The sequence below is a fragment of the Zea mays genome, chromosome 1 (assembly GCF_902167145.1).
Source record: "Zea mays cultivar B73 chromosome 1, Zm-B73-REFERENCE-NAM-5.0, whole genome shotgun sequence".
Lineage (NCBI taxonomy): Eukaryota > Viridiplantae > Streptophyta > Magnoliopsida > Poales > Poaceae > Zea > Zea mays.
The window spans coordinates 306,238,305-306,310,393 of record NC_050096.1 but is presented as its reverse complement, the minus strand read 5'-3'; the positions used below and the strand labels follow the sequence as shown (position 1 = coordinate 306,310,393).

Below are 72,089 nucleotides of genomic sequence, written 5' to 3'. Positions count from 1 at the left end.
CAACTGGATGCCATTGGGCGTGTAATGGCGTTCAAGTCGCAGTATAGCATGAGTAGAGACGCATTCGATGGCTTGTTGACGGTTATTGGGAGTCTGCTTCCGGATGATCACGTTCTGCCAAAGAGCATGTACGAGGCACAGAAACTACTTCGTGCACTCAAGATGACGTATGAGCAGATTCATGCTTGTCCGAAGGGCTGCGTGCTATTTAGGAAAGAATACGCAGAGGCAAAGTACTGTCCCAAGTGTAATTCATCTAGGTTTATGGAGGTAGACTCTGGTGATGGACAAAAGAGGCAGCTCGACATCCCCTTGACAATCCTACGACACCTTTCGTTCGTACCGAGGATCCAGCGTCTGTACATGACAGAGGAATCCGCGAAACAGATGACTTGGCACAAAAATGGAAAACGATACAATCCTGACAAGATGGTGCACGCATCAGATGGTGAAGCATGGAAACACTTTAATGACATTCACCGTGAGAAAGCCGAAGAGGCTCGTAATGTACGTGTTGCGTTGGCCACAGATGGGTTCAATCCCTATGGAATGAGCGCTGCCCCATACACATGTTGGCCCGTGTTTGTTATCCCAATCAATCTCCCCCCTGGTGTGTGCTTTCAAAGGCAGAATATATTCGTGTCGTTGATAATTCCCGGACACCCGGGGAACAAAATGGGCGTGTACATGGAGCCTTTGATCGATGAATTGGTACGTGCCTGGGAGGAAGGGGTATGGACGTTTGACCGAGCTACGAAGACAAACTTCAGAATGCATGTTTGGTACCAGTACTCCATGCATGACTTACCGGCCTATGGGCTATTCTGTGCCTGGTGTGTTCACGGTAAGTTCCCATGCCCAGTTTGCAAGGAAGCTCTCAGGTTCATTTGGTTGAAAAAGGGTGGCAAATATTCGTCCTTCGATAAACATCGACAATTTCTTCCTGCTGACCATCCATTCCGCCTAGACATCAAGAACTTTACGAAAGGTGTCGTAGTGACAGACCGTCCACCTGCAACGATGACTGGTGCCGAAATTCGTCAACAGATAGATGGGCTCGTGGCCAATACAGAAGGTGGTTTTGTGGGATATGGTGAGCAGCATATGTGGACACATAAGTCTGGCTTGACTCGGCTCCCCTATTATGACGACCTGCTCCTTCCACACAACATTGACGTGATGCACACTGAAAAAAATGTTGCCGAGGCACTGTGGGCAACAATTATGGACATTCCTGATAAGTCAAAGGATAATGTGAAGGCAAGAGTGGATCTGACAGCGTTATGTGATAGACCAAAACTAGAGATGAAGCCGCCAAGTGGCGGAAAGACATGGAGAAGGCCTAAGGCCGATTTCGTCCTAAGCAGGGCCCAGAGGAAGGAAGTACTTCAGTGGATCAAGATGTTGATGTTCCCTGATGGGTATGCAGCTAACCTGAGTAGGGGGGTGAACTTATCTACTATGCGAGTCTTAGGGATGAAGAGTCATGACTTCCACATATGGATTGAACAGATTCTTCCTGCGATGGTTCGAGGCTATGTCCCTGAGCATGTCTGGCTAACGCTTTCAGAGTTGGGCTATTTCTTCCGTCAGCTTTGTGCAAAAGAGTTATCTCGGACCGTGGTTGCAGACTTGGAAAGATTGGCCCCCGTGTTACTGTGTAAGCTTGAGAAGATATTTCCACCCGGCTTCTTCAATCCAATGCAGCATTTGATTCTTCATCTCCCCTATGAGGCACGAATGGGGGGCCCCGTGCAGGGACGTTGGTGCTATCCAATCGAGAGATGTCTAAAGACTATTCGAAAGAAATGTAGAAATAAATGCAAAATCGAGGCTTCCATTGCAGAGGCATACATTCTAGAGGAGGTCTCAAACTTCACAACAACTTATTATGGTGACAAACTGCCGAGCGTGCATAATCCACCCCCTCGTTACAATGATGGCGACAATGAATCGAACCTTAGCATATTTCGAGGCCAACTCGGAAGCGCAAGTGGCTCGACCACGAAGACCCTGACACATGAAGAGTGGCGACATATCATGCTATACGTATTGAAGAGGTGACGCCATACATGGAACAATTTCTTCATGAATTCTGGCGTCGATCAAGGGACCCCACTCCACAGGAATATGACGCTCTTCTTAGAAAGGGTGCGAGAAATGGGTTGTCCGATTTCATTTCCTGGTTCAAACGTAAGGTACGTGCTTAGTTTGTAAAAGAGATACGTCTTTGAACTCAATTTAGCGTCTTTTAACTTGCGAATACTTGCAGGGCCAAAGAGATCCGTCTATGAGTGCCGAGTTGAGACAAGTAGCCAACGGCTTTGCTTATAGGGTCAAGAAATATTCTGGGTATGACGTCAATGGATACCGTTTTCGCACAACACACTACGACCAAAGTCGGCCCAATCGGAAAACAACGTGTTCTGGAGTCTTTACGTCGGGCCTTGACAATATCGATTATTTTGGACGAATTGAAGAAATATATGAGCTCAATTTTTATGGTTCCAAACCTCTTACTCCAGTGATATTCAAATGTCATTGGTTTGACCCTCAAGTGACGAGACGGACACATTCTAATCTTGGGATAGTCGAAATTCGACAAGATTCCACCTTAGCAAGAGACGATGTCTATATCGTGGCCCAACAGGCCACACAAGTGTATTATCTCCCATATGCATGTCAAACGAAAGAACATCTTAAGGGTTGGGATGTTGTGTATAAGGTATCGCCGCATGGGAGGTTACCTGTTCCTAACGATGAAGATTACAACTTAGACCCGGACACATATGATGGAGAGTTCTTCCAAGAAGATGGGCTAGAAGGGCGATTTGAGATAGACTTAACTGAAGCTATCGGAATGGACGTAGATATTGAAATGGTTGTTGATGAGGAGGATGATGAGGTGCAAAATGATAATGACTTAGTAATCCTTGAAGGCAATGATGAGGTTGCGTCTTCCGATGGTGTTGAGATTGAAATGCTTGATAGTGATGATGAGAGTTATGATCCGGCTAACCCCGACACATATGAAGATTATTTTTAATCGATGTAATGCTATATGACTTTTTATTTCGCACCTGTTTTTAAATACATCTTTTTATATGTGCTTATTTGTTTACTCTTAATTGCAGGTTGTTGAACAAATATGGTGGGCGGTTTCCTGAGGAGGAGGAGGGGGAGGAGGAGTAGGACGGCAGACGATGCAGAGCAGGCAGCGCAGCAGCACGAGGCAGAGCAGGCAGCGCAGCAGCAGGCGACGCCTCAGGACGACGACGACCAGCAGCAGGACGCCTCAGGTTCAGGCGGCTCTAGTTCGAGGAGCATCTACCTGCGAGGCCCCGCGAGTCTCCCGCCGCGTCCCATACTTCGGGACAGACGGCCGTTGATTCGGGCGGAAGGGGAGAGGTATGTAACTTTATGTTCTTCATTCTTGTTCATATTATGTGTTCAAAATCATAATATAAACTAATACTTTTTATTTATCACTTGGACAGGTCTTGGACGGTTTTGGATTATGCTGGGGGTCATCGTCGCCCCCCCAACAACATCCTCGGCCTGCTGTGCAGGGAACACTTCCCTGGACTTGTGGAGTACGCCGGAGTGACGGGCCCAGCCTTCACCTTCGACCACTACGCCGTCGCCCCCGATGCAGTAGACCGGGACGGCAGGGAATTCAATAACAAGGCGGAGCGGGTGAAGCAAGAGCTGTGGGTAAGTCTTAGTATAATATAAAATATGTCGCATTCATTGCAAATTCTTGAAATAATGTATGGATACATCGTTTTTGTATGCAGGATTTCTTCAGATGCGATGCTGGATACGAGGCTAGGGCGGATGTGGTGGCCACCACGTGCTGTAAGAAGCTCGTCGTGGACATGCACTATGAGGCCCGCATCCAGGCCATCATCACCTACCACGGCTCCGTCCTTGGGGAGAAGGTGACCAAACCTCAAGTCCGAACCATGTCGTTGACCAGGGAGCAGTACCTGCAGGTAAAGTCATGCATGTTTGGTACCAGTACTCCATGCATGAATTTTATTTTATCTTCTGATATGCACTTTATGTGTTTACTTTGCAGGTGATTCCACATTGGTGCGCCGCACATCCTCTGTGCTGGGAGCAGATGGTGGATAGGTGGTGTTCGGCTGAGTGGGATGAGGTGCACACAGCTAGCCGGGAACGGCGTTTGCAGATGCAAGGCCCCTCGCACCACCAAGGCAGCCGGAGCCTGGGCCAATATGCCGAAGCATGGGTACGCCACCTTTTTTATTTAGATATATAGCACTAAGTTAGATATTATTTCTAACTATCTCGTTGGTTTTCGTTGCAGTCGGCGTCACATGGTGGCAAGCCTTGTTCCACCTTCTCGGCCTATGCTATGGCCCATAAGGGTAAGGCGACGTCCGACGTCACCTACAACCCGGATGACGGGCCCGAGGCCTACACCAACCCCGCCGTCTACAGCCGCCTCCATGACTACACCGCCATGGCGCAGGAGGTCCATGGCCCAGACTATGATCTGAGCACCGAGCCTATCGACCCCGAGGTGCTCATGAGGGTCGGAGGAGGCAAGAGACATGGGCGGTACTGGATTGCCGACGGGGCAATCGACTCGTCCTCCACTCCCACTCTGTCTCAGGTGAGAGCAAGGAGCACGGGCTCGAGCCCAGCCATTCGACCTCGGCACGACAGCTCACAGCATCGCATACAGCAACTCGAGGTTAGTGCTTCTGTAACTCGTCCTTCCTTTAGTTATATACCTAGTCTTTGAGTTACTATAACGTTGGCTTGTAATATTACAGACCCAACTAGAAGAGATGGAGGCGAGGATAATGGCGGAGCGGGCGGCGGCTGATCAGAGGATGGCGGAGATGTTCCAGTACATGCAGAGCCTTGGCGCCGCACAGGGCATCGCTCCGCCACCTCCATTGTTCCCCCCAGTTGACCCTACTCTCTTCCACACTCCTGTGAGTATCAATATTGTAGTTAGATGTTTGTAATGCATCTGGTATAACACATGCTATCTCTTCTCTGTGCAGGGCCAATCTGGGGCGGCATCCAACAACCCTCCGGAAGGGTTCAGCCCAACGCAACCCCGGCCAAACCGCCCACCTCCATGAGTCATTGTTTTAGACTTCAGAACTTATGTATAATACTTATGTTTCTGTTTGATACTTATGTGAGAGCTTGCGACGTTTAAGACTTATGTTTGTGTTTAATACTTGTGTTGAACACTTATGTTTGTGATGGATATTTATGTTTGTGGTCACGGTTTTATGTTTGTGTTGGCTATTTATGTCTGTGATGATATCTGTGATGTATATATGTGATATATATGTGATATCTTCTGTTTGTGTGGATGGAAAACAAAAAACAAATAAAAAAGGTACATACTGGTCACTTTGCCGAGTGTAACACTCGGCAAAGAGGCTCTTTGCCGAGTGTCTGGGTCATAACACTCGGCAAAGAGCACAGACCTGGGCACCGGCTTAGGTTCTTTGCCGAGTGTTATGTCGCTAGCACTCGGCAAAGAGGTCATCTTTGCCGAGTGCCAATTGGGACACTCGGCAAAGAGCCTGACATGGGGACCCTCCCTGGCGGGCTCTTTGCCGAGTGTCCCAAATGGCACTCGGCAAAGAAGGCGGCTTTGCCGAGTGCTGCCAGGAGGACACTCGGCAAAGATATCTTCGTTGCCGAGTGTCACCGTTGACACTCGGCAAAGCCGCCGTCTCCGTCAACCGGCGCCGTAACGGTCGCTTTTCTTTGCCGAGTGCTCCCTGACACTCGGCAAAGATCTTTGCCGAGTGCCCGAGAAAAAGTACTCGGCAAAGAAGTCTTTGCCGATGCACTGTTTGTCGAGCCTTCTTTGCCGAGTGTTACACTCGGCAAAGCCGTTGCCGAGTGTTTTTAAGGCTTCGCTGAGTGCTTCCGGCACTCGGCGAAGAGGTTGATTCCGTTAGTGGGGGTAGTTCCTCGATCTGCTCTGGCGCCCAATCGACAGCTCTGGCCGGGTCTACCGCAGATCTGATCTTCATGTCGGCTGGCCGCTAACAAGAGATCATCAAATCCATCAGTCACACACAGGCAATACACATATATAGATATTTCAATGTATAGTTGACAAGTATTAAATTTGAATGTAATTATTTAATTATATGCAAATAAAGATATAATGTTCTAAGATAAGTCAACAATTCAAAGCATACATGTTTAGTATAAATGAGCATGAACATAGGGTACACTAGTACAATTTGGCTCTATACAAGCGGTAGGATTTTTACATCACAGGCGGTTCGGTTAGAAAACCGCCTGTGATGTCCCAGGCGGTTTAGTACGCCTGTGATGTAATAGTATCACAAGCGGTTTTTGTTTAGGACCGCCTGTGATGCTCTATCCTTTTCACAAGCAGACCCTAAGACAAAACCGCCTGTGATTGTAAAAATATGAAAATACAATTTAAATATGAAAATAATTTTAATTTTAACAGAAATATGCAAATACAATTTAAATGAATTAATATTTAATTCTTAACAATAATATGCAAATACAATTTAAATGAATTATAATAGCACACATAGATAACTAGAGAGATTTTAAATTAATTGGCAACCACAATTCATAGTCGATCATACATGATAACAAATACAATTTGATTCATACAATTTTTCATGAACTACCATTTTTCCGCATGTATGGCTTTAAGTTCTTATCAATTTTCTTTTCCACACGCTTGATTCTCTCTGGACCGTTAAAGACGAACATCTCTTCATACTTATTGTATTCCTCATCTTGGTCTCCCACATTCTCAACTCCAACAATTTTTTGCTTTCCAGAAATAACTACATGCATCTTCTCATCTACTGGATCGAGTACATAGAACACTTGTGCAACACATTCGGCGAGAACCCACGGGTCATCTTTATATCCTACTTTCTTTAAGTCTACCAATGTGAGTCCGTAGTTATCCACTATCACCCCCACGGGATGTTGTACCCATTGGCACTTAAACAAGGGTATTTTCATGCTTGGGCCATAATCAAGTTCCCATATTTCCTCTATGAATCCAAAATATGTGGTCTTCTGTCCATGTAGGTCAAAAGCATCGATACGAACACCGCTATTTTGTGCAACACTTTTCATGTCTTTTGATTTAGTGTAGAATGTGTACCCATTGATGTCATATGCTTGCCATGATGTCACAAAACACGATGGCCCAGAAGCCAAATTCTTCATTGTTTTCTCATCCGAAGAGTCTCCGAATGGGATGTTTTTGTCCATTAACCATTCGCTGAAACGATGTTGCCCGATTTCATTTCCTGGTTCAAACGTAAGGTACGTGCTTAGTTTGTAAAAGAGATACGTCTTTGAACTCAATTTAGCGTCTTTTAACTTGCGAATACTTGCAGGGCCAAAGAGATCCGTCTATGAGTGCCGAGTTGAGACAAGTAGCCAACGGCTTTGCTTATAGGGTCAAGAAATATTCTGGGTATGACGTCAATGGATACCGTTTTCGCACAACACACTACGACCAAAGTCGGCCCAATCGGAAAACAACGTGTTCTGGAGTCTTTACGTCGGGCCTTGACAATGTCGATTATTTTGGACGAATTGAAGAAATATATGAGCTCAATTTTTATGGTTCCAAACCTCTTACTCCAGTGATATTCAAATGTCATTGGTTTGACCCTCAAGTGACGAGACGGACACATTCTAATCTTGGGATAGTCGAAATTCGACAAGATTCCACCTTAGCAAGAGACGATGTCTATATCGTGGCCCAACAGGCCACACAAGTGTATTATCTCCCATATGCATGTCAAACGAAAGAACATCTTAAGGGTTGGGATGTTGTGTATAAGGTATCGCCGCATGGGAGGTTACCTGTTCCTAACGATGAAGATTACAACTTAGACCCGGACACATATGATGGAGAGTTCTTCCAAGAAGATGGGCTAGAAGGGCGATTTGAGATAGACTTAACTGAAGCTATCGGAATGGACGTAGATATTGAAATGGTTGTTGATGAGGAGGATGATGAGGTGCAAAATGATAATGACTTAGTAATCCTTGAAGGCAATGATGAGGTTGCGTCTTCCGATGGTGTTGAGATTGAAATGCTTGATAGTGATGATGAGAGTTATGATCCGGCTAACCCCGACACATATGAAGATTATTTTTAATCGATGTAATGCTATATGACTTTTTATTTCGCACCTGTTTTTAAATACATCTTTTTATATGTGCTTATTTGTTTACTCTTAATTGCAGGTTGTTGAACAAATATGGTGGGCGGTTTCCTGAGGAGGAGGAGGGGGAGGAGGAGTAGGACGGCGGACGATGCAGAGCAGGCAGCGCAGCAGCACGAGGCAGAGCAGGCAGCGCAGCAGCAGGCGGCGCCTCAGGACGACAACGACCAGCAGCAGGACGCCTCAGGTTCAGGCGGCTCTAGTTCGAGGAGCATATACCTGCGAGGCCCCGCGAGTCTCCCGCCGCGTCCCATACTTCGGGACAGACGGCCGTTGATTCGGGCGGAAGGGGAGAGGTATGTAACTTTATGTTCTTCATTCTTGTTCATATTATGTGTTCAAAATCATAATATAAACTAATACTTTTTATTTATCACTTGGACAGGTCTTGGACGGTTTTGGATTATGCTGGGGGTCATCGTCGCCCCCCCAACAACATCCTCGGCCTGCTGTGCAGGGAACACTTCCCTGGACTTGTGGAGTACGCCGGAGTGACGGGCCCAGCCTTCACCTTCGACCACTACGCCGTCGCCCCCGATGCAGTAGACCGGGACGACAGGGAATTCAATAACAAGGCGGAGCGGGTGAAGCAAGAGCTGTGGGTAAGTCTTAGTATAATATAAAATATGTCGCATTCGTTGCAAATTCTTGAAATAATGTATGGATACATCGTTTTTGTATGCAGGATTTCTTCAGATGCGATGCTGGATACGAGGCTAGGGCGGATGTGGTGGCCACCACGTGCTGTAAGAAGCTCGTCGTGGACATGCACTATGAGGCCCGCATCCAGGCCATCATCACCTACCATGGCTCCGTCCTTGGGGAGAAGGTGACCAAACCTCAAGTCCGAACCATGTCGTTGACCAGGGAGCAGTACCTGCAGGTAAAGTCATGCATGTTTGGTACCAGTACTCCATGCATGAATTTTATTTTATCTTCTGATATGCACTTTATGTGTTTACTTTGCAGGTGATTCCACATTGGTGCGCCACACATCCTCTGTGCTGGGAGCAGATGGTGGATAGGTGGTGTTCGGCTGAGTGGGACGAGGTGCACACAGCTAGCCGGGAACGGCGTTTGCAGATGCAAGGCCCCTCGCACCACCAAGGCAGCCGGAGCCTGGGCCAATATGCCGAAGCATGGGTACGCCACCTTTTTTATTTAGATATATAGCACTAAGTTAGATATTATTTCTAACTATCTCGTTGGTTTTCGTTGCAGTCGGCGTCACATGGTGGCAAGCCTTGTTCCACCTTCTCGGCCTATGCTATGGCCCATAAGGGTAAGGCGACGTCCGACGTCACCTACAACCCGGATGACGGGCCCGAGGCCTACACCAACCCCGCCGTCTACAGCCGCCTCCATGACTACACCGCCATGGCGCAGGAGGTCCATGGCCCAGACTATGATCTGAGCACCGAGCCTATCGACCCCGAGGTGCTCATGAGGGTCGGAGGAGGCAAGAGACATGGGCGGTACTGGATTGCCGACGGGGCAATCGACTCGTCCTCCACTCCCACTCTGTCTCAGGTGAGAGCAAGGAGCACGGGCTCGAGCCCAGCCATTCGACCTCGGCACGACAGCTCACAGCATCGCATACAGCAACTCGAGGTTAGTGCTTCTGTAACTCGTCCTTCCTTTAGTTATATACCTAGTCTTTGAGTTACTATAACGTTGGCTTGTAATATTACAGACCCAACTAGAAGAGATGGAGGCGAGGATAATGGCGGAGCGGGCGGCGGCTGATCAGAGGATGGCGGAGATGTTCCAGTACATGCAGAGCCTTGGCGCCGCACAGGGCATCGCTCCGCCACCTCCATTGTTCCCCCCAGTTGACCCTACTCTCTTCCACACTCCTGTGAGTATCAATATTGTAGTTAGATGTTTGTAATGCATCTGGTATAACACATGCTATCTCTTCTCTGTGCAGGGCCAATCTGGGGCGGCATCCAACAACCCTCCGGAAGGGTTCAGCCCAACGCAACCCCGGCCAAACCGCCCACCTCCATGAGTCATTGTTTTAGACTTCAGAACTTATGTATAATACTTATGTTTCTGTTTGATACTTATGTGAGAGCTTGCGACGTTTAAGACTTATGTTTGTGTTTAATACTTGTGTTGAACACTTATGTTTGTGATGGATATTTATGTTTGTGGTCACGGTTTTATGTTTGTGTTGGCTATTTATGTCTGTGATGATATCTGTGATGTATATATGTGATATATATGTGATATCTTCTGTTTGTGTGGATGGAAAACAAAAAACAAATAAAAAAGGTACATACTGGTCACTTTGCCGAGTGTAACACTCGGCAAAGAGGCTCTTTGCCGAGTGTCTGGGTCATAACACTCGGCAAAGAGCACAGACCTGGGCACCGGCTTAGGTTCTTTGCCGAGTGTTATGTCGCTAGCACTCGGCAAAGAGGTCGTCTTTGCCGAGTGCCAATTGGGACACTCGGCAAAGAGCCTGACATGGGGACCCTCCCTGGCGGGCTCTTTGCCGAGTGTCCCAAATGGCACTCGGCAAAGAAGGCGGCTTTGCCGAGTGCTGCCAGGAGGACACTCGGCAAAGATATCTTCGTTGCCGAGTGTCACCGTTGACACTCGGCAAAGCCGCCGTCTCCGTCAACCGGCGCCGTAACGGTCGCTTTTCTTTGCCGAGTGCTCCCTGACACTCGGCAAAGATCTTTGCCGAGTGCCCGAGAAAAAGTACTCGGCAAAGAAGTCTTTGCCGATGCACTGTTTGTCGAGCCTTCTTTGCCGAGTGTTACACTCGGCAAAGCCGTTGCCGAGTGTTTTTAAGGCTTCGCTGAGTGCTTCCGGCACTCGGCGAAGAGGTTGATTCCGTTAGTGGGGGTAGTTCCTCGATCTGCTCTGGCGCCCAATCGACAGCTCTGGCCGGGTCTACCGCAGATCTGATCTTCATGTCGGCTGGCCGCTAACAAGAGATCATCAAATCCATCAGTCACACAGGCAATACACATATATAGATATTTCAATGTATAGTTGACAAGTATTAAATTTGAATGTAATTATTTAATTATATGCAAATAAAGATATAATGTTCTAAGATAAGTCAACAATTCAAAGCATACATGTTTAGTATAAATGAGCATGAACATAGGGTACACTAGTACAATTTGGCTCTATACAAGCGGTAGGATTTTTACATCACAGGCGGTTCGGTTAGAAAACCGCCTGTGATGTCCCAGGCGGTTTAGTACGCCTGTGATGTAATAGTATCACAAGCGGTTTTTGTTTAGGACCGCCTGTGATGCTCTATCCTTTTCACAAGCGGACCCTAAGACAAAACCGCCTGTGATTGTAAAAATATGAAAATACAATTTAAATATGAAAATAATTTTAATTTTAACAGAAATATGCAAATACAATTTAAATGAATTAATATTTAATTCTTAACAATAATATGCAAATACAATTTAAATGAATTATAATAGCACACATAGATAACTAGAGAGATTTTAAATTAATTGGCAACCACAATTCATAGTCGATCATACATGATAACAAATACAATTTGATTCATACAATTTTTCATGAACTACCATTTTTCCGCATGTATGGCTTTAAGTTCTTATCAATTTTCTTTTCCACACGCTTGATTCTCTCTGGACCGTTAAAGACGAACATCTCTTCATACTTATTGTATTCCTCATCTTGGTCTCCCACATTCTCAACTCCAACAATTTTTTGCTTTCCAGAAATAACTACATGCATCTTCTCATCTGCTGGATCGAGTACATAGAACACTTGTGCAACACATTCGGCGAGAACCCACGGGTCATCTTTATATCCTACTTTCTTTAAGTCTACCAATGTGAGTCCGTAGTTATCCACTATCACCCCCACGGGATGTTGTACCCATTGGCACTTAAACAAGGGTATTTTCATGCTTGGGCCATAATCAAGTTCCCATATTTCCTCTATGAATCCAAAATATGTGGTCTTCTGTCCATGTAGGTCAAAAGCATCGATACGAACACCGCTATTTTGTGCAACACTTTTCATGTCTTTTGATTTAGTGTAGAATGTGTACCCATTGATGTCATATGCTTGCCATGATGTCACAAAACACGATGGCCCAGAAGCCAAATTCTTCATTGTTTTCTCATCCGAAGAGTCTCCGAATGGGATGTTTTTGTCCATTAACCATTCGCTGAAACGATGTTTGTGCTCCCTCATGATCCAGTCCTCTGTGCGGTTCTGATTTTCTTTACGAAGCTCATTCAGGTGTTCCTCTATGTAAGGCTCGGCTATCGTGAGATGTTGTAGTACACTACCATGAGCACAATGTACTAGCTTGTAATCCTCAACGCGAAAAGTTTTCTTGCCCATTCTCCCTCTCCCACATAGTTTACCCTCATGTTTAGGTACAGGCACACCTATCATTGTTCCGTCACTGATGTAATCTATACAGCTCTCAATCACTTCTTCTGTAGTGTATCCCTCCATGATTGAACCCTCTGGGTGAGCGCGATTTCGCACATAACCTTTTAATACTCCCAGGTATCGCTCCAACTGAAACATATGATGTAAATATAGTGGCCCTAATATTTTTATCTGATCCACGAGATGTATGATTAGGTGTACTTGCATATCAAAAAATGATGGAGGAAAACACATTTCAAGCTTGGACATAGTCTCGATGATGTATGCCTTTAGATAGTCCAAGTCTTCTAAAGCTATTACTTTTTGTGAAACCGCATTGAAAAAGTAACACAAGCGTGTGATGACAACTTTGACATGCTCTGTTTCGAGGGCTCTTACCGCAATTGGGAGGAACACCGTCATCATCACATGGCAGTCATGAGAGTTGTAGCCAAATAGAGACAAGTCCTTCATCCTGACTAGTCTGCTGATATTGGATGAGAAACCTGTGGGCACTTTGACCCCACGCAAACATTTGCAAATCTTTGTTCTCTCCTCAACTGACAAGTTGTAGCTAGCTGGGGGGAGGTAAGGCTTCCCTTTGCCACTATCCACTGGATGAAGTTCCGGTCTGATTTGAAGATCTACTAGATCATTGCGTGATTTAAGTCCGTCTTTTGTCTTACTCGGCATGCCCAGCAAGGTTCCAATGATGCTGTCAAAAACATTTTTTGTTACATGCATCAAATCAATGCTGTGGCAAATTTCCATATCCTTCCAGTATGGGAGGTACTTGAAAAATATTGATTGCTTCTTGAAAGTTGTGTAAGTTGAAGGGTCAGTTCTCTTTCTCTTTTCTCCTTTGTTTTTTCCCTTTCCGAATACAACATGAATGTTCTTTACAATTTCAAAAACAAGTTTCCCACTATAAGGCTTTGGTGCACCTTCACTTTCCAGTTGATTGTTAAATTCCTCTTTCATCTTTCGGTACTTATGCTGCTTCATCAAGAACCGTCTGTGTCCCATGAACACCAACTTCTTGGATGATTTAAGGTACATGGAAGCAGTTCCATCGACGCACACTACACAACCATTCTTTCCTTTAGTCTTTTGCCCTGATAGTGTGGCGCCACCGGGAGAATCATGGATGGTAACAAATATAATTGCTCTTAAGTTGAAATACTCACGACAATACTCATCCCATATTCTAACTCCTTCATTCCAGAGCTTTGTCATATCTTCCATAAGAGGTTCTAGGAACACATCAATATCAACACCAGCTGATTTCGGACCTTGAATAAGAATAGTCAACATAATATACTTTCTTTTGTGACACAACCATGATGGAAGGTTGTACATCGTTAAAGTCACGGGCCAGGTGCTATGTACACTTCTTTTTCACCAAATGGATTCATTCCGTCTGTACCCAAAGCAAATCTTACATTTCTGGTTTCTTTGGCAAACTCAGGATACATAAGATAGAAAATTTTCCATTGTGATGCATCAGCAGGGTGTCGAATCTGTTTGTTATTCTGCTTGCGATTTTCAGCATGCCAACGCATAAGCTCAGCCTCCCTAGGGTTTGAGAACAAACGTTTTAAGCGATCAATTACTGGAAGATACCACATCACCAAAGCTGGGTTCTTTGACTTCTTTTTCCCATCCATGTCATCAAAAGTGTCATCGTCACTTTCAGGTCCAATAGTGGATTTCTTGTTTTTATTTTTCTTCGGGAATTTTTTTACACAGTCTTGATTGTAGCTCTTCTTGTATCGACTGACATTGCAAACTGGGCATCTTGATGCGTTCTCAAAATCGCCACGATACAGAATACAATGGTTCGGACATGCATGAATTTTTTGCACACCCAGAGCTATGGGAGATATAAGCTTCTTCGCTTTATAAGTGCTTGTTGGTAGTTTGTTGGGTTTTGGTAGTAATTGAGACAGAAAATTCAAAAGATCTGTGAAGCTAGTATCAGACCATCCGGCGCTAGCCTTCAACTTCAGAAGTTCTAGAACTGTACGCAGTGTAGTAAACTCTTTGTCACAACCCTTTGATTCATCATATAAAGGTTCTTTTGAGGCACTTTCCAGTCCCTCCATTTTAGATAGCCCTTTCTGCGATCCCACAGAACTTAACATTTCTGGTTCCATATGGCGCAACATCTCTTCACAATCAAATTCTTCAAATTCTTGATTAGCATCCACATTATCCACTTTACCATCAACTTTAAGATCTAAAATTCCGACAACTCTCTCGTCATTACCAGGCACTTCACACGGATCCAACTCACCATGTTCTGACCATATCGTGTAATTGTTTTTAAACCCTCTTTTTAGCAGATGTGATTGGATTACTCCTATATCTCTCCAAGCTATCTTATTATCACAATCGATGCACGGACATAATATCTCCTTGCTCTTTCGCAAATTCGCGTGCTTGTTGGCCGCTTCAATAAAGCTTCTCAAATTTCGAATGTACGACGGATGTGGTCTTGGCACATTGTACATCCAACCTCGGTCCATTACCTATCCCTATATTGATTAACGTCAATATCGAGATGTAACATGAAAAAATAAATGTTCATGAAAGTGAAACAAGATCATATCGAGATGTACCTAGTACATGAGACAAAAAAATTTTAAAATATCCCTAATTAATGCACACTTGTACTTATTACAACTTAACAAATGTATTCTTAATCTCACAATGCTATTCTTATATGCAGTGCATACCGTTTTTATTGGAAAGATCTTGGCGGCGAACATCCAGAGGACAAGCCTAATTTGTCAATATCATTATTTCCATATGGTGACAAACAACCTCCGGGTACTGTCCTGTGCGGTTATTATGTATGCGAATGGTGTCGTGTCACCTTCCATTACATGGTCAATCGTGAGGATGTAAGTTCGCTATCATTGTCTATATTGCAATTTTTATGTTATATTGTTGCTCATCACATTACTCTTAGCACCGATTGCTTTTTGCTTTCATTGCAGGTTCCTAAATCTAAGATCAATGCTGAATGGTTAGAAAGAGATATGGTTTCCACCGGCGTGGCTAAGGTTGTAAGAGACTTGCTTTACTTTATGCGCCGTGAAGTTCTTCATCAACAAGGGCTATTCTACAATGTAAATGGAAATTTGCAAAAATTCCCAGAACTAAGTTTGTACACAATATCACACAGTGTTTAGGTCTTTAGTTAGGAACTTTAGATGTTTAGTTGTCTATGGAACTTTGAGATGTTGAGTTGTTATGCAACTTGATGTGTATAAATCTGTGTATGATGGAACTTGATATATATGTGGATGAATCTGTGTATGGAACCTGCTATAGAACTTGTTTGAATCTTTGTATGATGAATATGTGTTTGAATCTGTGTTTGAATCTGTTATTAATTCTGTTTCTGTATATGAATCTGGAAAATATATATGAATCTGCTTCTATATATGAATCTGGGAAATACAGGCGGCTTATAATTAAAACCGCCTGTGATGTGTGTCTATCACAGGCGGTTCTTTTAAACCGGACCGCCTGTGATGTGTGACTATCACAGGCGGTTCTTTTAAACTGGACCGCCTGTGATGTGTGACTATCACAGGCGGTTTTTGATTGACCGCCTGTGATGTTGTTTTACATCACAGGCGGTGCACCACAAGCGGTTCCTGGAACCGCCTGTGTAGAGGCTATTTCGACCGCCTGTATAGAGGATACCTGTAGTAGTGGTAACACATGAAAAATAAGGATATCAACATTCTCAAACAGAATGTTTTGCCATTATATATATATCATGAGAGGTTCTTTGGAGACAGTGGCGAAGACACAGGAGGCCAGGGTGGGCCTGGCACCCCCCAAGTCCCCAACAGCCCAACTAAGGTATACCACTAATATATTCTAGAGCACATTATTTTGCTACCAGTTTATTGTTTGGTAGTCTAAAACCCTTAATTTTTTCCATAGCGCACGATCCGACGCCGCATTGTCTTCTACTTCTCCTTCTCTCGTTCTCTGGCAGCACCTGGGCTGAGCGGCTCTGCCGTCTGCGGCTGGGCTGGCAGCACGCCGCACTCTGCGCGGTCTGGCCGAGCGGCCAGCGGGCAGCGAGGACAGGACAGCGTCCAGCCGTGAGCCATCCACCACCAAGCACCAGGCGTCCAGGCAGGTAGCAGTGCCCGCGCCGAGTTTCTTAATTTCTTTCACCCGTTCTTTGATGTTTGATCTAGCTAGGTGCCTAGGTAAAATAATAAATTAGATAATTACCATTTACCAGTTGTCAATTATGTTTATTTGGGGCATTGTCATTATGTAATTTTGCATCTACTAAATTTCAGCCAAGATGAAGAGAAAACTCAAAACAATTGATTGTTTTTTCCAACGTGATAATCCTAGAGCTACTCCTATCGAAAATCCTAACCTAACCAATGTGCAAGATTCTGATCCAATTAATTTGCATACTGAGGCAGCTGAGCTAAATCAACAAGAGACTTTAGCCACGACATTTGAGAGAGACCCAGGTAAACGTGTTCAAATTTTGAGGCTACCTTTTGATCAACAAGATGAAGCTCGGAGATTTTATATATCTGAGGGCCCATATCAAGTTATATTAGATGAGTACCCATTGAATGATGCATCTCATGCTCGTCGGTTCCAGAGCAATTGGTTTAAACAATTTAGTTTGCTAGAGTATTCACCTCATACAGATCGTGCTTATTGTCTCCCATGTTTTCTTTTTTCAAAGAAACAAATTGGAAAGTATGGATCAGATACATTCACAGTCAAGGGGTTTAACAATTGGAAAAAGGTTAATGAAGGAAAGGAATGTGCTTTTTCTAAAACATATGGGAAATTCTGGTTCTGCCCATAACTATTCTGTTGGATGTTTCAATAATCTGAAAAACAGTATGACGCATATTGACAAGGTGATGGTTAAAGAAAATGAGAAATTAGTTGCAGAAGCAAGACTAAGGCTTACGACTACCATCAATTCCATTAGGTAAAAAATCAGTTTGTTTTTTATGATGTTTATACCTATGTATACATTATTATCATCATCATCATCTTAATAATTTAATATCTTAAACCTTGCATGATGTGTAGGTGGCTAACATTTCAAGGTTGTCCATTTAGAGGCCATGATGAATCTCGGAAATCAAGGTGAAAGGAGTTGTGTTACAAAATGCTCCAAAAAATGCCAAATACACTTCATCTGATGTCCAGAAGGAAATTCTAAGCATTGTTGCACGGAAAGTGCAAAAATTAATAAGAGAAGAAATTGGCACTAGCAAGTTTTGCATCATGGTTGATGAAGCTCGAGATGAATCTAAAAAGGAGCAAATGGCAATAGCCATCCGTTTTGTCAACAAAGAAGGACTTATCAAGGAACGTTTTCTTGACCTCGTTCATGTGAAGGATACTACTGCATTGACTCTTAAGAACTCAATTTGTGTTGTCTTAACTGCTAATACCTTGAGTATAGAAGACATCAGAGGCTAAGGTTATGATGGTGCAAGTAATATGAGAGGGGAGTGGAATGGATTGAAGGCTCTAATTCTAAACGAGTGTCCATATGCATATTACATTCATTGCATGGCTCATCAACTGCAATTGGCTCTAGTGGCAGCATCAAGGGAAGTGCAATAGGTACACAACTTCTTTCAGCATGCAACTTTTATCATAAATGTTGTTAGTTCATCTACTAAGCGCAATGATGAGTTACTAGCTGCACAAGCTGAAGAAATAGCTCGTGAAATTGAATTGGGAGAGCTTGACACTGGACAAGGTGCAAATCAGATGAGCTCTCTACAGAGGCTAGGGGACACTAGATGGAGTTCTGATTACAAGTCAATTCAAAGCTTAAAGAAGATGTTTAGCGCCACAATTTTAGTCCTACGTAGTATTGCAAATGATCGTTCAGTTTCAAAGTATTCTCGTGGTGATGCTGCAGGTGCACTACAAATTATTGTCAAATTTGATTTTGTGTTTATTTTGCTCATGATGGAAAAGATTATGAAGATTACCAATGTGCTATGTCAAACACTCCAAAAGAAGTCAATTGATATTTTAAATGCACTAGATTCAGTTTCCAATACTAAAGTCTTACTTGGTAACTTGCGAAATGATGGTTGGGATCCTCTTCTTCAGGAGGTCAATTACTTTGTTGAAAAGAATGACATCGATATTTTGGATCTGAATCACAAGTATGTTTCCTTTGGCTAAATTATTGCACAATTATTATTCATATCATATGAATTGATCTTATTTGTATTTTATCACATTTGTAGGTTTGTTGATGTGACCAAATCTCGAAATAAGAATGATAACACCACCGTTTTTCATCATTATAAATTTGATGTGTTTAATGTTGCAATTGATCAACAACTGAATGAGATAGAAGATTGATTTGGTGGCCAAGCGACAGACCTTTTATCACTTTGTGCTTTCTTGAATCCAATACTTGGCTCTTTTGACATAGAAAAGGTATGCTCTCTAGTGGAAAGTATTATCCTGCTGATTTCTCAAATCAAGAAAGAATGCAATTAGAGTGCCAATTGCCACATTTTCAATTTGATGTTTGCAACCATCCAGAACTAAAGGGTTTATCATCTTTGGCTGATTTAACAAGTGGATTAGTTAAGCTGGGTAAAGATTCTTCTTATCCGATGGTAGATAAATTATTGAGATTACTCTTAACTCTCACTGTGTCAACTGCGACCACAGAGAGAGCCTTTTCAGCTATGAAATTTGTGAAGACACGTCTTCGAAGCAAAATGGGAGATGCCTATTTACGGGATTATCTGGTCGTTTATATTGAAAGGGAATTAGCGGCAATGATTAGTTCTGATGATATTATCAAGGCCTATGATCTAGCTAATACACGTAGAGCTAAATTCAAAATAACTGAGATGTAATTTTATTTTGTTTGACAAAATCGATGCTGTTTTATTATACTGTTTTTGTAATGAAGATTATATATCAATATATGTATTGTGGTTGATTTCCTTGCCATTTTAATAATGTATCATTGCTGGTTTGGTCGCGTGGAGGCTAAGTCTGCCCCCTCTGTCTTCGGATCTTGGCTTCGCCCCTGTTTGGAGACGCAAATGTAACAAGCATGACTTCCACAAATGATCAACCTCTCTATCAGTCGTATTGTTCACATATTTATAAGATCATAGGGGGCAGATCTGAATGGGGGGGGGGGGGGTTAATTCAGGGGCTCCTGCCCTCCCTACGTCCATGAAACTCCATTAGGTGTAGAAGTGGAGGGTAGAGAAAAAGAGAGAAAACCTAGTCCCCTACTCTATTAGAGAATGAGGTGGAAGTTAGAGAAGAAGAGGGGAGGAAGAAGAAGAAAATGAGCCCCTCTAGAAACTTGTGTTGTCTCCGCCATTGATCACCTGGAAATCATCCCCCTTTAGTCAATTCATGGATCTGCTGCCACTGTAAGATCATGTTCCAGTACACCTTTGTAAGAAAGTATATTTTTCTCCTTTATTTTACCTTGAGAGGTTCTTTGGAGACGCGAATGTGACAAGCGCATGACTTCCACAAATGATCAACCTCTCTATCGGTCATATTGTTCACCTATTTATAAGATCGCAGGGCGGATCTGAAGGAGGGTTAATTAAGGGGCTCCAACCCTCCCTACATCCATGAAACTCCATTAGATGTAGAGGTGGAGGGTAGAGAAGAAGAGAGAAGGAAGAAGGAGAGAGAGAAACGAGTCTGAAAGTCGCATAGAGGGGGGGTGAATAGGCAAATCTGAAATTTATAAACTTTAAGCACAACTACAAGCCGGGTTAGCGTTAGAAATATAAACGAGTCCGAAAGAGAGGGCGAAAACAAATCACAAGCAAATGAAAGTGAATGACACGGTGATTTGTTTACCGAGGTTCGGTTCTTGCAAACCTACTCCCCGTTGAGGTGGTCACAAAGACCGGGTCTCTTTCAACCCTTTCCCTCTCTCAAACGGTCACCTAGACCGAGTGAGCTTTTCTCCTCAATCAAATGGGTCACTTAGACCCCACAAGGACCACCACAACTTGGTGTCTCTTGCTTTGATTACAAAGGTGTTGAGAACAAGAATAGGGAAGAAGAAAAGCGATCCAAGCGACAAGAACTCAAATGAACACAAATATCTCTCTCTCTCACTAGTCACTAAATGTTTGGAGTGATTGTGGACTTGGGAGAGGATTTGATCTCTTGTTTGTGTCTTGGAGTGAAGTATAGAGCTCTTGTATTGAATGCAATGGCTGAAAACTTGGATGCCTTAAAGTGGTGGTGGTTGGGGGTATTTATAGCCCCAACCACCAAACCAACCATTGCGGTTGGGCTGCTGTCGATGGGCGCACCGGACAGTCCGGTGCGCCAACCACGTCACCCAACCGTTAGGGTTCGACCGTTGGAGCTCTGACAGACGGGGCCACCGGACAGGTACTGTTCACTGTCCGGTGCGCCTTCTGGCGCCTGCTCTGATTCTACGCGAACTGTCCGCGCACTGTAGCGCTTTTCAGGTTTCCGTTGGAGTCGACCGTTGCGCTGTAGCCGTTGCACCGCTGGCACACCGGACAGTCCGGTGAATTATAGCGGAGTGGCTTTTCCAGAAACCCGAAGGTGGTGAGTTCAAGTTGATCCACCCTGGTGCACCGGACACTGTCCGGTGGCACACAGGACAGTCCGATGCGCCAGACCAGGGCAACCTTCGGTTTCTTTTGCTCCTTTCTTTTTGGAACCCTACCTTGGACTTTTTATTGGTTTGTGTTGAACCTTTGGCACCTGTAGAACTTATAATCTAGAGCAAACTAGTTAGTCCAATTATTTGTGTTGGGCAATTCAACCACCAAAATCATTTAGGAAAAGGTTTGACCCTATTTCCTTTTCAATCTCCCCCTTTTTGGTGATTGATGCCAACACAAACCAAAGCAAATATATAAGTGCATAATTGAACTAGTTTGCATAAGGTAAGTGCAAAGGTTGCTTGGAATTAAACCAATTTATACTTTCATAAGATATGCATGGATTGCTTTCTTTCTTTTAACATTTTGGACCACGCTTGCACCACTTGTTTTGTTTTTGCAAATGTTTTTGGAAATTCTTTTTCAAAGTCTTTTTGCAAATAGTCAAAGGTATATGAATAAGATTTCAAGAAGCATTTTTAAGATTTGAAATTTTCTCCCCTGTTTCAAATGCTTTTCCTTTGACTAAACAAAACTCCCCCTGAATGAAGTTCTCCTCTTAGTGTTCAAGAGGGTTTTATCAATTGAAAGAATGTCAAACTTTTCAGATACTAATTTTGAAAAACTCCTCCTTAAAATATAGATACCAATAGAGATAGAATTTATTAGAGGAATACTAATTTCAAAGATACCAATTGAAGAACATTTAAAAAACTTAAACTTGTTTCGAAAAATTTTGAAATTGGCGTGGTCGTGCGGTCCTTTTGGTTTGGGCTAGTACTCTCTCCCCCTTTGGCATGAATCACCAAAAACGGAGTCTTTAGAGCCCTCGTTACTTTCTCCCCAAAGGTACAAATGAATATGAGTGAAGATTATACCAAGGTGGAGAGTGACGCGAAGTGATGGCGAAGGGTAATTAATACCGGTAGAGTGGAGTGGAAGTCTTGTCTTTGCCGAAGACTCTATTTTCCTTTCAATCTATGACTTAGCATAAAATATACTAGAAGAACACATTAGTCATAGCAAATGAAACAGATATGATCAAAGGTACATAAATAAGCTATGTGTGCAAAGTATTAATCAAAATTCCGAGAATCAAGAATGTTTAGCTCATTCCTAAGTTTGGTAAAGGTTTTCTCATCTAGTGGTTTGGTAAAGATATCGGCTAATTGTTCTTTGGTGCTAACATAAGCTATCTCGATATCCCCCTTTGTTGGTGATCCCTTAAAAAGTGATACTGAATGGCTATGTGCTTAGTACGGCTGTGCTCAACGGGATTATCCGCCATACGGATTGCACTCTCATTATCACATAGGAGAGGGACTTTGGTTAATTTGTAGCCATAGTCCCAAAGGGTTTGCCTCATCCAAAGCAATTGCGCGCAACAATGGCCTGCAGCAATATACTCAGCTTCGATGGTAGAAAGAGCTACTGAATTTTGTTTCTTTGAAGCCCAAGACACTAGGGATCTTCCCAAGAACTGACAAGTGCCTGATGTGCTCTTTCTATCAATTTTACACCCTGCCCAATCAACATCTGAATAACCTATTAAATCAAAAGTGGATCCCTTGGGGTACCAAAGACCAAACTTAGGTGTATGAACTAAATATCTCAAGATTCTTTTCACGGCCCTAAGGTGAACTTCCTTAGGATCGACTTGAAATCTTGCACACATGCATGCTGAAAGGGAAATGTGCCCTTGGACAATTTCTATAATGTTTTTGTGATTAAGTGCCCAACACATTTAATTAAGTTCTCATGTGCCAAATAAAGTGAGAAGTACAAATCAAGGCAAAAGGTATGTTTCTAGACTTAGTACATTGTTTTGAGTACTAATGTGTTCTGTCTAAGTGCTAGAAACAGTGAGAAAAGAATTGGAAAAAGAGTTAGCTATGTGCAGCAAACTCCAACTCGGCCTGGCACACCGGACTGTCCGGTGGTGCACCGGACAGTGTCCGGTGCGTCAGGCTGGTCCCCGGTGAAAAGGCCGCTCTCGGGAGTTGACGGCGGCGTACGGCTATAATTCACCGGACAGTCCGTTGGTGCACCGGACGGTCCGGTGAGTCATCTGCGACGAACTTGTCGCCCTCGGGAAAAGCAAAGGGGCAACGTGGCTATAATTCACTGGACTGTCCGGTGAGCCAACGGTCGCCTGCGCCAACGATCGGCCGCGCAATGTGCGAGCGACACGTGGACTGCTCCAACGGTCAGCTGGTGCACCGGACTGTCCGGTGCGCCAATCAGCCCAGAGGAGCAACGATCGGATATGCCATTTTTGGAAGGAGATCGCGCACCGGACCGTCTACAGGACCTGTCCGGTGCGCCACACGACAGAAGGCAAGGATGACCTTCCAAGTTTGTCTCCAACGGCTCCTAGCTACCTTGGGGCTATAAAAGGGTCCGTAGGCGCATGGAGGAGTCACCCCAAGCATTCACTAAGTATTCTAAAACATCCAGACTCTGCTTCCGCGCATTTGCTTCGTTGTGTTAGAGATTTGAGCTCAATTCGAGTCACGAACTCCCTATGTGGTCATTTGAGGTCGAGTCTTCACTTGTGTGCGTGGGTGTGCTGAGTATCTGAGTCTTGTGTGCGTCGCTCTTCCCAACCTTACTCTATGCTTTCTTTGTGATATCTATTGTAAGGGCGAGAGGCTCCAAATTGTGGAGATTCCTCGCAAACGGGAAAACACTTGAAAGGAAAAGACCGTGGTATTCAAGTTGATCATCGGATCACTTGAAAGGGGTTGAGTGCAACCCTCGTCCATTGGGACACCACAACGTGGAAGTAGGAAAGTGTTACTTGGCCGAACCACGGGATAAAAATCGCGTGTCTCTTGTGTTGCTCCTCTCTGTGATTGTTTGTGTTCGCAAGAGCTCGCCTCATAGACTTGATTAACTTGCACTAATATCTCTTTAATCAAGCTTGTTGGAATTTAGTGTTGAATTTTACAGGATCACCTATTCACCCCCCTCTAGGTGCTCTCATATACGGAAAGCATAATATCCGGTCGAGATGCACATAAATAGAGTAAAGATCCTATCATCGACCGGTATACCTTTTGATCTATGAATTTACCTCACGTGTCGAGGTCGAGATGCCCATTGGTTCCCATGGGTGTCTTGATGGGCTTGGCATCCTTCATTCCAAACTTGGTGAGTATGTCTTGAATGTACTTCGTTTGGCTGATGAAGGTGCCCTCTTGGAGTTGCTTTACTTGAAATCCTAAGAAATACTTCAACTCCTCCATCATAGACATCTCGAATTTTTGAATCATTATCCTACTAAACTCTTCACAAGTAGATTCGTTTAGTAGACCCAAATATGATATCATCAACATAAATTTGGCATACAAACAAATCATTTGCAATGGTTTTAGTAAATAGAGTAGGATCGGTTTTACCGACTTTGAAGCCATTAGTGATAAGAAAATCTCTTAGCCATTCATACCATGTTCTTGGGGCTTTCTTGAGCCCATAAAGCGCCTTAGAGAGTTTATAAACATGATTAGGGTACTCACTATCTTCGAAGCCGGGAGGTTGCTCAACATAGACCTCCTCCTTGATTGGTCCATTGAGGAAGGCACTTTTCATGTCCATTTGATAAAGCTTAAAGCCATGGTAAGTAGCATAGTCAAGTAATATACGAATTGACTCAAGCCTAGCTACGGGTGCATAGGTTTCACCGAAATCCAAACCTTCGACTTATGAATATCCCTTGGCTACAAGTCAGGCTTTGTTCCTTGTCACCACACCATGCTCATCTTGCTTACTGCGGAAAACCCACTTGGTTCCTACAACATTTTGATTAGGACGTGGAACTAAATGCCATACCTCATTCCTCGTGAAGTTGTTGAGTTCCTCTTGCATTGCCAACACCCAATCCGAATCTCTTAATGCGTCTTCCACCCTGTATGGCTCAATAGAAGACACAAAAGAGTAATGTTCACAAAAATGAGCGACACGAGATCGAGTGGTTACCCCCTTATGAATATAACCGAGGATGGAGTTCACGGGGTGATCTCTTTGTATCGCTTGATGAACTCTTGGGTGAGGCAGTCTTGGACCCTGATCATCTTCCTTGTCTTGATCATTGACATCTCCCCCTTGATCATTGTCCTCTTCTTGAGGTGGCTCTTATTCTTGATCTTCATTCTCATCATCTTGAGCTTGGTCCTCATCTTGGGTTGGTGGAGATGCTTGCATGGAAGATGACGGTTGATCCTGTGCTTGTGTGGGCTCTTCAGATTCCTTAGGACACACATCCCTAATGGACATGTTCCTTAGCGCGACGCATGGAGCCTCTTCATCATCTAGCTCATCAAGATCAACTTGCTCTACTTGAGAGCCATTAGTCTCATCAAACACAATGTCACAAGAGACTTCAACTAGCCCAGTGGACTTGTTAAAGACTCTATATGCCCTTGTGTTTGAGTCATAACCAAGTAAAAAGCCTTCTACAGCCTTAGGAGCAAATTTAGATTTTCTACCTCTTTTAACAAGAATAAAACATTTGCTACCAAAAACTCTAAATATGAAACATTGGGCTTTTTACCGGGTAGGAGTTCATATGATGTCTTTTTGAGGATTCGGTGAAGATAGAGACGGTTGATAGCGTAGCAAGCGATGTTGATTGCTTCCGCCCAAAACCGGTCTGAAGTCTTGTACTCATCAAGCATGGTCCTCGCCATGTCAAGTAAAGTTCTATTCTTTCTCTCTACTACACCATTTTGTTGTGGTGTGTAGGGAGAAGAGAACTCATGCTTGATGCCCTCATCCTCAAGAAAGCCTTCTATTTGAGAGTTCTTGAACTCCGTCCCATTGTCGCTTCTAATCTTTTTTATCCTTAAGCCGAACTCATTTTGAGCCCATCTCAAGAATCCCTTTAAGGTATCTTGGGTTTGAGATTTATCCTGCAAAAAGAACACCCAAATGAAGCGAGAATAATCATCCACAATTACAAGACAATACTTACTCCCGCCGATGCTTATGTAAGCAATCGGGCCGAATAGATCCATGTGGAGTAGTTCAAGCGGCCTGTCGGTCGTCATGATGTTCTTGTGTGGATGATGAATACCAACTTGCTTCCCTGCTTGACATGCGCTACAAACCCTGTCTTTCTCAAAATGAACATTGGTTAGTCCCAAAATGTGCTAGTCGGCGATGCCAGAGCCAACCCATATTGGTCTTAACAATTAAGCAAGTATCGAGTTCAGCTCTATTAAAATCAACTAAGTATAGCTGACCCTCTAATACTCCCTTAAATGCTACTGAATCATCACTTCTTCTAAAGACAGTAACACCTATATCCGTAAAAAGATAGTTGTAACCCATTTTACATAATTGAGAAACTGAAAGTAAGTTATAATCTAAATAATCTACAAGAAAAACATTGGAAATAGAATGGTCAGGTGATATAGCAATTTTACCAAGTCCTTTGACCAAACCTTGATTTCCATCCCCGAATGTGATAGCTCTTTGGGAATCATTGTTTTTCTTATAGGAGGAGAACATCCTTTTCTCCCCAGTCATGTGGTTTGTGCACCCGCTATCAATGATCCAACTTGAGCCCCCAGATGCATAAACCTACAAAACAAGTTTAGGCCTTGTTCTTAGGTACCCAAACGGTCTTGGGTCCTTTGACATTAGAAACAAGCACCTTGGGTACCCAAACACAAGTCTTTGATCCCTTATGTTTGCCCCCAACATATTTTGCAACTACTTTGCCTGATTTGTTAGTAAGCACATAAGAAGCATCAAACGTCTTAAATGAAACATTTGGTTCATTTGATGCAATAGGAGTTTTCCTTTTAGGCAATTTAACACGGGTTGATTGCCTAGAGCTAGAAGCCTCATTTTTATACATAAAAGCATGGTGAGAAATATTATGAGGTTTCCGAGCATGAATTCTCCTAATATTATGCTCGGGATAACCAGCAGGATATAAAATATAGCCCTCGTTATCCTGAGCCATGGGAGCCTTGCCCTTAACAAAGTTAGACAATCTCTTAGGGACATCAAGCTTGACATTGTCTCCCTGTTGGAAGCCAATGCCATCCTTAATGCCAGGGCGTCTCCTATTATAGAGCATACTTCTAGCAAATTTAAATTTTTCATTTTCTATCTCATGCTCATTAATTTTAGAACTAAGTTGAGCTATGTGATCATTTTGTTGTTTAATTAAAGCTAGGTGATCATGAATAACATCAACATTAATATCTCTACATCTAGTACAAATGGAAACATGATCAATAGTAAATGTAGAAGGTTTGCATGTATTTAATTCATCAATCTTAGCATGCAAAATAGCATTCTCATTTCTAAGATTGGAAATAGAAACATTGCAAACATTTAAATCTTTAGCCTTAGACATTAATTTATCATTCTCAATCTTAAGGCTAGAAAGTGATTCATTCAACTTGTCAATCTTAGCAATCAAACTAGCATTGTCATTTTTTAGTTTGACAAGAGAGTCATCACAAACATTTAATTTCTCAACCTTAGCAATTAATTTGGTATTTTCAATTCTAAGGTTGGAGATAGTGTCATGGCAAATGCTAAGCTCACTAGTCAAATTTTCACATTTCTCTATCTCCTGAGCATAAGCATTTTTCACCTTAATATGCTTCTTATTTTCTTTAATAAGGAAGTCCTCTTGGCTATCCAAAAGTTCATCCTTCTCATGAATAGCACTAATTAATTCATTCAATTTTTCCTTTTGTTGCATGTTGAGGTTGGCAAAAAGTGTGAGCAAATCATCCTAATCATCACTAGATGTTGCATATTTAGTGGAAGCTCTAGATTTTACCTTCTTCCTTTTGTCGTACTTTGCCATGAGGCACTTGTGGCTGACATTGGGGAAGAGAAGACCCTTGTTGACGGCAACATTGGCGGCTTCCTCATTGGAGGAGGAGTCGGTGGAGCTCTCATCGGAGTCCCACTCCCGACAAACGTGGGCATCACCGCCCTTCTTCTTGTAGTACCTCTTCTTCTCCTTCTTTCCCCTCTTGTCATCGCCCCTATCACTATCGCTTGACATAGGACATTTTGCAATAAAATGACCGGGCTTACCACATTTGTAGCAAACTTTCTTGGAGCGAGGCTTGTAACCTTTCCCCCTCCTTTGCTTGAGGATTTGGCGAAAGCTTTTGATGATTAGCGTCATCTCCTCGTTGTCGAGCTTGGAGGCGTCGATGGGGAGCCTACTTGACGTAGACTCTTCTTTCTTCTCCTCTGTTGCTTTGAATGCGACGGGTTGCACCTCGGGTGTGGAGGTGGTGCCTCGCTCGATGATTTGTTTGAAGCCTTTGATCATCAATTCAAAGCTCACAAATTTTCCTATAACCTCCTCGGGAGACATTAGCTTATATCTAGGATCACCACAAATTAATTGAACTTGTGTAGGGTTAATAAAAATGAGTGATCTTAGAATAACCTTGACCATTTCATGGTCATCCCATTTTGTGCTCCCGAGGTTGCGCACTTGGTTCACCAAGGTCTTGAGCTGGTTGTACATGGCTTGTGGCTCCTCTCCTTGGTTGAGCATGAATCGACCGTGCTCCCCCTCGATCGTTTCCCGCTTGGTGATCTTGGTCACCTCATCTCCTTCGTGCGCGGTCTTGAGCACATCCCAAGTTTCTTTGGCACTCTTCAACCCTTGCACCTTATTATACTCCTCTCGACTTAGAGAGGCGAGGAGTATAGTAGTGGCTTGGGAGTTGAAGTGCCGGATTTGGTCGACCTCCTCCGAATCATAGTCCTTGTCCCCTTCCTTCGGTACCTACGCTCCATACTCAACAATATCCCATATGCTTTTGTGGAGTGAGGTTAGGTGATGCCTCATTTTATCACTCCACAGAATAATCTTCACCATCAAAAACCGACGGTTTGCCTAATGGGATGGAAAGTAATTGAGTGCGTTTGGAAATGCGAGGATAGGGAAGGGGCATCTTACTATACTTCTTGCGCTCATGGTGCTTAGAAGTGGCGGATGCCGATTCGGAGCCGGAGGTGGAAGGTGACGAAGAGTCGGTCTCGTAGTAGACCACTTTCTTCATCTTCTTCTTCTTGTCACCTCTCCGTTGTGACTTGATGGAGGAAGAGGATTCCTCCTTGTGCTTGTGGCCGGACTCCCTCGACTGGGTTCTCCCCAAGCTTGCAGACTTGTCGCCGCCGGTCCCGATCTCCCTCTTGGCGGATGCTCCCGACATCACTTCGAGTGGTTAGACTCTAATGAAGTACCGGGCTTTGATACCAATTGAAAGTCGCCTAGAGGTGGTGAATAGGCAAATCTGAAATTTATAAACTTTAAGCACAACTACAAGCCGGGTTAGCGTTATAAATATAAATGAGTCCGAAAGAGAGGGCGAAAACAAATCACAAGCAAATGAAAGTGAATGACACGATGATTTGTTTACCGAGGTTCGGTTCTTGCAAACCTACTCCCCATTGAGGTGGTCACAAAGACCGGGTCTCTTTCAACCCTTTCCCTTTCTCAAACGGTCACCTAGACCGAGTGATCTTTTCTCCTCAATCAAATGGGTCACTTAGACCCCACAAGGACCACCACAACTTGGTGTCTCTTGCTTTGATTACAAAGATGTTGAGAACAAGAATGGGGAAGAAGAAAAGCGATCCAAGCGACAAGAACTCAAATGAACACAAATATCTCTCTCTCACTAGTCACTAAATGTTTGGAGTAATTGTGGACTTGGGAGAGGATTTGATCTCTTGTTTGTGTCTTGGAGTGAAGTCTAGAGCTCTTGTATTGAATGCAATGGCTGAAAACTTGGATGCCTTGAAGTGGTGGTGGTTGGGGGTATTTATAGCCCTAACCACCAAGCCAACCGTTGGGGTTGGGCTACTGTCGATGGGCGCACCGGACAGTCCGGTGCGCCACCGGACACTGTCCGGTGCGCCAGCCACGTCACCCAACCGTTAGGGTTCGACCGTTGGAGCTCTGACAAACGGGGCCACCGGCAGTCCGATGGTGCACCAGACAGGTACTGTTCACTGTCCGGTGCGCCTTCTGGCGCCTGCTCTGACTCTGCGCGAACTGTCCACGCACTTTAGCGCTTTTTAGGTTTCTATTGGAGTCGACCGTTGCGCTGTAGTCGTTGCACCGCTGGCACACCGGACAGTCCGGTGAGTTATAGCGGAGTGGCTTTTCTAGAAACCCGAAGGTGGCGAGTTCAAGTTGATCCACCCTGGTGCACCGGACACTGTTCGGTGGTGTACCGGACAGTCCGGTGCGCTAGACCAGGGCAGCCTTTGGTTTCTTTTGCTCCTTTCTTTTTGAACCCTATCTTGGACTTTTTATTAGTTTGTGTTGAACCTTTGGCACCTGTATAACTTATAATCTAAAGCAAACTAGTTAGTCCAATTATTTGTATTGGCAATTCAACCACCAAAATCATTTAGGAAAAGGTTTGACCCTATTTCCCTTTCAGAGTCCCCTACTCTATTGGCGAAAGAGGTGGAGGTTAGAGAAGAAGGGAGGGGAAGAGAGAAAATGAGCCCCCTAAAACTTGTGTTGTCTCCGTCATTGATCACCTGGAAATCATTCCCCTTTAGTCAATTCCTGGATCTGCTGCCACAATAAGATCGTGTCCCAGTACGCCTTTGTAAGAAATTACATTTTTCTCCATTATTTTACATAGTAAGGTTGTCTCTAGCAAATCGTGCATATGGTCATGCAAAGCATTGTTTGTATTGTATACTACACTGTTCACGGAGTGGTGTTTGAAATAGGAGATAGCATGGAAGATAGAATGAGTAAGATGCTGGAAACAACCTAACTCTTCGCATTCGAGGGAGTATATTTGTCATTTCATCGCACAAACATGTCAAACACGTCTTCTCTTTGCTAAAACTTCTTGTATCTCTTTTTCTTGGAAGTTCTCTTTAGATGTCATCTTCCACCGAAGGTTCTTTTTATCAACACCGAAGCCTTGCTTATTACAGCTTCGACTTTGTGTAGCTTCAGCTCACCCACGTCTCGAAGTAATCCAATGAAGATTCTATGATCAACAATGGACTTCCTTTGGTCTACATTAACATTCTTGACCTATAAACAACTAAAGACTAAGTTTTGTCATTCCAGGCCTTAGTTTGGGAACCCCCTCCTCAACTATATCCCCTCGCGGGATTAGTTAGTTTTCCATAACGAGCTTGAATCACAAAACTAGCTTCAAATGACCATGGGCTAAAGGTCTGATAAACACCTCTTTTTAAATTCGTTATTAAAAATGTTAAAATACACAAATTAAATGTGAAAATGTATCTACATTGTTGGGCCAGAATGGCAGTGGGTGATTTTTGTGCTAGACGCTCGATTTGTGAGCCACTCTGGTTATATAAAGAGGCAAGAAACAATGCACTCCCCACAATATTCCTCACATGTGCCTAAAAGTTGTTGCCCATAGCTCAACCTCCAAAGAATTATGTGTTGTTTAACTCAACCTTGACCCCCATTGAGACAGCTTGCATCCAGATGGCCGCTTTGGTTTCTATGCCCACGTCTTTCGAATCTCTCCAACGTGATAGTGTTAGTAGTAGTGTCGAGGAGGACCATGCGGAAGAAGTATCGCTAGCTTAATCCAAGTTGTGAAGAAAAAAGTTTGCTAGGAGGAAACCAAAGATGAAGAGTTCGGTGCCAAAGAGGATGCTAAAGACGGTGAAGCACACCAAGACCCTAGAAACCTAGGTATCTAGACACTAGAAATTCGATAGTGAAAGATGGACATCTTAAAAATATATGTGAAGAATGGTTACGTCGACAACATCCATATAACTTGCCTTGGTGGCAATGATGAAACACCACAACCATGGAAGGATGAAACTATTGTGTACATGAGTTTCTTTTGGTTAGGACTTTGGTTCCCAGTGTAGCCAATTGTTTTGGAAGTGCTAAAGAAATATGAGATCTACTTTCACTAGCTAACCCCAAGCGTCATAATGTGACTTGGGTGTTCATTATAGAGTACATGAGCTTCACTACCAAAACAAGTTGTCCCACAGCAAAGAGGGCCTTCATAACAAATTTGAATGCTATAATTTTCAATATCGTAGGGATACATAAGTGTCAGTATTGGTTCACCGAAGCAAGTCGCCAAATGACTAGACGGAAATGGTTTTGCTAGGAAGTTGACTTCACGAAATACCCAGAGAAGAAGGAATTAGTCATATCGATGGTGAATTGAACAAGGAAAACCTTTTAAGCAATCTACAAAGAATCCAATTAAATGTTATTAAATGAGATAAATAATAATAGTCTAATTCACCCTTTAGTCAATAAAAGATTACAAGTGCCACAATTGCATCAATCTAGTTAACATAATGTTGTAAGTATAGAAGTTGAAATGGATTTAACTATTTGATTGAACACTTATTTTACATGCATAAGTACATATATAATAACTATGTATATTATGTTAGAAAAATAGGAATTATTAGTTTTAATTTAATCCAGAAGAACAGTGTGATATATTCGATGACATGTATGTACATGTGTGTACCACTACTCGCATAAGCAGTAAACAGAAATGAAACATGCACAAGTATGCAAAACAAAAAGTACCATGTGGAGGGGCCGATGCTCAAGGCATCAGTGACTCCATTCACACGAGACATCTCATGTGTATGTTCGATGTATCCGTACAAATTTGATGCAGGAAGGTGTACGCAATGCAGTCCCTCGAACGCCGCCGCCGACGAAGAATAGGATGTAGACGAAGCAGCACTAGTCGAGTGGATGAAGCGAGCAGTCGCGAGTATGCTCCCCAAAAACCTGAGAGCCCGCACACCCGTGCAAGTGTACCTCTACGGAGGTGATTTTGGAGGCCTGCTCTCCCACTCTCTATGTGCTCGGCCGAGGCCCAGTCCGGCCGGCGGCGGCACGCACGCGTGTGGCAATCCTTTATCCTTTTGTCAACTTATCAGTAGATGCACAAATGGTCCACCTATATAAGTTGATTGATTTGTCCCTAGCTTGAACTTCCAATATGGTACTAAATTATTAGTACACCATAACATTAAAGTGGTCCATTAGCATTGACTACTATTGAATATTAATTGGGCCAAGCCCACATTAATCCAACAATCCCCACCAAATGCTAAGTCACAAAAAATGCTCTCATAATCTGAAACGTTTGATATACTTGTGTTTCGATGGAGACTATTAGTTGAACATCTACCTAGAACCTAGACTACACTTAACCACAACTGCACAATGGACTAGGTCTTGAATTGTCAGTTTTGCATGGAACGAGTTTCATCTAAACTCTTTACCAGTACTAGATTGTCGAACGCATTCCCTCTGGTTGGAGCATATAAGTCAAGCTCCATAGCCTTTCATGGGTATCTAGAGACCATCCAGAACTCATAAACTATGACTAGCAGTTAACCCTTATAGGTATGTTCCTCTAAAGATGTTCTATAGGACAAAATCTTTGCTTCACAAAGCCTCTTGGAACATATTAAGGTGTAAACACCAACCTACCTTACTGTAAGGAAAGATATGTATCTGAAATGAGCCTTATTAAGGGTCTTTCCTATTAGTCTACCACTAGCTTGTTTCACCAATCTAATTCACGGGATCTCCGATATCACATAGAACAGGTTACCACTATGATAAACTCTAGGTGGGTCTCAGGCCAATCTCACTTGATGCACTATCTATCACACTACATGATAGCCTATTAGTAAATTGATCTGCCAGATTTTTAGACGTATGGACATAATTCAACGCTATTACTCTGGAGTTTCTCAATTTCCTGACAGATTTCAAACACCTCTCTATGTGCCTTGTCGACTTCATATATATCCTTAGAACTGTTTATCTTAATTATCACAGTCTGATTATCACGGTTCATGAAAATAGCCGGCACAGGTTTTTCAACAACCGGTAAATCCATAAGGAGTTCACGAAGCCACTCAGCCTCAACTGAAGCGGTGTCTAATGTTGTGAGTTCTGCTTCCATAGTCGACCTCGTTAAGATGGTATGCTTGTAAGACTTCCATGAAACAGCGCCACCTCCAAGTGAAAACACATATCCACTTGTGGCATATATCTCATTAGCATCAGATATCCAATTTACATCACAATAACCCTTCAGTACTATTGGGTACCCGTTATAATGGATGTCTAAACTCATGGTACCTTTTAGATAGTGTAAAACTCTCTCAAGAGCACGCCAATGATCATCTCCAAGATTTGAAACAAATCGGCTAAGTTTGCTCAGAACAAACGAGATGTCAGACCTCGTAGCGCTAGCTAAATACATGAGTGAACCAATTATTTGACCTTTTTCTATCGTTTGATATTTCTTCAATAGCATACTAGGATCATAAGGCGTTGGAGCAGGTTCACATTCGGTAAAAGTGTGATCCCACAATTGCCTTCTCTCAGTAGCTTAATGTTAAGAATAACATCAGCTTCTCCCAAATCTTTCATTTCAAAATTATTAGATATAAATTCTTTTATATCTTTAATCACATCAAGACTTGTCTCCAAGATTAGAATGTCATCAACATATAGGCAAAAAATTACTCTCTCACCCCTACCATACCGATAGTATACACATTTGTCTGCTTCGTTCACAATAAAGCCGACAGATGTCAAAGTTCTATCCAACTTTTTATGCCATTGCTTATGTGCTTGTTTTAGGCCATATAAAGATTTCAATAATTTACACACCATGCCTTCTTGACCATTTGCTACAAACCCAGCTAGATGCTCCATGTAAATTTCCTCATCTAGTTCTCCATTTAGGAATGTTGTCTTAATATCCATTTGATGGATGAGAAGACCATGAGAAGCAGCTAAAGAAAGTAGCACGCGAATTGTGGTCAATCGAGCCACATGTGAATACGTATTAAAGAAATCCTCACCTTCCTTTTGTGAATAGCCTTTAATTACAAGCCTCGCTTTGTACCTTTCAATATTACCATCAGGCCTAAGATTTTTCTTGGACACCCATTTACTCCCAATGGGCTTACACCCATAAGGATGCTCAACGACCTCCCAAGTTGCATTAGACATAATATAATCCATCTCACTCTTTATTGCTTCCTTCCAAAAGTCAGCATCAGGAGAATGTCTCTTCAATGGTACTGGGTGTGTCATCCACAAGATATACAATGTAATCGTCACCAAAGGACTTTGTAGTCTTTGGTCTCTTACTCTTTCGAGTTGATATATTGTCATCTTCCGCAGGATTATGTATATGGATTCCTCAATGTGTTCTACCAGAATAAAATGCTTATGGGGTATCGTTGGTTCATTAATAGATGCATGATGTGTAATTTTCATAGGAAACTCGTCCTAAAAATGTAGCATCACTGGACTCCATAATTGTACCAACCAACATGTCCGATACTCCAGAATTTATAATTAAAATCCTATATCCAATGTTGTGGAAAGTATACCCGAGGAAAACACAATCAATAGTTTTCGGTCATAATTTGCGGGAACTTTAGCCAAACAACCCAAGGTACGCAAATAGGAGATATTTAATTTCTTCTTTTCCCATCCTCGAATGGTGTGATTTCTTTGTTCTTTGTAGGAACTTTATTCAGGACATGACACGCAATCAAAATCGCCTCACCCCACCATTCCTTAGTCCCAAAATCTCTAACATGACGTTAAACAAATCAGTTAGAGTATGGTTCTTTCTTTCAACAACCCCATTAAATTGTGGTGAGTATGGCGGTGTCCTCTCATGAATAATACCATGTTCCATATAAAAATCAGAGAAATCACGCGAAAAATATTCTCCACCACGATCAAATTTTAACCGTTTAATTTTTCTCTTGAGTTGTTTTTCAGCTTCATCATTGTAGGTCTTAAAATAATGCAAAGCTTCATCTTTTGATTTTAAGAGATACACATAACAAAATCTAGTAGAATCGTCGATAGAAGTAATAAAATATTGCTTGCCTCCTTTAGTCAATATTTTGTTCATCTCACATAAATCGGAATGTATTAAGTCTAGTGGTGCCAAATTCCTCGCCTCCGTAGTCTTATGAGACTTGCGAGGTTGCTTAGATTGCACGCACACCTGACACTTAAAACCTTTGACTAAATCAAATTTCTAGATTAAATTTAAATATGCTAACTGCGAGACAACCAAAATTGATTTGACAAAGTCGTGAATGCCAAATATTCAACTCATTCGAAACAACAATGTCCACAGACTTATTACAAGTATCATACAAAGATAAGCGAAACAAGTCTTCACTGCCATAGCCTTTTCAAACAAATATTCCATACTTTGACAGTATACATTTATTAGACTCGAAAATAAGTTTATAACCATCTCGACATAGTTGTGAGCCACTAACAAGATTATTTTTGATAGAGAGAACATGTTGCACATTCTTTTTGATAGAAGGACAACAGACTGTAACGATAGCGTCATTAGAACTAGAAACCGACGAGTAACTGACGTCTGTTACTAGCCACGGTCATCATTCCAGGTAAAATATGCAACCGTTTGAAAGGAATGGACCAGACGACGACACTCGCGTGTGACAGTCCTTCATTTTTTCCTAACTTCTCAATAGATGCACCAATGGTCCACATATTTAAATTGATTGATTTATCCCTTAAACTTCCAAAATGGTACTAAATTATTAGTACACCATACCATTAAAGTGGGTCATTAGTATTGACTATTATTGAATATTAATTGGGTCTGGTCCACATTAATCCAACATATTGTGTAGTGTTACTATGCAAAACTGTTAGGCCGTTTACATTCTGTGCCATCTATAAACGGCCTAAACACTGAACAAAGATGAACGACCGTTTAGAATAATAATATATGCTAGTAACAAATACGATCCATGCAGATTTGTGGAAATTTTTATGTACGACGAAATATTATACACATATATTTTATTTTTCTTATTTTTAAGTATATCTTATCTTTGAATTAATCATAAGCACACAAAAGGTATATAAAGATCTGTCGTCACAGCAATTAATTAAGTAAAATCTGTGCGTTATTAATTGTAACCTATTTTTCATCAGAACCATGTATATATATGGGGTAGCTAGCCTTTCCTTATACGACCTTGGGCTTGATAGATTAGAACTTGTGCCACTCATAAGTCACCCCCCTAGAGAAGATGTTTGCATTCACAGGACTAGTCGTAGGCTCCAATTCCTCTAGCTCTGCGAAAACCTCATCTGCTGAAGGTTGCACGCTACCGCAATTGATCGGCTGATGCATCGCGGCACACTCCTCGTCATCGATGGCGTAGGCAACATACCCTGCTGCTGCATTTTCTTCCATCGTCATGTTTGTCATTTGCTGACACTCGTAGTTGCCGTTCTTTGATGATGGTGATGATGTTGTTGTTGTTGGCCATGAACTCGTCGGTTCAACGCTGCAGCTGTTCTTCTTCTTCTTGCAGTTGGACGACATGTGAGTAGCAGTGTGAGGCCGGGAGTAGCCAGCGAGCACATTGCGTTGCATTGGCCAAGGGTGGTTGTGTTCTGCCGTGTAGGTGATCACGAGCATGTTGGGGTCGCTGCGACTGCGCTCTACTTGCTTCCTTGCCATACATCCCTTTGAGCTGCTGCATCTGTAGTAACCTCTGCAAAACAAAATGAAGTTTCACTTTTAATCAAATTAAAGCCATTATATTGGGAAATACATATACTTTAGATAAGCCTTCATTCCTAGTGAATTAATGAGTGTTATTATATCATTGGGGATAAGGGATTAATATTGGCCATTATTTAATATATATATATATATATATATATATATATATATATATATATATATATATATATATATATATATATATATATATAATAGCTAATTTACAGGAGCGGTGGGAGCCCCTACCGCTCCCGAGCCCACAGAGCCGTACTAAAGTCTCTTCTAAAATTTAAAACATACGTAACAAAATCTTATTATGTATTTTATCTTTCATCGATATTTTAATATAATACTACTTCAAACTTTTATACATGCATATTGTGAGTAATTTAGCTATATATATCACTATAGTGATTTAATTTAGCCTCTTCTAAATTTTTTCTAGCTCCGTCCCTAATAATTTGTGCTTTCGATGAAATTATAGGTGGCATATAATATGAGGTAAAACCATGAAAACATACATATATACAACTCGAGCATATAGATTAGTGGAGACTAATTAATGTCCTAAATAATTGTTTGCTAGAATACTTATGTCATCATCAATTAAAGTTATTGTAATGGAGTATCTTTGTTTTTTATTTGTATGGCTTTCATATACCTCTCAAAAATATAGAATAGTATTAGTGATGAAGGAACATTTAAAATGTAAAAGCATGTTTGACTTCTAAAACAACCACAATAAATTTGTTACGAAGATATACTTTCATTATGGTAACCCCATGTGGAATTTCAGTTGAGTTGCAGATTAAAATGTATACATGAGCTAGCTAGCTGGTATTTGATAACACTTTTTTCCTAAAAAACTAGGCTAAACTAAACTATAAGAAGCAAGTTTGAATGTATATATGAATCACGATCGCTTTTGACCGGAAACATTAGGGATTTTTGGACACCCACACACACATAAACAAACTAACCAGTCTATCATATCACTGTATAAGAACAACTTCAAGACATTCTCTATATTCTTCCTCATTGATATAAATAGAGATTTTTAAAAAATACTTCCAAACAACTTATTCAAATGGTTATCCAAATATAGCTGTCTTCTAGGGTTTCTCGCTAGCCAAAAATAGAAAATATGAATGGCTCTCTAAAGTGCAAACAACATATAGAAAAGCTATTGGAGATTAGAAGGATATACAAAGTGGTTTTTATGCAAATGACTCTCCAAATGATAATTTATAAAGTGAATTTGGAAACTCTTGGAGATGCTCTAAACTATTTTAAGTGAATGTACAATCTTTAGAAGAGTATATATAGTCCAGTTAGTATATGTGGTTGTCCTTAATTATATAGTTTACAGATATTTTGCTATGAACCATCCTTTCCAATCACTCTAGCATCTGTCTCATGTGATCATCCTATGAGATTAACATACTTTGCACAATTAGACAAATTGGTGGAAGCAAACTAGGGCATCTAAATGAGAGAGAGAACAAACTAGAGGCACTGATGGATATATAATTGGCCTATTAAAAATGCAAAGTAAATCTACTATGACATGTACATTTCGAATTAGTAATTTGACATTGGGCCATAAATCTCGTCCAAGTTTATGGCCATAAATCCAGATATTACTCCGCCAACTATATGTGTGCCAAGTATTTCGAACCACAAGTTAATTATTTGTGTATTTAGGGCATGTTTGGTTTGTGGCTAATTATGCCACACTTTGCCTAAGGTTAGTCGTTCGAATTGAATAACTAACCTTAGGCAGAAAAGTTAGGTAAAGTGTGGCAAGTTAGTCACCGAACCAAATAGGCCATTAATATGCACATAACCTATCTTACTTTGATGCATTATAAATAGGGAAAATAGATGGATTAACTAATAAAAAAGAATGGTGATGAAACAAGAGCAATTACCCCTAGATTATTAATTGCGCATGTACAGTCTCTTTGTAGCGACGTTACGGGCTTGTTTAGAACCTCTAGAGATAATTGTTACTAGATAAAATCAGTTTTAGGGGTTTCAAACAACCTAGCTAAAGCCTTAGTTAATTGTTAGCTAGACCTCTAACTAACAGTCAATTCATTAGCTGGATTAAGGCAGTTAAAATTAACTAAAACTTGGCAAAAGACATTATTGTCTCTTATTATTTCAACGTGGTCCTTGGTCTCTACTCCATGTAGGGACACTATATAAAACTAGTGGTTCAATTAACCTATTAGATGGAGGTTTCAAACAGCCTCCAACTAATAGTTTAACTAGGTGATTCTAGCTAATAATTTATTAGTTGGTTAACTATTAGTTCTAAGGATTTCAAACAGATTTGACATGGCCATTAACCTAATTAAAGATCTTTGTTCGTCTAATAAATTAGTAAGGAGCATATAAACTTGCACCATAGATTCTTTATACATAGTTGCATACAACTAATTATTTCTATATATAGTTGAAAGGTAGAGAAATTAGTAGAAAATAAGTACTTGTTAACTAGATCAAGAGGGGGCTATGAATTAATAATTTTTTGCTGCCGGTAGTTCATTTTTAAACTAAACTGTGACAAATAAAAAAGAGCGGAGTGAATAATTGATATGTTTTTTTTCACTCTGAAGCAATATCTAACTGCCTATATTTGCTGGACCATTTCAGTGTTATTATCAGGAAAAATATATATTAATTATATCGGAGAGGCCAGGTCTCTTATCGAGATGACCATATGCATGGTTTCTGTCGACTTGCATGCCGTGGCATCCATATCTGCACATATGAGCAGTGCATATTATATTATTATCGAAATGGAAACATTGAATTTTTTTTTCATGTTACATCGTCTCTCTAAACCTTGTACCTGTGCAACAAAAAAGACTGCAATCCTTTTCAGAAAAAGAAGGCAAGAAAAAGATCTGATGTTGATAAGTATTAATTATATTAATTTGGATCATTATATATCAAGCGCTTGTTTATTATTGTTGCCAAAAAAATACCTTGGGTAAGGCGAACCCTTGATAGGCTTCTGGCCGTATTTCCTCCACGCCCAAAGATCAGACGGAATCACCTCTCCTCCTCCTGGGCGGCTGCTCGCCGGAGGTGGTAGCGCCGGGATGCACACCACCTTCTTCACCTCATTCTTTCTGCTGCATTCATGCAAATCAAGTGTATATATACGCAAAATCTTCTGCAACTATTTGTTTAATTAATCTTGGAGTCATGCTGTATATGGAATTGGATTGGATTTCCACATGCACAAGCTCTAAGAGACGAAAAGAGATCGATAAACTCATCAGTTTGGCAGATCAAACTTGGTTTATTAGAGATCAACACAAAGTAATAACCTGACAGATTAAATCATAATTGAAGTTCTTCATAAGCTACGCCCACGGCCGGGGAGAGGATCTGGATGCCGGAGTTAGCATAGCTGGTGACTGCATGATAGCTCGCCGGAGCCCCGGCTGGCCGGCCGGCCGTCTCTCAAAAGAAAAGAAACTAGGAAGAAGATAGCTAGACAGCTTTTGCAGAAGAAAAAGAAATTAAGCAATATTCCAACCAGCATCAAATGACGAGGAATGAATTGAAGTCAACTAGCTTATTCCTACTCTGATGAATGACCAAATCCCAAAGAAATATATTATATTATATATATGCCTCTGCAGAGACAAAGCTAGTAGGGGTTAATGCAGCTATTGCGCCGTTTTGTTTTGCCAACAAAAGAAAAGGAAAAAGAACAGTGGAATCGCAATCAGATTTGAGTCACATCATCTATTCCTTTCCAGTATATATATGCAAAGCATGTTTTGACTGATAGCCTACGGCTAACCAAATACGCATCCAGAAGTAAACGGCAGCTGAAAAAAAGGGTCGTCGTACGTGCTGTGGAGGATAAACTGCAGCAACGAGTAGTAATGCAAATAGATCAGACAGCAAATTAAAACAGCCATGAATTGTCACGAAGTAACAGTAAAAAAAGGCAAGGGAGGGATAAATAATAATAGATAGCTAGTTGATTTGAAGAGTATGTATCGCATATCGATCGAGAAAGCAAGAAGAACAACGCACGCAACAACTATCGATCGACCCAAAAAAGAAATTAAAGCCGCAGATAAAAAATATAGAGAGAGAGAGCAATATAATAGCTGCTTTATTTCATTTCCAGTCAAGTAAGTCAACTAACCTGTTCATGATTTGATGATGATGAGAAGGCGGCGGTGGAGTCGTCACTGGCGAGATCCTCGTCACCACGGGCGGCTCGTCGAGGCCGCCGTCGCGGGCGTGCTCCTGGGAGATCTGTTGCGGCGGCAGCCAGTACCCGCCGTGCGCCGGTGCCAGCGCCGCAGACGAAGACGACAGGTGGTGGTATGGACCGACGGCGGCGGCCATCGACGACGACGGCGCGTCGAACATCACCGCGTCGCCGCAAGCAGCAGCAGGCCGTGTCTCGTCGTCGTAGCAAGCAGCAGCAGGGACGAGCATGATCTGTGATCTGGCGGTGGCCCTTGCAGCAGACACGATGTGGCCGTGATCTGCTGCTGCGGGAGAGGGTGGCCGCCGGTGGTGGTGGTGACTCGCCGCGGCGGCCATTGCACCTGCGCGGGCCACAACCTCGGCGAGGTCGCCCTGGGCTGCAGTGCCGGAGACGGCGTCCTCCATGCTGTCCATTGTGGTGCGCTCGCTCTTTCTACTTTCCACTAGCAGCTCGCTCTATCACTATCTGGCTAGCTAGCTACCCAACACCCCCGCCCCCCTGTAGTTGGCGTTGGAGCAAGCAAGCAAGCCGTCGATGCCGATGGACATACACATAGTCATACACAAATCATCATCCAAGCAACAGTTTTTTTTTTTACCGCCCGCAGCTGCATATATACTCACTCACTCACTCACTCCATCAAATTAAGCACTTAAGCTAACCTAATTAAGGTCCTAAGGCTAGCTTGCAGTAGAGGTGAGTGAGACCAAGCGATACTATGTATTTATTTGGGCACCGACTAGGTACAGCTCCGGCGACTGTTGATGCCAATGCACGGTGCATTATGTACAGTTCCGTCAATGCATGTATATATGAGGCCGGAAGGGAACCTTTCATTTTCATCCATCCATAGACCATGATCCATCGCATTCTCATCGCTGCTAACCAATCAGTCACCCTTGAAGCTAAGGGTTAGTGATAATGATGATGATGCCCTTTTCTCTCTCTTCATCCTCACTACTTGGATTCTTCGTTAATGGAGCGAGGAGAGAGGGGTCAGTCAGGAGAAGACGACAAGAGCTGAGGACAGGGACATGGTAGTGTGGCACTTATGATAGAGAGAGAGAGAGAGATTGACAGGTGTGTATGTGCACTGCAGCAGCTAGTAGGGCAACCATTGCTTTTGCTCTGGTTGCGTCTAATTGCGATAACAATTTGGCACGGTAGGAAAGACGTACGTACCTTGCAGCCAATAGCAGCTAGCGATGCTCTGGCGTCCTCTCTCTCTCTCTCTCTCTCCCCTCACTCTCTTGTCTGGGCTGCCTGCATCCACCTTTTCTCTCTCACACAACACAACAATCTGACAACATCTTGCAGGGAGGAGCGAGCATGCAGCTTTTGACGCAATTGCAATGAAAACAAACAAAATCACAGAGTACATGTCTCTAGGATTTGAATGTGGCCAATTCAACTATGGCCCTCGCTCTCCGGGGAAAGTGTGGCAGGCCACAGACCCATCCATCACTGAACCTCCATTCTCCGCTTGCGTTTAGACTGTCTTCACCGTTTCCGCCGGAGCTCCCTCTCCCCTACGGTAGAGGCTACACGAAGACGCTACCTGCTTCAACGGTGCCCCTAAAGCAGCCCCTACGGTGCAGCTGCGCGCTATCGTCTTCTCTCTCCCCCCGAATGCAGCGTGCTCTCCTTTCCTCCCCTATCTACTGTGCTGGGCCCACGGTTAATTATTAGTTGATGAAAAATTGATAGGAGATGAAAAGTAGGTATAGAAAATGATATTTTATGGTTGTAGTGAGGTATAGGGGAAGGATTTAGGGGGAACCGTTGTACAGGGTAGAGATATAGGGGGGAAGAGAACGCTGACGTGACACGTGAGTGGGATATAAGGGAAGAAATTTAGGGGGAACCACTGAACACAGTCTTACGGTTTCTGCCCTTTCTGCAAACCTATGCCTAGCTACCACCACCCGAGATGCGTTCATTGTCGAGTGATCGGAGTCCCAAATCACGGGAGTCGATACAGACATACTTCAATGAGTACCGCTCTCGGTAAAGAGCAATGTTCGGCCAACACCCTCCTTATCGAGAATCGAACACTCGAGTATAAAAGCACTCGGTAAAGTGTGATCAGCAGTAGCTGACGTCCGTATCGAGTGTCACATATTTACACTTGACAAAAAATCACGGTAAAGTTTATTTGTTTTTTGTGTTGTGTTCCTACGGTCTCTATGGACCTACATGTTCAATTTTGGCACATTTCTCAAATTATTTGCTATATCTATTAAATTTAGTACATTCAATTGAATTTCTTCAAATAATTCAAATTTGAAGTCAAAGTCGCTCGAATATTGGAAAACAATGAATGCAAAATTGATATTTATGTTATTAAACACATGTTGCAGCCTTATTTCAGGAACAACCGGAAATTTCGAATACCATGTAGACGAAACATGATCGCGAATTTGTAATCTAGTTGTTTCTAAAATGTATAAAACACAAACAAAGTCAGAAAATCATTAAACTTGTCGATTTTTTATCATAGCTTGAACATATGATATTATGACATCTCAACAAGTTTCATGATTTTCTGAGTTTGTTTGTGTTTTATTGAGAGCCCCTAGAGGGGGGTGAATAGGTGATCATGTAAAATCAAACACTAAATTCCCACAAACTTGATTATAAAGATATTAGTGCGAGTTAATCAAGTCTATGAGGCGAGCTCTTGCGAACACAGACAATCGAAGAGGAAGCACACAAGAGACACGTGATATTTATCCCGTGGTTCGGCCAAGTAATACTTGCCTACTTCCACGTTGTGGCGTCCCAATGGACGAGGGTTGCACTCAACCCCTTTCAAGCGATCCAATGATCAACTTGAATACCACGACTTTCTTCCTTATAGTCTTTCTCCCGTTTGCGAGGAATCTCCACAACTTAGAGCCTCTCGCCCTTACAATGTTGATCACAAAAGAAGCACAGAAGTAAGGGAGGGGAGAGCAACACACACAAGACTCAAATCCATAGCACAACCACGCACACACGTCACAAATTGAGCTCGAAGTACAACACACGGAGTTCGCAACTCAAATGGAGCTCAAATCGCTAACACAAAGAATCAAATGCGTGGAGTCGGAGTCTGGGAGTCTTAGAATGTTTCGTGTAAGCTTGTGTATCTCCTCCATACGCCTAGGGGTCCCTTTTATAGCCCCAAGGCAGCTAGGAGCCGTTGGAGGCCAACTTGGAAGGCCAAACTTGTCTTCTGTCGGGTGGTGCACCGGACAGTCCGGTGCACCACCGGACAGTCACTGTAGCTGTCCGGTGCGCGATCTCCTTCCATTTCTGGCGCATCCGACCGTTGGTCCTCGGGGTCGGTTGGCGCACCGGACACTATCCGGCGCACACCGGACAGTCCGGTGTGCCCAACCGACCGTTGTTGCAGGCCATGCGTCGCCCGCAGATTGCACGGCCAACCGTTGCGCTAGCGACCGTTGGCTCAACGGACAGTCCGGTGCACCACCGGACAGTCCGGTAAATTATAGTCGTACGCCGCCGTCGAATCCCGAGAGCGGCGAGTTCACCGCGGACCAGCCTGGCGCACCGGACAGTCCGGTGTGCCAAGCCGAGCTGGAGTTTGCTGCACATAGCCAACTCTTTTTCCAATTTTTTCTCACTGTTTCTAGCACTTAGACAAAACATATTAGTACTCAAAACAATGTACTAAGTCTAGAAACGTACCTTTTTTTTATTTGCACTTCTCACTTTACTTGGCACATAAGAACTTAATTAATCGTGTTGCGCACTTAATCACCAAAACATTATTGAAATTGCCCAATGGCACATTTCCCTTTCAATCCCCCTTTTTGGTGATTTATGCCAACTCATCCAAAAACAACCAAAAGAAGTGCAACATCAATGCAATTTGGAACCAAATTGTTTTTGCACAAGATTTGACATATTTGGATCATTCTTTGCCACCACTTGGTTTGTTTTTGTAAATTGAATCCTTTTTCCTATCTCTAAGTCAAACACACTTGTTTGGGCAAATTAAGAGATATTCCAATGGAAAAATTGATCAAGTACCAAAAACTCCCCTTTCCCATAATCAAAAATTTTCCCCACAAGAGACCAAAATTTTGCAATAAGAGTATTTTGGACAAATCAAAAGTTCTAACTCTATTGTTTTCAAAATTCACAAGTGGTAGCTGATCCATTTGCTTTGGCCTTAATTTCTCCCCCTTTGGCATTAAGCACCAAAACGGGATCATTCTTGGCCCTTTAACCCCATTGTCTCACCAAAAATGTCAATTAAGAGCAAAAAGGCAATGAGAGCATAAGTATGAACATGGAATTAAGTACACTAATACGAGAGTGCAGTGAAAGTCTTTGCATCGTCCAAGTCCACATTTCCCTTTCAATGCACCTTTGAGACTACATCAAGTATACTCCAACAAACAGATTAGTCTCAAGGGGTCAAGTTGTAGCACATCTCCCCCTAAATATGTGCATCATTCACACATGGACTTGTGAGGTCTGGGGATCCCTTGCACAACTTGAGCACCATAAATAAGCAACAAATTATATAAATGCATGAATTAACATGATCAAAGACATAGAACACATGTATGCTATAGATCAATCCAAGTTACGCGAATCTAAGACATTTAGCTCACTACGCAACCTGCAAAAGGTTTTCTCATCCAATGGCTTGGTAAAGATATCGGCTAGCTGGTTCTCGGTGCTAATATGGTACACCTCGATATCTCCCTTTTGCTGGTGGTCTCTCAGGAAGTGATGTCGGATGTCTATGTGCTTAGTGCGGCTGTGTTCAATAGGATTATCCGCCATACAGATTGCACTCTCATTGTCACATAGGAGTGGGACTTTGCTCAGATTGTAGCCAAAGTCCCGGAGGGTTTGCCTCATCCAAAGTAGTTGCGCGCAACACTGTCCTGCGGCAACATACTCGGCCTCAGCGGTGGATAGGGCAATGGATGTTTGTTTCTTTGAACTCCAGGACACCAGGGACCTTCCTAGAAATTGGTACGTCCCCGATGTGCTCTTCCTATCAACCTTCCACCCGGCATAATCGGAGTCTGAGTATCTAATCAAGTCAAAGGTAGACCCCTTTGGATACTAGATCTCGAAGCAAGGCGTAGAAACTAAATATCTAAGAATTCGCTTAACGGCCACAAGGTGACATTCCTTGGGGTCGGATTGATATCTAGCACACATGCATACACTAAGCATAATGTCCGGTCTACTAGCACATAAATAAAGCAATGACCCTATCATAGACCAGTATGCCTTTTGATCAACGGACTTACCTCCTTTGTTGAGGTCGACATGCCCGTCGGTTCCCATCGGTGTCTTCGCGGGCTTGGCGTCCTTCATCCCAAACCTCTTTAGAAGGTCTTGAGTGTACTTTGTTTGGGAGATGAAGGTACCGTCCTTGAGTTGCTTCACTTGGAACCCAAGGAAGTAGTTCAACTCACCCATCATCGACATCTCAAACTTTTGAGTCATCACCCTGCTAAACTCCTCACAAGACTTTTGGTTAGTAGAACCAAATATTATGTCATCGACATAAATTTGGCACACAAAAAGATCACCATCACAAGTCTTTGTAAAAAGAGTGGGATCGGCTTTCCCAACCTTGAAAGCATTAGCAATTAAAAAATCTCTAAGGCATTCATACCATGCTCTTAGGGCTTGCTTAAGTCCATAGAGCGCCTTAGAGAGTTTGAACACATGGTCGGGATACCTGTCATCCTCAAAGCCAGGGGTTGTTCCATGTATACCTCCTCCTTTATTGGCCCATTGAGGAAAGCGCTCTTCACATTCATTTGAAATAGCCTGAAAGAGTGGTGAGCGGCATAGGCTAATAAAATTCGAATAGACTCTAGCCTAGCCACAGGAGTAAAAGTATCCTCGAAATCCAAACCTGCGACTTGGGCATAGCCTTTTGCCACAAGTCGAGCCTTGTTTCTTGTCACCACTCCGTGCTCGTCTTGCTTGTTGCGGAACACCCACTTGGTTCCCACAATGCTTTGCTTTGGACGTGGCACGAGGCTTCAAACTTCATTCCTCTTGAAGTTGTTGAGCTCTTCCTGCATGGCCAACACCCAGTCAAGATCCTGCAAGGCCTCTTCTACCCTGAAAGGCTCAATAGAAGAGACAAACGAGTAATGCTCACAAAAATTAGCTAAACGTGAGCGAGTTGTTACTCCCTTGCTTATGTCACCCAGAATCTGATCGACAGGGTGATTTCTTTGGATCGTCGCTCGGACTTGAGTTGGAAGGACTTGTGGTGCTTCTTCCTTCATCACTTGTTCTTCCTGTGCTCCCCCTTGATCCTGTCCCTCTTCTTGAGGTACCTGTTCACAGTCTTGAGTTGGAGGATGCACCATTGTGGAGGAAGATGACTGATCTTGCTCTTGTTGTTCATGTGGTCGCACATCACCTATCGCCATCGTGCACATTGCGGCCGTCGGAACATCATCTTCATCTATGTCATCAAGATCAACTTGCTCTCTTGGAGAGCCATTAGTCTCATCAAATACAACGTCGCTAGAGACTTCAACCAAACCCGATGATTTGTTGAAGACTCTATACGCCTTTGTATTTGAGTCATACCATAGTAAAAACCCTTCTACTGCCTTGGGAGCAAATTTAGAATGTCTACCTTTCTTCACCAGAATGTAACATTTGCTCCCAAATACACGAAAGTAAGAAACGTTGGGTTTGTTACCGGTAAGGAGTTCAAAGGAGGTCTTCTTGAGAAGGCGATGCAGATAGAGCCGGTTTATAGCGTGGCAAGTTGTGTTCACGGCTTCTGACCAAAACCGCTCGGGCATCTTGAACTCTTCAAGCATCGTTCTCGCCATGTCGATAAGCGTCATGTTCTTCCTTTCTACTATACCGTTTTGTTGTGGTGTGTAGGGAGCGGAGAACTCGTGCTTGACGCCTTCTTCCTCAAGATACTCCTCCACTTGTAGATTCTTGAACTCGGACCCGTTGTCGCTTCTTATCTTTTTCACCTTGAGCTCAAATTTGTTTTGAGCCCTCCTTAGAAAGCGCTTTAGGGTCCCTTGGGTTTCTGATTTATCCTGCAAAAATAACACCCAAGTGAAGCGGGAAAAATCATCAACAATTACTAGACCATACTTACTTCCCCCGATGCTTAGGTAGGCAACGGGTCCGAAGAGGTCCATGTGAAGAAGCTCTAGTGGTCTTGATGTTGTCATCACATTCTTGCTATGATGAGTGCTTCCCACCTGTTTCCCTGCTTGACATGCTGCACAAGGCCTATCTTTCTCGAAACAAACATTGGTTAGTCCTAACACATGTTCTCCCTTTAGAAGTTTATGAAGGTTCTTCATCCCAACATGTGCTAGAAAGCGATGCCACAGCCAGCCCATACTAGTCTTAGCTATTAAGCATGCATCTAGATCGGCCTCCTCTTTCGAAAAATCAACTAAGTAGAGTTTGTCGTCTAGTACACCCTTAAAAGCTAGTGAACCATCACTCCTTCTAAAGACAGATACATCAACGTTTGTAAAAAGACAATTGTAACCCATGTGACACAATTTACTTACAGATAGAAGGTTGTAACCAAGCGACTCTACTAGAAATACATTCGATATGGAGTGCTCGTTGGTGATGGCTATCTTGCCCAAGCCTTTGACCTTGCCTTGGTTCCCATCTCCAAAGATAATCGTATCCTGGGAATCCTTGTTCTTGACGTAGGAGGTGAACATCTTCTTCTCCCCGTCATGTGGTTTGTGCATCTGCTGTTGTCGGGGACCATAATTAGGGGTACCCCCCAAGACTCCTAATCTCAGCTGGTAACCCCCATCAGCACAAAGCTGCAAAGGCCTGATGGGTGCGATTAAGTCAAGGCTCAATCCACTCAAGGGACACGGTCTCGCCTCGCCCGAGCCCAGCCTCGGGCAAGGGCAGCCGACCCCGGAGGATTCACGTCTCGCCCGAGGACCCCCTCAAGCAACGGACACACCTTCGGCTCGCCCGAGGCCCAGTCTTCGCCAAGAAGCAACCTTGGTCAGATCGCCACACCGACCGACCGCACCGCAGAAGCATTTAATACGAGGATGGCCTGACACCTTATCCTGACGCGCGCCCTCCAGTCGACAGAGCCGAAGTGACCGCAGTCACTTCGCCGCTCCACTGACCGGCCTGACGAGAGGACAGCGCCGCCTGCGCCGCTCCGACTGCTGTGCCACTCGACAGAGTGAGGCTGACAGCAGCCAAGTCCGGCCTCGGGCGCCATAGGAAGCTTCGCCTCGCCTGACCCCAGGGCTCGGACTCGGCCTCGGCCCCGGAAGACGACAAACTCCGCCTCACCCGACCCCAGGGCTCGGACTCGGCCTCGGCCCCGGAAGACGATGAACCCCGCCTCGCCCGACCCCAGGGCTCGGACTCGTCCTCGGCTCCGGAAGACGACAAACTCTGCCTCGCCCGACCCCAGGGCTCGGACTCAGCTCTGGCCTCAGCCGACGGTCTCCGCCTCGCCCGACCCGGGGCTCGGACTCGACCTCGACCACGGAAGACAGACTCGACCTCGACCTCGGAGGAGCCTCCGCCTCGCCTGACCCAGGGCTCGGACCGACCACGTCACAGGGGGGCCATCATCACCCTACCCCTAGCTAGCTCACGCTATGGGGAACAAGACCGGCGTCCCATCTAGCTCGCCCCGGTAAACAAGTAATGATGGCGCCCCACGTGCTCCGTGACGACGGCAGCTCTCGGCCCCTTACGGAAGCAAGGAGACGTCAGCAAGGACTCGACAGCCCCGACAGCTGTCCTTCCGCCAGGCTCCAGCGCTCCTCCGACGGCCACGACATCACATGAACAGGGTGCCAAAACCTCTCCAGATGCCACGACGGCATGTACTTAGGGCGCTAGCTCCTCTCTGCTAGACACGTTAGCACATTGCTACATCTCCTATTGTACACCTGGGCCCTCTCCTTACGCCTATAAAAGGAATGCCCAGGGATCTCTTACGAGAAGGTTGGCCGCGCGGGGAGGACGGGACGGCGCGTGTAGGCCTCTCGCTCCCTCCCACGCGGACGCTTGTAACCCCCTACTGCAAGCGCACCCGACCTGGGCGCGGGACAAACACGAAGGCCGCGGGTTTCCCCTTTACGCGTGTCTCCCTCTGGTTTTCCCCCCTTCGCGCTCCGTCTCGCGCCGACCCATCTGGGCTGGGGCACGCGGCGACAATTTACTCGTCGGTCCAGGGACCCCCCGGGGTCGAAACGCCGATAGCTGTCGATAATCCAGTTTGATCCCTCGGATGCATAAACCTGCAAGGAATTTAAGCTTGGGTTTTAGGTACCCAACTCTTGTTGGGTCCTACAAGGTTAGTCACAATAACTTTTGGAACCCAAATACAAGTCTTGTCTCCCTTGCATTTGGATCCCAATTTCCTAGCCACTACTTTTGCATTCTTACATGAAAGAACAAAAGAAGTGTTGCACGCATGGAAAACAGTAGTAGATTCATTGCACATTTTAGTAGGCACATGATGCACAACATGATTTCTCCTAGGCCTACTTCTACCATGAACAAAAGTAGAACTAGAGGCAAACATAGCATGTGAATTAAAAGCATCATGATCATAACTTCTATTATAATGAGCATTCCTAGAAAATTGAGAGCGCCTAGAAAATTTTCTATCATAAATGTAGGCATGATACTTTTGAGAACTACTAGCCATAGGGGCCTTCCCTTTCTCCTTGTTGAGAGCGGGAGCCTTTTGGCTTGTTAAGTTCTTGGTTTCCTTTCAAAAACCAAGTCCATCCTTAATGGAGGGGTGTCTACCAATAGTGTAGGCATCCATTGCAAATTTTAATTTATCAAAATCACATTTGCAAGTCTTAAGTTGAGCATTAAGACTTGTCACCTCATCATTTAATTTAGTAATAGAAGCGATATGTTCGTTACAGGCATCAATATCAAAATCCTTACATCTATTACAAATAATAACATGCTCTACACATGAACTAGATTTATTAACTTTCTCTAGCTTAGCATTTAATTCATCATTTAAACTCCTTAAACTAGAGACAGATTCATGGCAAGCAGACAACTCAGAGGATAGCATTTCATTCCTTTCAATTTTCTGAGCAAGAGATTTTTGAACACTAATAATTTTGTCATGCTCTTCATACAAAATATCTTCTTGCTTCTCTAGCAATCTATATTTTTCATTAAGAGCATCAATTAATTCATTATTTTTTTCTACTTTGGCTCTATCTAAACCCTTAAATAAACTAGAGTAATCTACTTCATCATCGGAAGATTCCTCATCACTAGAAGACGAGTACTTAGGGGAATCTTGAATACATACCTTCTTCTCCTTAGCCATGAGGCAGGTGTGGAGTTCGTTGGGGAAGAACGAAGACTTGTTGAAGGCCGAGGCTGCCTCTGCTTCATCGTCGGAGTCGGATGAAGAGCAGTCTGAATCCCATTCTTTTCCAAGGTGTGCCTCGCCCTTCGCCTTCTTGTAAACTTTCTTCTTCTCCCTCTTCCCATACTTTTCTTGTTCCTGGTCATTATCATTATCGGGGCATTGAGCAATAAAATGACCAATCTTACCGTATTTGAAGCAGGAGTGTTTTCTCTTTGTTTTGTTTTTTTGGGGTACTCCTTGCGTCCTTTTAGTGCGGTCTTGAAGCGCTTGATAAGCGCCATCTCATCTTCGTTGAGGCTGGCAGCTCCACTTGAGCTACCTTGCTTGGTAGTGCCTCCTTGCTGCTAGTTGCCTTGAGCGCAATGGGCTATGGCTCGTAGACGGGCAGAGGGCGGTTTAAGGCGTCATCTACATACCTTGCCTCCTTAACCATCATGCACCCGCTTACAGATTTTCCGAGTATCTCCTCGGGTGTCATCTTTGTGTACCTGGGATTTTCACGGACAGATTCATGGCATGAGTCGGACGACGTCGTGGTCCGTCCATCTTGTGCTTCCATAGCTTCTAATCTTGTTGACCAGGGTCTTGAGCCTGTTGTAGGTTTGTGTTGGCTCTTCTCCCCTGATCATGGCGAATCTCCCTAGCTCGCCTTCCACCAGTTCCATTTTGGTAATCATTGTAGCATCATTTTCCTCATGTGAGATCTTGAGGGTGTTCCAGATTTGCTTGGCATTGTCCAAGCCACTTACTTTATTATACTCGTCCCTGCAAAGAGATGCTAACAACACAGTAGTAGCTTGGGCATTCTTATGGATTTGCTCATTAATAATCACAGGGTTATCCGTACTATCGAAATGCATTCCATTTTCCACTATTTCCCAAATACTAGGATGGAGAGAAAATAGATGACTATGCATTTTATGACTCCAAAATGAGTAGTCCTCTCCATCAAAGTGTGGAGGTTTTCCTAGAGGAATAGAAAGTAAATGTGCATTCGAATTGTATGGCATGCGAGAATAGTCAAAAGAGTAGTTTTGATTAACCGTTCTCTTTTTCGACGAAGAGTCGTCGTCGTCGTCTCTTGGTGAAGAAGAAGATGCATCGCTGTCATAGCAGATGATCTTCTTGATGCGCCTCTTCTACTTCCCGTCCTTCTTCTTGTGACTCGAGCCTGAGTCAGTGGGCTTGTCATCTCTTGGCTCGTTGAAGATGGACTCCTCCTTGTCGTTGACCACCATCCCCTTTCCCTTAGGATCCATCTCTTCGGGCGGTTAGTCCCTTAGATGAAAAGTACGGCTTCGATACCAATTGAGAGCACCTAGAGGGGGTGAATAGGTGATCCTGTAAAATCAAACACTAAATTCCCACAAACTTGATTATAAAGATATTAGTGCGAGTTAATCAAGTCTATGAGGCGAGCTCTTGCGAATACAGACAAACGAAGAGGAAGCACACAAGAAACACGCGATTTTTATCCCGTGGTTTGGCCAAGTAATACTTGCCTACTTCCACATTGTAGCGTCCCAATGGACGAGGGTTGCACTCAACCCCTTTCAAGCGATCCAATGATCAACTTGAATACCACGACTTTCTTCCTTATAGTCTTTCTCCCGTTTGCGAGGAATCTGCATAACTTGGAGCCTCTCGCCCTTACAATGATGATCACAAAAGAAGCACAAAAGTAAGGGAGGGGAGAGAAACACACACAAGACTCAAATCCACAACACAACCACGCACACACGTCACAAATTGAGCTCGAAGTACAACACACGGAGTTCGCAACTCAATTGGAGCTCAAATCGCTAACACAAAGAATCAAATGCTTGGAGTCAGAGTCTGGGAGTCTTAGAATGTTTCTTGTAAGCTTGTGTATCTCCTCCATGCGCCTAGGGGTCCCTTTTATAGCCCCAAGGCAGATAGGAGCCGTTGGAGGCCAACTTGGAAGGCCAAACTTGCCTTCTATCGGGTGGTGCACCGGACAGACTGGTGCACCACCGAACAGTCACTGTAGCTGTCCGGTGCGCGATCTCCTTTCTTTTCTGGCGCATCCGACCGTTGGTCCTCGGGGTCGGTTGGCGCACCGGACACTGTCCGGCGCACACCGGATAGTCCGGTGTGCCCAACCGACCGTTGCTGCAGGCCACGCGTCGCCCGCGGATTGCGCGGCCGACCGTTGCGCTGGCGACCGTTGGCTCACCGGACAGTCCGGTGCACCACCGGACAGTCAGGTGAATTATAGTCGTACGCCGCCGTCGAATCCCTAGAGCGGCGAGTTCACCGCGGACCAGCCTGGCGCACTGTACACTGTCCGGTGCACCATCGGACACTGTCCGGTGCACCACCGGACAGTCCGGTGTGCCAAGCCGAGCTGGAGTTTGCTGCACATAGCCAACTCTTTTTCCAATTCTTTTCTCTCTGTTTCTAGCACTTAGACAAAACACATTAGTACTCAAAACAATGTACTAATTCTAGAAATGTACATTTTTCTTTGATTTGCACTTCTCACTTTACTTGGCACATAAGAACTTAATTAATCGTGTTGGGCACTTAATCACCAAAACATTATTGAAATTGCCCAAGGGCACATTTCCCTTTCATTTATACAATTTTAAATCAATCGGGTCGCAAGTTCGTGTGCATGTTTCATGAACATGATGTTCGAAATTTTGGTATGATCCTAAATAAGGCCTAAACTTGTGTTCAATAACATGAATATCATGTTTTCAATTCATTGTTTTCTATTATTTGAGTGGCTTGTAATTCAAATTTGAATCATCCGAAGAAATGGAATTAAATGAACTAAATCTAATATATATAGCAAACACTTTGAGAAATATGACAAAATTCCATATGTTGGTCCAGAGACTTTAAGAACACAACACAAAAAATTGGGGGGAGAGAAAAAAACAATAAACTTTGTCGAGTGCCTTAGGAAAACACTCGACAAATAAATTTGTTGCCACTAACTAGATTCTTTTTAATTGAGGGGACATGTTGCACGTATTTCAAAAGAACCGTCTTTCTCGAAGTAAGCTTCAGAATGACTGTACCAACACCAAGAACACGCGCTTGTGATCTGTTCCCCATCAGGAAGGCTCTAGTCCCTTTGCACTGATAAGAAGAAAACAAAGAAATATCAGCACACACATGAATATTAGCACTAGTATCATCCCATCACTCAGGGGAATGACACACAGAAAAAGTAGGTAACAGACTACCAAACCCCGGTATTCCTTCTCCAGTCTCGCTAATAACCATGTTTAATGTTTCTTCTCTTCAGCTGGTTTTTTCTCCTGGTTAAATTTACGTTCTGGACAAGAACTTGCCCAATGATCAGTACTCCCGCAAACAAAGCAACCGGCTCCCTTCTTCTTTTTAAATGTGGCTGCCTACTTGGGATTCGTGACATTATGTTGCTTGTTCTTTTTTTTATTATTATGTGATGCATTGGAATTCTTCTTTTGTATCATATTGGCACTAGAAGTATCAATTCTTTTTCCACGAGTGTCTTTTGCTCTCGTCCTCTCCTCAACATCAAGAGAACCAATAAGTTCAACCAAGCTAAACTCTTGTCTCTTGTGTGTTAGAGTGGTAGTAAAGTCCGTCCAAAAGGGCAGCAACTTAGTGATAATACCACCAACCACGAACTTGTCAGACAAGATGTCACACCCGGGTTTTAGGGGTCCAAAGCCCGGGCGCGAACATAATCACCAGGTGTGCTGGGACCAAGTCTCACACATATGATGAATCATGGCACAGGATCGAATGTCACATATTTACTACATAACAGGAGTTCTATACAAAATAAATAAATAATTACATATAAGGAGACAACGGTCCAGCAACCCAAAGTTGACTGGGAGACGACGACCTAGACCTCTCACGAACTCATCACAGCATCCTCCATGTGCCTTATCCTGTGGTACCTGTTCTTGACCTGTGGGGGGGTGTGAGACAGCAAGAGTGAGCTCACATACGTTCATCGCTCAACAAGTTGTGGGGAATAATGTGAATGAACTCGCCAAAGGTGGGAGCTCATGTGAAGTGTAAGGCTTACCAAAGAGGATGGTTAAAGCTGAGCATTGCTTTTAAAGTTGGACAAAATTTTATTAGCAATCACTAAGTATAATTAAATACCAACCCAATTAAGTAGTAGAACAAAAGTAACAACATCACCTGCGATGCAATGCATATGACAAATTGAATTTAGTTCCATAAATTAATCATGTGAGGGTCCGAGCTGCTCATGACCGTGAGCACGGCTAGTATACCAGTTTTACACTCTGCAGAGGTTGCGCATCTTTACCCACAAGTCATGTTACCCATCTGCCAAGGGATCGCGACTTTCCATACACCTCTACTGAGGAGGCGAGGCAGGGTAACACTATGAGGCCTTTACAAAGTTCCACTAGCTTCAGAAAACCCGCTACAGTTTATAGGAAGCTCCAATGCAGGGACCCCTCGCATGACCGCCATCGCAGCAAAATCATCCCAAGGACCTCCCTACACTGACCACTCCCCTACTGCCCTTGCCCCTTTCGGGTAAGGTAGTCTTCCACTAGCTTTCCTAATTAATCAGCCAAGGGCGTCCATAAACCCTTGTGGTAGCACTGTTTTCCCGGGTGGTCGCTCCATGTTCCAATTAACATAATGATCTTATCATGAACAGTAAATAACAACGGATAACATAAGTATAATCATGAATAATGTGTATCTCCATGCCCAAATCCACATAAAGCACTAGCAAGTACTACCCAGAAGTTTAGTGGTAAACAAGTCATAAAGATAGTCAAACTAGGGTGACCTATTGGGTTCCATCAAAATTAACCTATGCAGATCATTATGATTAATCAGAACATGAATGGGTAATAAGAAGTGATCAAGGGCACAACTTGCCTGAGACTTGAGATTCCAGGTACCAGCTTGCTCTTCATGTGACACGTGTCCTCACGCTAGTCGTAGCAATACAGACAAACAGTGTATAGGCAAAATTAACATCACACCAAACATAAGGATAAATTGTGTAATATTAATCTACACGTTGCTACGAGATCATGGGCTCGAGAAGCACTATAATCGGAGTTACAGTTATTTAATTATGATTTTCTGAAGTCTTATGTGATTAAACAGGAAAACTCAATTCTAGGTCGTTTATAAATCATGTGAGAAAGATAATCGAAATATTTAACTAACTTTCTCTTGATCAAATTATACTTGATTAGAAAACATACTCTAGCTCCCATTATAAACATAGACATAGTAATCTTTGGTTAGTGAGGTAAATTTACTAAATATAGGATAAATAAATGACTAATATAAAAGTATATGATATGATATAATTAAGGCTAACACTGTGCACATAATTTTATTGCGAAGCTAATGCAACTTGAATGGATCAAATCGGAGTTAAAATGAATAAGTTATGGAATAAACAAGTTTCTATGTATTTTTAACACTTATTTTATAAATTTCTGGAATTTATGGACTGTGGACGCAAATACCATAGAGCTTGGGGTTATTTTTATAAATTCCAGGGCCCCGGTTGTAAGGGTTTCTCTATAGTCGAGGACGGAGGGTTATTTGTGGCAAAGGGCAGGGGCTCATAAGAAAGAATGCCAAGCGAAGGGGTATAAACATTTCCCAGCCACCCGATCTGATCTGGACGGCCCAGATCAGTCCTATCATTTAAATGAACCGGTATACACTTGGAGCCATTGGATTTCTAATGGATGCATAGGATTTTAAAATACCCAGCTCAACTCATTCCCGTCGGATCTGAATCGAACGGCGCTGGTCAGTCCTATGGCTAGATCCGATCTGAGCCACCCATCCGTAATCAGACGACTGACGTTCTTCTTCCCAACCACCTGGCGCTTGGCCCCGACCGCATACAATACCGGCGCGGCGGCAACCATGGCCAGCGCGCCTGTTCCTCGCACAAGCGCCCTGAACACCAATCCGATGAATGCTATACGTAGATTAGATATAGGCCCTGTTTGGTACAGCTGCTGCTTGTTGAAAAAGCAGCTTATCTGATAAGCTGGTAAAAAGCAGCTTCTGCTTGTTGGCTGCTTTTAGTTCATTTTGAGAAGCAGCTGAACTGATAAGCTGCTGCAGAAGCTGTCTGTTTGGCAGAACTTCGGCTTAAATTTGTGAAGAAGCTGAAAATAAGCTGTGCCAAACAGGGCCATAGAGGAACTGAAGGAGGGGTTCCCTACCGGTACATACGCAGCACATAACTCCGCCCATGGTGACCAGCGGCCATACGACGGCAATTACACCCTGACGAGCGATTCCGGTCAACCTAGCCATCGTTCTTGCACGGGATGTCGACGAGGACCATCGAGGTGAACATCTGAAGACCACAGACGATCGTATGTCCACACAACGACACTGCAGACGCCGGACGACGGTGACCCTTCATCACCACCGGTGAGGTTCTGCAACCCTGCCACCGTGACGTTGCGGACCCCGACCGTGTGTCCCAGGAAACACCCCAGGAAGGCGTAGCGAAGCACTCAGCCCTCCCTAGAGAATGCCGAGCACCCCACAGCCTGGAGCATGACGGCAGCGGCACATCCTCAGTTCTTCGATGCTCACCATGGTGATCTGGTTTGGGTTCAAGGTGGCACGGCCATGGATTTATAGGCCCGAGTGTAACACCCCTGGTGTTACTATAACTAAAACTTGAGCATGGCATCATGAGCATTGGCATTGCATATGTGTGACACACCTAGAGTGCATTCACTAGGCAAAAATTTCAAACAAGTTGTATTGTTTTAATGTTTTTGCAAATGAAACCCTGGTTAAAGGACTTAACCCTAAATAGTGGTTAAAGGGGTAAAACTTAACCCAAGTTAAGAAAACCTAAAAGCTTTAGGGTAAAAGTTATAAAATGACCCTAAGAATAAACTTGAATCACTTTTGTACCCCTGGGATACCAGAAACCCTAATTGGAACCCTGGAAAACCCTAAAACCAAACCCTAGGGGCTTATGTGCAAAAGTGATGAACCTTTGGACTAAAATGTAAAAACTACTATGTTTAGGCATCTAAAGCCAATTGGTTCACAAATATGTGAATTTACAAGCCAAACCCTGAGATTTGGACTTAAGTGCAAAATGGACCTCATTTGAGTTCTACACTAAGTCTGAAATTCAGTGTTAAAGGCTCCACTTTAGGGCTTTGTAACTTGCAAAGCATAGGGTTTTTGCCCTAGGTCACCACATCAAAGTTGAAGCCCAATTATAGGAGAACAACTTTGTTTAAGGATTCAAGCCATGGTCTTATGAGAAATTTGGAGAAAAACTCAGCCAAAGTTGGACTGTCAGGTCACTGAGTCTGAATTTTTAGAGAAACAGTGTAACCACAGAGACTTTGAGCAAAGATTCCTCTATGATCCAGCATGAATCTGCCCATGGCATCTATGACAAACTTGTAGCTGGTTAGTAGATCTATAACTTTGCTGCAAAGTTTGGTTTGTGTTGCCACAGAAATTTGGAAGAAAATCGACCCTCAACTCTGGCTGTCAGTCCATCAGATTGGTCCTAGCCATGGTACAGTGCCTGATTAACTGAAGAAGATCTCCCCCGTGCTCGTCGCCGATAGCCGTCGCCGTTGATCGCGGCTCGTCGTGATTCGTGCTCGGTGGTCATCGGATATGCACAGCCGGTATGAACCCTTGCCGCCGGTGAGCTGTAAGCCACTCCGGCCAGCTGTAGTGCTTTCCTCCCCTTGCTCTCCGCTCGGGGATAAGGATTTCACCGCCGTTGAGCCATCACCGGCGTCCGCCGCGTGGCTCTGTCTTTACACCGTGCCGTCGTGACTCCTCTAGGCCATCCCATCGTCGACGGGGAGCTTGCCACGCCATTAGCCACGATTTCACCGCGACGTCTTCTTCCTTATCTCCGGCCACCTCCGCTAGCCGCTTAAATTAAAGCGCCACCGCCTCGGGGCTCTATAAATTGACCCCGCCGTGAGCTTCACCACATCCTCACGCATTCAGCCACCACTAATCGCTAGCCGTCCTTCGCTAGAACTCGCGAATTTTGGATTTCCCCCAAATCTATTTTCCGCCGCCGTGAATCAAGCTCGCCGTAGTCAGCCCGTTTCAGGTCCGATCTCACCCTTGGTTCCCTTGTTTCAATGCCCTTGCTTCCTCTTGATGCTTGCCGAGCCATTGAATTGAACTAAGGGCTCTCTGGTCGCCGGGAACATGATCATTTCGCCGCTATGCTTACGGCCACCGTGGCCGGAGCTCCATAGTTCACCAATAGTGCAATTAAGTTAGGGGAAATGGTCAGGCTGACCCCAATTTCATGTCCGCCGCTCGGAGAACCCAGCCATAGCCCCAATCGGCCGGTGTAGATGCTCGCCGGAGCGCGGCGGTGCGCGAGCGCCGTCGGGGACTTCCGGTTGCAAATTGATAGAAACGCAGGGGCCTTTTTGTAGGTGTCAGTGACTCTGCGCAATAGTGAACGACCCTGTTCTGGTTTAGTCAAAACGCCGAGGTCCTCTGCGCAAAATCTCCCTCGCGGGCGCGGGCGCGCGCACGAATCCACTCGGGCTTAGGCCGCCTGGACTTGAATTGGCCCAGTACTGTTTAGAGTTTTTCCTTTTCTTTTTCAGTGGAACTTTAGAAATCTGTAGAAAATTATAGAAAAATGATAAAATTGTGAAACCAATTTTCCTAGGTTCCTTATTTTCCCTAGTATTTAATAAAAATAAATTCATGATTTTTAGATCAAACAGGGAATTTTAGGGTATTTAAAATAGCCTAAACCATTGATTCTGGATTTTTAGAAAATAAATAATAAGTCCAAAATTTCCCAAACTTTTTATGTGAGCTTTTCACATTATTTAGAAGCCATGGGTAGAGTTTGGTTTGATTTGAACATTGTTTGATAACTAGAACCCAAAACCACCCCCCCTGCTCCATGAACTCCTTTACCGACTCCGGAAACCCTAAGTTCCCGGAACTCCGTGAAGGAAAGTTGTATTCAAGACATAAATAATAAGTTTATGCTATCTTTGCATCCTCATGAGCATCCCATGGCATCCATTCTTATACATATGTATGGTTATGAGTAGAACGTGAGGAAGAAATCGAAGTTACCGAAGAGGAGACACCACCACCTTCGGAGTCTCAGGCCGGGAATCATTTCTACTTTGACATCTGTGGATCTGAGCCTGATTCACCTGTGAACGAAGGCAAGCCCCGGTGCATGCAACCCCTTTCCTTGTGTTTTAAAATACCTTTTTGCACACTTAAGTCTAGTGAAATGTGCATTAGGTTCATAGGAGTTACTTGAAACCCTTTGATGCATTGCTTTTCCTTGATATCCATACCTTTATAGATACTTCGGTGAAGTATCAAAATATGATTTACAAAAATTCTTAGACTTGCTTAGATCTTGTGGATAGAAGTTGTCCTCAATTTAACCATGGAGAGGATGGCTTCTACCTGCAAGAATATTTTCATTTGGAGCAATAGTGGGATCTTACTGCAAAGCTCCCCGTGATGCTCTTTCATCCTAAGGAACAGACACATTCCTAAGGGTGGAAATACTTAAATGGAAACTTGGGGTAGGAACAGGTGATGTTCTACCCAGGTTGGTTAAGGATTAACGCGTATGTAGGCGTGCTGACCGAGGACCCTTTAACTGGTCACATGCCTCGTCATGGGTAAGCCTTGCCTCGGGCAGACTAAGGCCGGAATAAGATAACACGAAATGGGCGTGGAGCGGTGGCGAGAGTAGCGTGTACCCTCCGTGGCAAGAGGCTGGACGGTGGTGTAGCTGTGCTCTCGGTTTGCGTGAACCTGATCCGGTCTTAAGAACCCCGGTGGCGGGTTGACATATGCAAGGGTTAAGTGCTACATATGTCGTGTGATTGGAGATCCTCAGCTGAGTATAATCGATTCGGATCGCCGTACCTTCGCGGTTATGAAGACTTGGTCACTTTTCTACAACCTAGAGTCAAGAGGCGAACACGATGAATAAAAATGATGTTGTCTTGATGTGATGTGAAACTAGACTAGATGCAAATGGAGTCTATTAATACTTAACATGGCGTTAAAAGATTGAAAGTAAGGACTCACTTTAGTAAGCTACTTCTGCAAAAGTATAAGTTGATTTTTGCTAAAGCCTCTCCTTGACTCCTATTTATCCAGCATCCCCTTGAGAGTCTTTTCCTTAGTCGGGTAAGACTTGCTGAGTATTCCATACTCAGGGTTTATCCCTTTGTTGTTTTTAGGTGAGGAAGCGACAAACTTTTGTTGCTTCTGCTCCAAGGTGGTACCAAATGAGGAAAAAGAAGACTGAAGTGCGGGAGGACTCGGTCCTCCACTTAGGATCTTTTGTTTATTAAACTTATCGGGAGGAGTTTGTGCCTCCCCTGGCTTGTATAATATTACTACTCTGCACTCACTTATAGTCTGGTCTGTAATAACCTAAAGCTTGCTTTTGAAATAAATGTAAGATTATGTAATTCGCTTCCGCATTTCTTCATCTCCGATGTTCTGTAATGTCTACAAGATGGGTGAGACGTTCCTGGTAAGGTAAGGAAAGATACCGAGCTTGTCAAGTAGTTCAGGGGCACCTACAGGGTTGTCTGATGTCTGTGAGACAAGGACAACTGTAGGTGGGCCTAATTACTTGGGAGGTTCTGTCACAGCTGGTATCGGAGCGTAGCCCTTCTTGGCAGATATTATGAGGCATCTTCAAAAGAATTTTCGAAAGTCTTACCTAAAATTCTTTTCTCTTCTTACCTAAGTATTCTGAAGAAGTCTATCTTAAAGACCAGATAGGAAGAGTGCAACATATAGAAGGTTGAATCGACTAAGGTTGATTCTGTAATTATACATGCATCATGCTAAGCACTATTCTAATAACATTTTCCCCCTTAGAAAAGATGCCGCCACGTACCAGGCTAACGGCACGCAAGTCTACGGGACCAATTGGGGTGCCTCGGCATCAATTGGCTCCCCGACATGAAAGTAGCAGCAGTGGAAGCAACGACCCCATCGGAGACCTTGAAGCTCGTGTGAGTCGACTTCAAGCAGCGCTTCGACATAGGACTGATGCTTGGGTCGCTGACGGTGATAGAATCAACGAACTGAGAAGGGACATCCGACATCTGCAGGATCAACTCGCTGATCGAGACTTAGCACTTGACTGGGCCGTACAGTCTCGTTTGCTAATGTGTGCTAAGGAAGCAAGGGCTCAGGCCTGAGTTAAAGAACTTAGCTCGACTGTTGATAACCTGCAGGTTTACTGCAATACGTTGCACGAGGAAGTCCATATATTATACTCACAACTACACCCAAGTGAGCCTGCACAACCTGCTGAGGCGGAAGCTGGACCATCTCACGTTGCGGGACGTGCGCTGGGTGGGGAGTTGGACCTTTTTGAGCCCCCTCCTTCTTTGAGGTTGGTTGATGTCTGGACTCCCACACCTGACGATGAAGCCGCCAAGACTGATGGCAAGCAGGAATAAGGGATTCGGTGGTGAGAGGCCTAATCAGGGCCAGGCGAAGAAACCACGGTTTGTGATTCGACCCTCAAACCAAAATCGCCCTTTTTCTCGTCCACCTTCATTTCCCTTCAAACAGCCTATCATTATCCGCCCCAATAATACTCCCACTACCCCAAAGCAGCCGGGTGCCCCAGGCACTCGATTCCCTGCCTTGCCTAGTTCTTCAACTGGGTGCTTTAATTGCGGCAAGTCGGGACATTTTATCAAAGACTGCCCATATCCTAGGCAAAATCAATCCAATGCTCCGCAAGGATCTGGGAAATCAGCTCAGCCTAAAGGAAATGCTGTGGGGAAGAATACAAAGAAGACAGGGCGTATATATTACACTCAAGTGGCTACTACACCGGAAGGAGAACCGGTGATGATGGGTACGTTTCCCGTGGCCAGTCACCCAGCAATTATTCTTTTTGATTCTGGTGCTTCACATACATTTATTAGCAAGAAGTTTGTGGAACAACATCATATTGCATACCATGAATCAAAGGAGGGATTTAAAATTCATTCACCTGGGGGACACATTTATACTAGAGAAGTGGCCTATGCAGTGCCAATAACAATGGCCGGACGGAACTTTCCTGTTAATATGATCGTTCTGAAAGGCCAGGATATAGATGTAATCTTGGGTATGAACTGGTTAACCCAACACAAGGCAATCCTCAACACTGAACTCAGAACCGTCAGGTTGAGCTATAACCAAGAAGAGATTCTTTTGACTCTCCCCGCAACCAATCCAGCCAAAGCTTCTGGTAGAGTCTATGAAGCCATTGTACCGGAGATCAAGAACATTCCGGTAGTATGTGAGTTTCCAGATGTATTTCCGGAAGATTTGCCTGGACTGCCCCCTGAAAGAGATGTAGAATTTGTAATTGAGCTAAAGCCCGGTACGACTCCCATCTCCCGAAGATCGTACCGCATGCCCCCTAATGAGTTGGCGGAACTGAAGATTCAATTACAAGATCTACTAAATAAGGGATTTATCCGGCCAAGCTCGTCCCCTTGGGGTTGTCCCGCCATTTTTGTTAAGAAGAAGGATCAAACCTTGAGAATGTGCGTGGATTATCGACCCCTAAATGAGGTCACTATTAAGAATAAGTACCCTCTTCCAAGGATCGACATCTTATTTGATCAGCTGACTGGGGCGAGGGTATTTTCCAAAATTGATCTCAGGTCGGGCTATCATCAAATCCGTATTCGGCCCGAGGATATACCGAAGACCGCGTTTACTACGCGATATGGATTGTTTGAATACTTGGTAATGTCTTTCGGGCTCACAAATGCTCCTGCCCATTTCACTTATTTAATGAACTCGGTGTTCATGCCCGAATTGGACAAGTTCGTGGTAGTCTTCATCGACGATATCTTGATATATTCCAAGAATGAAGAGGACCATGCTCAGCATTTACGGATTGTATTGACGCGCCTCAGGGAACATCAGCTTTATGCCAAGTTCAGCAAGTGCGCGTTCTGGCTAGAAGAAATTCAATTTTTGGGGCACGTGTTATCAGCTAAAGGAATTGCGGTAGATCCTAGCAAGGTCAAAGATATTCTGGAGTGGAAACCCCCAACAACTGTTCACCAAGTCCGGAGTTTTCTTGGACTAGCTGGGTATTATCGCAGATTCATACCAGATTTTTCTAAGCGTGTGAAGCCAATCACAAGTTTGTTAAAGAATGACATTAAGTTCAATTGGTCTTCTAAGTGCAATGAAGCCTTTGAGCAACTGAAGACACTATTGACCACTGCTCCGGTTTTGGCTCAACCGGACATCACTAAACCTTTTGATGTATATTGTGATGCATCTGGCAGTGGGCTCGGCTGTGTACTGATGCAAGAGGGCCGAGTGATCGCGTATGCTTCGAGGCAGTTGCGCCGACATGAGGAGCACTATCCAACGCATGATCTGGAACTAGCCGCTGTGGTTCATGCCCTAAAGATTTGGCGTCACTATCTGCTGGGTAATATCTGTCACATATATACAGATCATAAAAGTTTGAAGTACATCTTCACCCAGTCAGAGTTGAATATGAGGCAAAGACAATGGCTTGAGCTCATTAAAGATTATGAACTGGAGATCCATTATCACCCAGGCAAGGCCAATGTGGTGGCAGATGCGCTGAGTCGTAAGACTTCCTGCCACTGTCTTATGGCAAAGACCTCCGAGAACACTTTGTGTCGAGAAATGGAAAAGCTAAACCTAGGGATCATCCAACAAGGGACTCTAAATCAACTAAAGCTTGAATCAATCATTTTGCAAAGAATAATTGATGCTCAAAAGGATAATTTGGGTATGAAGCACATTCGAGAGAAGATAAAGGCTGGAGTAGCCAAGTGTTTCAAGGAAGACAATCAAGGTGTGATATGGTTTAAAAACCGCATAGTAGTGCCAAAGAACGACGAACTCCGCCAACAAATTCTTGATGAAGCACATCTTAGTCGCTATTCTATTCATCCCGGAAGCACTAAGATGTATCAAGACCTAAAACAACATTACTGGTGGACTAAGATGAAGATTGAAATTGCACGCTATGTGGCTAAGTGTGACACTTGTAGACGTGTCAAGGCCATACACATGAAAACCGCTGGTCCATTACAATCTTTGCCAATCCCAACATGGAAATGGGAAGACATCAGTATGGACTTTATTGTGGGATTACCGAGGACGGCCAAAGGGTATGATTCTATTTGGGTTATAGTTGATCGACTCACAAAGATTGCCCACTTCGTACCTGTTAAGGTCACATATACAATCGCCACTTATGCAGCATTATACATTGCCCGTATTCTCAGTCTTCATGGTGTTCCGAAAACCATTGTGTCGGATCGTGGACCTCAATTTGTAGCCAAGTTCTGGGAAGCACTTCACAACTCCTTGGGTACTAAATTACTCCACAGTTCGGCTTATCATCCTCAAACCAGTGGACAGACTGAGAGGGTGAACCAAATACTTGAAGATATGCTGCGAGCATGTGTCCTGGATTTCTCACCAAAATGGGATGAATGTTTGCCCCTAGCGGAGTTTTCATACAATAACAGTTATCAAGAAAGTATCAAGATGGCACCTTTTGAAGCTTTATATGGACGACGGTGTCGAACTCCGCTAAATTGGTCTGAACCTGGAGAAAGATATTTCTTTAGGCCTGATATGGTGAGAGAGGTCGAAGAAAAGGTTCAGAAAATTGTTCATAATATGAAGAAAGCTCAGGCTCGACAAAAGAGTTATGCAGACCGACGACGACAACCCTTATGCTTTCTGGTAGACGATTATGTCTACTTAAAGGTTTCACCAATGAAGGGTATATCGCGTTTCAGGGTTAAAGGAAAACTTGCACCTAGGTACATTGGTCCATTTTTGGTGCTTGAGCAATGTGGACCAGTGGCATACAGACTTCAGCTCCCCGAAACATTGTCTGCTGTGCATAATGTATTCCACGTGTCACAACTGAAGAAGTGTCTTCGGGTTCCTGATCGAACCGTTGATGTGACTGATGTTGTCCTGGAACCAGATTTAACATACTCGGAACATCCTATTCGAGTTCTGGATCAAAAGGACAGGGTCACCCGAAGAAAGACTCTCAAATTCTATAAAATACAGTGGAACCAGCATTCTGAAGATGAGGCTACATGGGAAACCCAAGACTTTTTAGATAAGAATTTCCCAGGCTTTTTAGCCTCATGTAAATTGTAAAGCCTGTATAGCTGTGTAATAAAGAAGTAACCCTCACATCACCCCTGCCTTGTACCAAAATTAAAGAAATAAAAATGTGATGTGTTTCCTTTACCGTTACCTACCCTAGGATTTTTAATCTCGGGACGAGATTCTTTTATGGGGGAAAGGATGTAACACCCCTGGTGTTACTATAACTAAAACTTGAGCATGGCATCATGAGCATTGGCATTGCATATGTGTGACACACCTAGAGTGCATTCACTAGGCAAAAATTTCAAACAAGTTGTATTGTTTTAATGTTTTTGCAAATGAAACCCTGGTTAAAGGACTTAACCCTAAATAGTGGTTAAAGGGGTAAAACTTAACCCAAGTTAAGAAAACCTAAAAGCTTTAGGGTAAAAGTTATAAAATGACCCTAAGAATAAACTTGAATCACTTTTTGTACCCCTGGGATACCAGAAACCCTAATTGGAACCCTGGAAAACCCTAAAACCAAACCCTAGGGGCTTATGTGCAAAAGTGATGAACCTTTGGACTAAAATGTAAAAACTACTATGTTTAGGCATCTAAAGCCAATTGGTTCACAAATATGTGAATTTACAAGCCAAACCCTGAGATTTGGACTTAAGTGCAAAATGGACCTCATTTGAGTTCTACACTAAGTCTGAAATTCAGTGTTAAAGGCTCCACTTTAGGGCTTTGTAACTTGCAAAGCATAGGGTTTTTGCCCTAGGTCACCACATCAAAGTTGAAGCCCAATTATAGGAGAACAACTTTGTTTAAGGATTCAAGCCATGGTCTTATGAGAAATTTGGAGAAAAACTCAGCCAAAGTTGGACTGTCAGGTCACTGAGTCTGAATTTTTAGAGAAACAGTGTAACCACAGAGACTTTGAGCAAAGATTCCTCTATGATCCAGCATGAATCTGCCCATGGCATCTATGACAAACTTGTAGCTGGTTAGTAGATCTATAACTTTGCTGCAAAGTTTGGTTTGTGTTGCCACAGAAATTTGGAAGAAAATCGACCCTCAACTCTGGCTGTCAGTCCATCAGATTGGTCCTAGCCATGGTACAGTGCCTGATTAACTGAAGAAGATCTCCCCCGTGCTCGTCGCCGATAGCCGTCGCCGTTGATCGCGGCTCGTCGTGATTCGTGCTCGGTGGTCATCGGATATGCACAGCCGGTATGAACCCTTGCCGCCGGTGAGCTATAAGCCACTCCGGCCAGCTGTAGTGCTTTCCTCCCCTTGCTCTCCGCTCGGGGATAAGGATTTCACCGCCGTTGAGCCATCACCGGCGTCCGCCGCGTGGCTCTGTCTTTACACCGTGCCGTCGTGACTCCTCTAGGCCATCCCATCGTCGACGGGGAGCTTGCCACGCCATTAGCCACGATTTCACCGCGATGTCTTCTTCCTTATCTCCGGCCACCTCCGCTAGCCGCTTAAATTAAAGCGCCACTGCCTCGGGGCTCTATAAATTGACCCCGCCGTGAGCTTCACCACATCCTCACGCATTCAGCCACCACTAATCGCTAGCCGTCCTTCGCTAGAACTCGCGAATTTTGGATTTCCCCCAAATCTATTTTCCGCCGCCGTGAATCAAGCTCGCCGTAGTCAGCCTGTTTCAGGTCCGATCTCACCCTTGGTTCCCTTGTTTCAACGTCCTTGCTTCCTCTTGATGCTTGCCGAGCCATTGAATTGAACTAAGGGCTCTCTGGTCGCCGGGAACATGATCATTTCGCCGCTATGCTTACGGCCACCGTGGCCGGAGCTCCATAGTTCACCAATAGTGCAATTAAGTTAGGGGAAATGGTCAGGCTGACCCCAATTTCATGTCCGCCGCTCGGAGAACCCAGCCATAGCCCCAATCGGCCAGTGTAGATGCTCGCCGGAGCGCGGCGGTGCGCGAGCGCCGTCGGGGACTTCCGGTTGCAAATTGATAGAAACGCAGGGGCCTTTTTGTAGGTGTCAGTGACTCTGCGCAATAGTGAACGACCCTATTCTGGTTTAGTCAAAACGCCGAGGTCCTCTGCGCAAAATCTCCCTCGCGGGCGCGGGCGCGCGCACGAATCCACTCGGGCTTAGGCCGCCTGGACTTGAATTGGCCCAGTACTGTTTAGAGTTTTTCCTTTTCTTTTTCAGTGGAACTTTAGAAATCTGTAGAAAATTATAGAAAAATGATAAAATTGTGAAACCAATTTTCCTAGGTTCCTTATTTTCCCTAGTATTTAATAAAAATAAATTCATGATTTTTAGATCAAACAGGGAATTTTAGGGTATTTAAAATAGCCTAAACCATTGATTCTGGATTTTTAGAAAATAAATAATAAGTCCAAAATTTCCCAAACTTTTTATGTGAGCTTTTCACATTATTTAGAAGCCATGGGTAGAGTTTGGTTTGATTTGAACATTGTTTGATAACTAGAACCCAAAACCACCCCCCTTGCTCCATGAACTCCTTTACCGACTCCGGAAACCCTAAGTTCCCGGAACTCCGTGAAGGAAAGTTGTATTCAAGACATAAATAATAAGTTTATGCTATCTTTGCATCCTCATGAGCATCCCATGGCATCCATTCTTATACATATGTATGGTTATGAGTAGAACGTGAGGAAGAAATCGAAGTTACCGAAGAGGAGACACCACCACCTTCGGAGTCTCAGGCCGGGAATCATTTCTACTTTGACATCTGTGGATCTGAGCCTGATTCACCTGTGAACAAAGGCAAGCCCCGGTGCATGCAACCCCTTTCCTTGTGTTTTAAAATACCTTTTTGCACACTTAAGTCTAGTGAAATGTGCATTAGGTTCATAGGAGTTACTTGAAACCCTTTGATGCATTGCTTTTCCTTGATATCCATACCTTTATAGATACTTCGGTGAAGTATCAAAATATGATTTACAAAAATTCTTAGACTTGCTTAGATCTTGTGGATAGAAGTTGTCCTCAATTTAACCATGGAGAGGATGGCTTCTACCTGCAAGAATATTTTCATTTGGAGCAATAGTGGGATCTTACTGCAAAGCTCCCCGTGATGCTCTTTCATCCTAAGGAACAGACACATTCCTAAGGGTGGAAATACTTAAATGGAAACTTGGGGTAGGAACAGGTGATGTTCTACCCAGGTTGGTTAAGGATTAACGCGTATGTAGGCGTGCTGACCGAGGACCCTTTAACTGGTCACATGCCTCGTCATGGGTAAGCCTTGCCTCGGGCAGACTAAGGCCGGAATAAGATAACACGAAATGGGCGTGGAGCGGTGGCGAGAGTAGCGTGTACCCTCCGTGGCAAGAGGCTGGACGGTGGTGTAGCTGTGCTCTCGGTTTGCGTGAACCTGATCCGGTCTTAAGAACCCCGGTGGCGGGTTGACATATGCAAGGGTTAAGTGCTACATATGTCGTGTGATTGGAGATCCTCAGCTGAGTATAATCGATTCGGATCGCCGTACCTTCGCGGTTATGAAGACTTGGTCACTTTTCTACAACATAGAGTCAAGAGGCGAACACGATGAATAAAAATGATGTTGTCTTGATGTGATGTGAAACTAGACTAGATGCAAATGGAGTCTATTAATACTTAACATGGCGTTAAAAGATTGAAAGTAAGGACTCACTTTAGTAAGCTACTTCTGCAAAAGTATAAGTTGATTTTTGCTAAAGCCTCTCCTTGACTCCTATTTATCCAGCATCCCCTTGAGAGTCTTTTCCTTAGTCGGGTAAGACTTGCTGAGTATTCCATACTCAGGGTTTATCCCTTTGTTGTTTTTAGGTGAGGAAGCGACAAACTTTTGTTGCTTCTGCTCCAAGGTGGTACCAAATGAGGAAAAAGAAGACTGAAGTGCGGGAGGACTCGGTCCTCCACTTAGGATCTTTTGTTTATTAAACTTATCGGGAGGAGTTTGTGCCTCCCCTGGCTTGTATAATATTACTACTCTGCACTCACTTATAGTCTGGTCTGTGTAATAACCTAAAGCTTGCTTTTGAAATAAATGTAAGATTATGTAATTCGCTTCCGCATTTCTTCATCTCCGATGTTCTGTAATGTCTACAAGATGGGTGAGACGTTCCTGGTAAGGTAAGGAAAGATACCGAGCTTGTCAAGTAGTTCAGGGGCACCTACAGGGTTGTCTGATGTCTGTGAGACAAGGACAACTGTAGGTGGGCCTAATTACTTGGGAGGTTCTGTCACACCGAGCGCGACAGGATTCCGACCCAGTTTTCCCCAGCTCCTGCAACCACCTCCGGAGATCGTTGGAGAAGATCACGGAAGGTTGGCTGGGAATCGGTTTGGGAGTCTCCGCGCCCAGTAGATTGGATTGAC

General features: G+C 43.7%; 1 protein-coding gene across 2 annotated transcripts; it reads right to left on the bottom strand.

Annotated features, from left to right (window-relative positions):
• Window positions 1-37,272: 37,272 nt before the first annotated feature.
• LOC100283460 (uncharacterized) lies at window positions 37,273-43,023 on the bottom strand. Of its 2 annotated transcripts, none has more exons than XM_008679201.4 (3): window positions 42,107-43,023; window positions 40,923-41,072; window positions 37,273-37,915 (listed from the first exon to the last, which is right to left on the bottom strand). In XM_008679201.4, the coding sequence occupies exons 1-3, from the start codon at window positions 42,589-42,591 to the stop codon at window positions 37,405-37,407; spliced, it is 1,146 nt and encodes a 381-aa protein (XP_008677423.1). In that variant the 5' UTR covers window positions 42,592-43,023; the 3' UTR covers window positions 37,273-37,404. The 2 variants fall into 2 exon arrangements, with proteins under 2 accessions (XP_008677423.1, NP_001358868.1); NM_001371939.1 differs by having other exon boundaries at window positions 37,303-37,915; window positions 40,923-41,069; window positions 42,107-42,702.
• Between the last annotated feature and the right edge of the window lie 29,066 nt (window positions 43,024-72,089).

What these genes read in the sequence shown, in the direction of transcription:
- LOC100283460 (XM_008679201.4), bottom strand. Translation starts at nt 42,591, where the DNA reads ATGGACAGCATGGAGGACGCCGTCTCCGGCACTGCAGCCCAGGGCGAC. An exon ending in CATCATCAAATCATGAACAG is followed by an intron (nt 41,073 to 42,106) that starts GTTAGTTGACTT and finishes GCATGAATGCAG; the next exon opens with CAGAAAGAATGAGGTGAAGA. An exon ending in AAGGGTTCGCCTTACCCAAG is followed by an intron (nt 37,916 to 40,922) that starts GTATTTTTTTGG and finishes TTTGTTTTGCAG; the next exon opens with AGGTTACTACAGATGCAGCA.